We start from the raw sequence: 72,089 nt of genomic DNA, 5'->3' as shown, positions 1-72,089 counted from the left end.
CTTAAGACGAGACTGCGATGGCAGCTACTCTCACGCCGCACCAATCAGCCACCTCGCTTTCATCACTTGACCCAGCACTCCATGCGAGGATCTGGTCGACAGTGTGATCACAATACGAATGAACGACGTACACTCTAAAGAAAGCCCGTGCGTCTGCTTTTCCGCACAACACTCGGAGAGCCAATCACCGCAACTTACGGAGGCAGCTCAGCGAATGACAATGCCAAAACATATGTTTACACCAAAAAACGCAGTCTGAGTTGTGACATTAAGCAATGCAAGAGTGACATTTTGCGTTGCTTAATGTCACAACTCAGACTGCGTTTCTTGGTCTAAACATATGTTTCGGCGTTGTCATTCGCTGAGCTGCCTCCGTAAGTTGCGGTGACATGCTCTCCGAGTGTTGTGCGTGAAAGTAGACGCACAAACGTTTTTAGAGTGTATGCACTGTAAGAAATGCCTGCGCGCCTACTTACCCTCAAAACACTCGAAGAGCCAATCTCTGCGATCTACAAAATCGGCTCAGCGAATGATGAGGCAGAACATCCGTTTAGACCTTAAAATGAAGCATGCGCTGTGGCGTTACGCAATGCAAAGCGTCATGCCTGCATTGCGCTGTGCCAATGCGCAGACTTAATTTTGAGTTCTAACAGCTGTTCCGCCTCATCATTCGCTGAGCTGAATTTTTAGACCGCTGAGATTGGCTCTTCGAGTGTTTTGCGGATAAGTAGACGCGCAGTCATTTCTTAGAGTGTGATTGGTCCAACGCGCTCGTAGCTTTCACCGCAGTCTCAGCTATGAGGTGAACGGAGAAAGATCGTACGAGCACTCAAAAAAAAAAAAAGCCTGTGCGTATGCTTTCTCGCACAACACTCGGAGAGCCTTTCACCGCAACTTACGGAAGCAGCTCAGCGAATGACAATGCCGAAACATATGTTTAGACCAAAAAACGCAGTCTGAGTTGTGACATTAAGCAATGCAAGAGTGACATTTTGCGTTGCTTAAGGCTGCGGTCCCACGGCAGCCATCTTGAACAAGGCGTTAGCTCAACCAATAGATGGCGACACGCACCCGTGGGGTGGCCGAAACATTGGTTCACAGTGGGATGGCTCGAGCACCATCACGTTCCCCTCGTGGCCTTGCTCGCGCCGCTGCCAGCTGTGCTCAGCTAGCTCAAGTAGCGTGGCCCAGCAAACAGATGTATGCGAGAATGTCAGGCTGGGTATAAATTGTTCTCTGATATAGGGAGATGCGGTTCGGCGGTTGTAACGGGCTTTCGCAATATATCTTACCAAGAAGGAATCAAATGTTGATTGACGTGTTAATATTCTTTCAATGAAAATTTGTTCTCCGGGAATGCACGCTCAGTAGACTCAATCTTCCAAGACACCAGTGGAAGCGGACGTCAAGTAAACTGCTTCGCGATTTACGGTACTTACCTCACCATTTTAATGACGACTAAAATAACGTCACGAAATATTGTGTTTCACGGGGTCCGGAAGATGTTGTAAAGGTTGTTACATTATAGTTCCCGGAAAACAAACGCCGTTGCAATATTTTCGGAAGTACCGACACACTTTATGTTGTAAGTACAGCTTAGGGAAACCATCAGAAGAAATAGGAAGACGTTTATTTGCAATGAAGACGCTATGAATGAACGGCGTTTAGCGACGGCAAGTTATGAGCGTTCGGGAATTTATAAGTTGACGTGATTGCTAACCATGCATGGACATGCGGACAATGAAGACCAGTTTTGTCGGGAGATAGTGTTGTGGTGATGACCGGATATCAGACGACTCATGGCAGACGAACAAGCAAGTTTCTTCTCAGCGATTGGTAAGTGTCCAGTTTCAAGCGCAACAAGTGGCTACCAACGTTGTCGACGTTTCGAACACTTACCGCTTTCGACAAAAGTCCTGGCACCTGGGCTAACTTTGTGGAAAGACTCGAACAGTAACTGAAAACGATCCACTATTCAGTCGGTGGGTGGCGAAACGTATCCACATCTGCGGAGTCATGTACGATGCGTACTCTAAGTGGCTGGAAGTATACACGATGTCTGCCACGACGTCCAAACACGTCATTGACGTTCTACGGTCTCTTTTACCTACTTTTGCCCTACCGAAAATACTTTTCTCTGATAACGCGCCAAATCTTGCTTCAAATAAAATAAACAAGTTTTTGAAGAAAAAAAAAAAAACGGCATCAGGCATCACATTAGTGCACCATACCATCCTGCAACTAACGGGCAAGCAGAACAGATGGTGTGCGAAACGAAAAAAAAAAAAAAATCCCTTATGAAGCTTACGGAAGAAGCAGTTCAGTGAAGAATCGCCAGGTTCTTGTTCCGGCAGCACGCGTCGGTCTCATCTTACACGGAAAAAAACCCGCCGAAGCGATATTCGACGGAAGAAAAGCCACACCCCTCGATCTCATGATACTATCGCTTACGAACAAAGATCGAGGGATATCCACATCGGGAGTAATGGCAGTTTATTCGGTCGGACAACTCGTCTACGTGAGGAATTTCAGCGGAAGTCTGGCCTTCCATGTAAAACTTGAGTAGAAAAGGCTCTATGTTGGTTGACCAGGAGGTGTCATCTCTCTGAATAGGTTGGATATCAATGCCCTTAAGTGTAAATATAACTAAATCACAAGCCTTTCTTTGTGTATTGTGTAACTGCCCTTGTATTTGATAGTAGAAGCTACGGTGGTGATCTGGACCTTTCACACCAGACTCCTTTTTCTTATTTTTCGCCTGATACTCCTTTGCGGTTTAAGTATGCTTCAAGAAGCTTTTGGAACGGGGACACTTTACGTCAACGAGGCCATTTGTTCCAAGTAGTCAATCAGGGAATGCTGCTAGAAATCCGTCCCTCATATTAGCGAATAAGCCGCGCTTCTGCACAGTACAGTTTTCCTGTTCCACGTACAGTTGTAAAGCAACATCCTCATTGATTCTACCATATAGTGTTGCGGGTGAAGAAAGTCTTTGGGTACACGATACTTGAAACAAGTCTGGCACTGTACGTTGTGGTTCAACACCCATTAATGTCGTCGTCCTTATAGAGCCTCATTATTTCATCATTACCTCGTCACCTCATATTGCTCTTCATCAACAGTAAGTACAATAGGCTACCGCCACATTACAATCCAAGAATTGAAAAATTAAGTCGTTCGGTCCTTCAACCAGTTTATAATTTATATAATGTTATTACGTTACATTACCTCGAGACGATCGACGTCCATCGTCGATCTTCAAATACTTATACCTGTATATAAATTAGACGCGCAAGGGGGGGGGGGGGGGGGGGGTTGGTTGCCGAGTGCATGGTCTAGCGCACACCAGCTCGGAGCACTGGGAGCGAAAGCTCGCGCTGCAGAACCCACCCCGCCCCTGCCCGTTTCGATCTGGAAGAGCATCGTACCGGCGTGCGGTCGTGCATCACTACTGCGTGGCGCACGTTGAAGACCCCAGGTTTTCCGTTGTACCGCACTGGCTAAATTGCTCATCTACAGCTGAGACACCAGACGCCCACTAAGGCAGACTAACTTCCGGCTGAATAAACATACACGCAACAATTTGCAATTAGACGCATAATAACAAAGAACACAGTGTGCCGCCTCTTTTCTTTGGATGTCTTTTTTTCTAAACCAGCGCAAGCTCGTGCGTTCTCTCTTTTGAGACGGTTAGAACGGTCGCGTATAAAACCCGCGTTTCTCCTACCCACACGCTTCCTCCTCTCATTATGTGTATTTGGTTATAACTAAATAAGCTATAATAATGGTGTATTATTCATATTTACTTTCAGTTTCAGTCAGGGAAAAGGAGTTTCGCGGCAACTAGAGCCAATAAATGAGCTGCGCTTAGAGTATCGGCACTCTCTTCCCCGACAGTATTGTGAACGCCGCCATTTTGGTGCTTGTGCAGAGCAGGCGCAACTGCCGATCGGCATGATTCAAAAGTGCGACATCGTCAGCATTAAATTCGGTGTTAGGAAACTCATGTAATGTTGCTTTGCTTTGTCGCAAACTGTTTAAAGTGGGGGACGGAAAAGCGTTTCTTGTGATTTCAGATAAAGCTTCAAATAACTGGCAACCATAATTTTAAGCCATACTAAGGCCAAGCGTGGCTACTCTGAAGCGTAGCTTATTTAATAACACTATTCATGCTCTTGTTCAAGAGGCTTGTAAAGGGCCACCCACACTAGCGAGAAAACGCGCGTGGCACGCCGATCGCGGCAAGTAACAAAATGTCGCCGAAGCACAGTCAGCGCCACGTGCGCGTGCAGAGACACGCCCTTTATCTTGCCGCTTAACCGATTTATCGGCGCGCCGGGCGCGTTTTCTCGCTAGTGTGGGTGGCCCTTAATACCTAGGGTGCCTCAATGTCCTTCTGTTTAGGGTGATGCCACCCTCTGTAGTACCCGATGCCGACAGCACGCGCTCACGGGGAAAATACAAAGAAATTGACGAAAACAAAATGTCGCCATAGCACAATCAGCGCCACGAGCGCGTGCAGGGACACACTCTTTCACGCGCTTCTGAACAAAAAAATAAAAATAAAAAAGGGGACAAAATGTCCAGATGTCGTGCTCCATCCTAAGCAAAGGGCACATGAAGTGCTCCACCCAGTAATACCTGGAGGGGCCATATCGTAAGCCCCGTGGATTCCACAAGCCACTACCTTTTGACACCTGCCTCTTCTTCATTGTTCCCGCTTGTGCCAGTAAATTAGCTACGGTTCAGAGTAACGACACTTGGCCATATTGTGGCTTAAAATCATGGTTGCCAGTTATATGAAGCTTTATCTAAAATCACAGGAAACGCTTTTCCCTCCCTCACAAATGTTTAAACAACCCGCGACAGAGCATTGCAATATTGCATCAGCTTCCTAGCACCGCATCTAATGCTGAGGAAGTCGTACTTTTAGATCACGATGATCGGCAGTTGCGTTTGCTCTGAGCAAGACCCAAAATGGCGGCGCCCAAAACAATTTTGGGGAACGGAGTGCCGATACTTTAAAGCCCATTTAGTGACTCTAGGCATAAAGTGAACTCGGGTGTATTCTTTTCCTTTTCGTCTTCATTGTTTATTGATTTCAATCATATCGAATAATGAACACATCATATCAGGCTACGCTTGTGTAAATATTGGTCTTAGATTTATTAGCCTGACCCAGTACTTAAACCATTCAGTTATCAATAGTAAATCTTCCAATATATTTTTTAAATGTGAAGGTAAAAAGACACGGAGATTGATGATGATACAGACGCCAACGCCGCCCTCGGAAATTTTTTGAACATTAGAAATCAGCAGTTTGTCTGCCATCCGCCAGGTAGCGTAACAAAACACCCAAACAGTTTTAATTGTTTTTAAAATTAGCTAAGCTCTACACCTATTAAGAAACCAAAGCAATATCATTGTGAAAATTTAATACATCGCAATGTATATCTATTCCAAACTATAAATGTTATTAAATGCCAATAAATCTGTTTGATGTCCAAAACAGATATGCGTCAAAAACAAGTAAGTTTGAAGGGCTCCTGGAGCGTTATGACTTTGAAAATGAAAAAAAGTCATCGTCCACCTCTTGGGCAACCATTGTAGATCTAAATGTTATAAAAGATTTTATCATAGTTGAATTATTTCTTCAGCGGCATTTGAACTACCATGACACGAAGCACAAAAAAGTGCTACATTTGATATAAAATATCTAAGCAAAACAAATTTACACAACATTAAATTTTTTTTCTTCCTATTACCAATTATAAGCACTACATCTGTAGCTAATTTCATTGCCCTAGCTCTTCTCATTAAAAACATATTTGTGCGGAAAAATGTCAATTTTAGGGCAATGTTTTGAGGGATGAAAAAAACAAAGTAGTGCAAATATCAAAAAAGTGGATCGTTAGATTCTGCTCCGACATCATCTTAACAAAACTGCTATATTGGAACCGTGCTATCTTTAATAGATCGTTCATAAAACATGAACTAGCGGAGCAAGTGAGGGTCCGCGCCATCATATTCGCCACGCTACAAATGCGCATGAACAGTAAAAACCAACACATACATAATATCAAATGAAAGAGGATTGCATTGCCTTTCAAATGACATCAATCCCACAAAACAGTATTTAAAAGGAGATGAGTAATGGCCTGCCGAAAAGTACCTAAACTGCCACATTCAGTGGGACCGTGGCCTTAATGTCACAACTCAGACTGCGTTTCTTGGTCTAAACATATGTTTCGGCGTTGTCATTCGCTGAGCTGCCTTCGTAAGTTGCGCTGATTGGCTCTTCTAGTGTTGAGCGTGAAAGTAGACGCACAAATTTTTTTTAAAGTGGGAAACACGTCGCCGGCTCTGCAAAATTATGGCGTTCTTTTTATCTTTTTATGCAGAAAAACTAGTTAGAAACACGTCTAGTGATTTGGGGGCTGCCCCAACTGGGCTAACATTATTCTAGACAGCCAAATAAAAGCGCCCAGAGTAAAGCACTCATTGGAAATTTGCTGCGCAGTTTTAATCCGAGACTTTGTCGAGAATGTACACTTTGCAGCAACACACATTTGAACAACTGTTCTCATAAGTAATTCTTAGAGGACAGGATCGATTCCTGGTGACTTTTAAACTGGTCACGGAGAATATAGTTGTAGTGCAATAACAACTGTTATCATACCTAATAGTGACCACTCGAGTAGAACGAGATGTAAAATTACTTACGTTCAAATGCAAGTAGAGTGAGCAGTAGAACCCTCATGTTCCCTCCTTGACAATTAAGTGCAATGCGCAAATTTAAAATTCGTTTTTTAAGCCAGCCTGGCCTTCCTCGAGTTATCGCTAACAATTTCGGTCGCATCTCATTGGCGGTCTTTCCTGGTTATCGCTCACCAATGGGATCACCGGAAGCTAAAAGCAGATTGTCGCGTTGAAATGAGATCCACCGTATACGCCGTTTCTCCTCACGATGGACCGCAGAGGACGCTACGAGCAATCCCAGTCAGTCCGGTGATCTGAACGTATCACGTGATTAGGCACTACGCGCGTCGCTGCTCGCCTCCTCCTGAAGATCACCTGACACTCACGCGGCACTGGATTGGTGTCGACATCTCGTACCGTCCTTCGCAGTATATCGCAAGGTTAACCGGAGTATAACTGAGGGAGTCGACTGCCCGCTCTCTCGTTCGCCAGCGCCGTGTCAGCACAAAGCAGTCCGACGCACGCCCTCAAAAAAGAACTGGCCGTATACTGCGTCGGGACGCACTCGGAACCACGTTCGTCAGCTCAACGGGGGAGTAGTAGCAAACCATTTTTCGAGGCTTCAGACCATTGCGAGCTCGCGGTTCAAAGCACGTCTCGGAGCGGCAGGGCGATCTTTCGATGCCAATACGGTTGATAAATAAAACACAGCCTGGTAAAATTTCTCAATTAAAAAGTAAAGTGCATTATAAAACATAATGATGACATAATGTAATGTGAAAAGAAGCCAACAAACTACTGACGCTAGGACAGCGATTCGGAAGTGATATATTATTCAACTATAATTCATTTAGGAATTTCATTGTAAAGCGAAATTGAGAGAACAATATATTTGCATTACAAGTTTGCGAAAGTCAGCTGTAAGTAAAAAAAAAGAATGTAATGATTGAAACAATTTTGTGTTTCTGTAAAAAAAAAAGAAGAAACCACCAAGGGCTGGGTGCATAATAAAGACTAAACATGGCAGCACGGCAGTTCATAAAAATTAAAACCTTTATGACTATAATGTTTTGGGCCGAGCGCAACAAGTGAGTTTTTTTATGGGGAGAATAACCATCAATGTGGATAAAATAATTAATCGTACCCTTATTCGCCAATCACGACTCTTAAAGACATATTCACTACATACCCCTTATGTAATTATCCTACTTCATGGGACTAATCGACTGAAAACTGAACTCAATTGGCTTGACCCTAGTTTCAATAACAGATTACGGCTCTTCTAGGGACTGAGCGTAATGCTCACACCGATTCGGTCGCATTCTTCACCCTATACAGTCCACGTTTCGCCTAAGTCCGGACTTAACCGATGCTGCGGGATCATGGGACCATTCAAGCAGCGCCAAAATCGCAAGCCACTGAACCTTCCATGTACGTGATTGGTTCAGCGATAACAGAACACGTGAACAAACATGATGAATACCATGTTTGTGGGCTTTTGTTGTTGTTTGATTAGACCCATTGGTTCGTAGCGTCGGCTGCATGCCGACCTAAGTTGAAACGATGAATATTTGTTTCTACTCTTATCCTACATAATAACAGCTTGGAAGCTGCTCTGTTCTATTGCCATGCTTTTGCGTTTGGCAGTGCGCGTCAGCGAGTGCGGTATCATGCTTCGCACATTCAAAACGTCGGAGGCCCCTCCCCACACACACATATTTTGAGAGCACCTTTAACTAAACCCTCGCTCTTGGCGAACTTCGCTGTCGTGTTGAAATCTATCCGCACCTCTCTCTTTGGTGCTTTCTATAGTTTCGGAATCCCAGCCCTCGGTTGTCCTAAAAGAGACTAACTCAAGCCAGAGGCTTGCGACAAATGCTTTAAGACATATTCCAAACAAAATAATGATACTTCGTTACACTTTGAACCCTTCATAACTCAATTACGTAAGGAACACTTCGTAACGTAACTTCGAACACTTCGACTGGGTAACACTTACAGAAAAATGAGGCATTAGAGGAAGCAAAAAAGAGGGAAAAAGCATATATCCCTCAAGCGGGGCTCGTGGTAGAAGAGGAAGAAAAAGAAAATCAGTTGTGAGTCCAGCGGTGTGAATGATCTTTTCTTGATGTCTATGTTTTTTCTAGTTGAGCTTGCATTACCTGAAGTATGAACCAACTAGCTCAGCTGAAGCCTGTTACACATTTGAGGACGTACAGCAGAACTTGCTTAAACCACAACGTGCAATACGGATTTTGTTCATATGGACGTTAAAAAGAAAACTTCGTAGACACATATCAGGATGTGTTCATATTGTGGTATGAATAAAAACTGAAGAACGAATTAAACGTATAGGACAAACACGGTCAGCACGAAAGATGTTCTGTCCGTGATTTGTCTTTCCTAGTATATTATTTGTGAAGATTTTACAGTACACCAACGCTCCTTTTTTTTTTTTTTTTAATACTGCAGGCTTCGCTAGGGCCCCGGCAGGGGTGGACGTGTAATACATAGTACGGGACATAATAAAAAAAGGGAAAACTTCAATAAAATGAAACAACACTCTACACCAAAAAATAGCAAAAAAAAAAAAATAATAAAATCAAACTGTCAGTCTTACATCAGAAAGTGTAGTATAAGTTTAATGTACGTTCATTTCAATGTATTAATTCTAGAATTATTTTCAAAAATCAATGAGTCTATTAAAGTAGTGAAAACATGCCATAATTTATGCTCCTTCTCAAAATGAATCAAATTTTAAGAATATTTAGGTAACTTTGGTGGCAGGAATATATAACATCCTGAGCACGAGGTCTTACATCCACGTATAACAAAAAAAAAAAATATTTTTAACAAAGCTACATTTATCCTAACGTATAATTTGCCTTCAGCACAAGAGGTTTTTATTATTTGAATCGTGCTATGCATACTGCTAACCTAATTTAGATACAGTATTTCATACACATTATTTCATAGATCATTAATGAGGCCAAAGTCTGAAAAGTCTTCCAATAGTTAGAGCACACAGCAACTTTTTGACCTGGCCCATTCTATTCAAGTTAAACAGCTGCCCGACTTACGACGACTATATATATACGATTTAAATTGGAATGATAGAGCTGCCCTAAATTTCCATTTCTGGATTACTATCTCGCGCTCAAATAGTGCTAATACATTTATGCTAGTTACCAAGAAGTAAAATGTGTAGAAAACTAGGTTTTTCTCTGGACGTGGAACAGAAATTATGATAATAATTCATAATAATAAATTACACTATGACCAGTATACAACTATATTAAATGCTCGTTTTAATTTCCAAAACGATAAAAGAAAAATACGTGCAAAATTTTGACTTCGGTAGGCTTTACTAGATTGAAAACTTCAGGATCAAATGAGCAAAAAGCGACGGCTGTCGCAAACTGCATAGTTTCGGAATGGCGTGCGCGTGGCTCTCTTGATAACAACCGACTTGAGATCCGGTTGCGAAATCAGGCTTCAGACTACCAAAATAACCTCCTTCTAGTTACCTAAAACAAACAAATTAAAAAAATCGGTACGACTGGATCACTTAGGTATAAAGTTTCAAATTAGAATTTTATATAAATTTGGAAACTGCTCAGCTTATGCATAAAAAAATACCGAACGCGCCGTTTAGTGTTTATAATCAATATTAGCCACATCAGTAATAAAAAAAACTCAATGTTTCATAATAGCACTTTATGGTGCGCGTTTCCCCTGGGGTGTGCCAGCACTGTGCACTCTACGAGGAGCTCAGTGGCTCGGTGAAATGCCTTTCAGGCAGGATCGTTCCGCTTAAGAGGGCGCGGAACCTCTATTTATTCGTCCGTTTCAGCCACCAGATGGCGCGCGGCTCGAAACGTGGTTGAACGCGCAACTTCTAGATGGCGCCAGTATCGAGGTGTGAAAAGGCCCGCGTTATCCGCTGCGTGAAATAGATCCCGAAATCTGCCGTGTTCTCCCGGCGGAGGAAGTTTCTGCATCCCTCGCGCGCGCTTGGTATGTACGCGCGGTGACCGAGTCCGGCCTCTGCGCTGTGTGATGCAGTGGGTGGCGCTCGTTTCTGTTCGGAGGTAGGAATAAAAATGCCGGTCCCCTTTTTTACGACGCTCGTTTCTATAGCTTGTTTTTCTTTTCTTTTTTTTATCTCAAGTGACCTACAGTACCACCTGTTCGAAATCGTCCTTTGCGGTGAGCGATTGAGAGTCAGGTTAGCATTTTATTTGGGTCAGCACTACACGTTTAATGGAGACCTCGGGCGGCGATGTAAATATGCATTGCTTCCCAAAGTGTGTCCAAGGTGCGCATTGACAATTGGAAAAGGTATTGAAGGCGCGCGACCGTCGGTTGGTAAAATACGTGCGTTAGATTCACTTATTCAGTCTAATCATTTTTGCCAACGTCTTTTATCTGTTTCGACAAATGACATGGTCGAGTCTATTGATAACCTTAGCTAGATTGGACGTACGGAGTGTCCGGGCTTTAAATAAATTTGCTTCGTTTATGTGAATGAATAACTGTTTTCTCTTTTCCGTGCTCGGTGCTATGCAAAAATCGCTGAGATGTTATGGTAGCTCAGTGTGGCGGCGTTTTGCACGCTGACTCGCTATTGCATTCGCTGTGCACAATATGTGTTCAGATGGAATGTGCCAAATCGTATTTCCGATCGATATGATAGATTTACTTTGCTACAGTGTTAATTATATTTTCCTGATTTAAACTGGTTCGTCCCTGATCTGAGCCTAAGTTTAAATTCGAAGGGCAGACAGACTTAGCGTCGTAACAGCCGTAATGCGCAGAAAGAAATTAGTACCATGAAAGAAAAACAAAAGGATACGAGGTGGCTCAGTGTTATAGAAGTAATGAGTGTGCAAAGGATGGGATACGGTCCATTCGTCACATGCACACTCGTCACAGGACGATTGGTCACAGGAACATTCGTCATAGGATGACTCGTCACGCGGCCAACCGGTCTCACAATAGTTCGTCCCCCCAAAAATGTATTGTTCAATTTGGTTCGGGCGGACAAAGGCGAAGAATTTGTAAGGAACGTTTTAGCTTCTGATTCGGTCCCGAACATTGAATGTTGGTTGGGCCTCAGAAAGTCGGTCACCTCTTATCTTAGCATGTCTTTCGCTTCTCGAGGTCAAAGAATTTGTAACAGACGTTCTAGCTATCTGGGTCCGTCCTGAACGGTGAATGCGGAGGCCATAGAAGAGCGACTATTTTTTAACTACATTCAAAAGGATGGAGGTGATCGCAACAGAGAGAGCCATGATGCTGCACGAGGGGTACTCGTACACATTCGGCAGAAGGAATTCCGATACTTGTTGGTTTTGTCGAATAGGTGTATGCAAGGCAAAACTAAAAACTAATTTGGCTGCCAGTCGGATTATTGCTCGTTCAAGCCGGCAACTGAGATCAACCTGCTGAAGACCCGTAATATAATGAAAGGAAAAGCGGATGAGTATTGTAATATTAGTTTATATAACCATTGGTTTACGTGACAGTGGAAAATTGTGAAACTCCTCATCAGGGTATGTGGGCAGATGTTGAAATTTACAATTTACTATCGTCCCCTGCTCGATCAATGAGACCAGTTGCCCGCATGACGAGTCATCCTGTGACAAATGTTCCTATGTGACGAATCATCCTGTGACCAATCGTCCTGTGACGAATGCGCATGTGACGAATCGTCCTCATCCCGCAAAGGATGCCATCGTGCGTGTTTTTTTTTCTTTTTTGTTTTTTTAACTCTCCGCATTGCTGGGAAACGCTCAAGGTAGCAGCAAAGACAGCGAGCTGGCGTGAAATTTCCATCGAGCGGAAAACGAGTGTGACTTTTATTTCATCATGCGCTTTCATTTTGATATGGCTCAAAATGGGCGCGAAATAGTAACAGGTAAGGCAACAAAATTTAGATGTTAGGTCTGGAGCACCGCCATACTCAGCCGTGTTGGGGGCATCTCTCGCGAGTCAATACGGCAAAGGTATTGCGCGTCGAACTACGTGAGAGTTATCCATTTCAGCGAAACCTTGATTTCGCAAAACTATTGTGGCTCGAGTCGTGGCTTCCAGTACTTGGAAGCCACGAGCGAGAAATAAATGACAGTTGATTTTGAAGGACAATCGCGACGTGGAAACCCATAAAAGAGAGTTCCAATAAGACGAGAGCTTCCCCTTCTCTTCAAGTGCGTGGGTTACGCTCTCAATCCTGCACCTGTGGTAACACCGCAGGCTCCTAAAATGGCTTTGAAAACGTTCCTGATCGCAAAAACTTTTTTTTTTTTTTTTTGTCGAGGCGCTATTTTATTTTTTTTACTTTTTGTCTACCTTGATACCCCATCAGCGCAAAAACTACCATAAACTAAAAAAAAAAAATAGTGGGCATACAACGACAACGCACCCACTGGGACCCGAGTCAAGGCAAGAACAACTAACTACTAAAAGGGGAAAAAAATCATGTTCGCATACACAGACAGAACGCCTCCATCGAAAGAAATGAATCATGCGCTTGTTCTGCCAGTCTCGTTGTGCGTCTGTCAAAAGCCACAAAGGAGGAAGACAATCAGCGCCTACACCACTCCCCTCCCCTCCCCCCCCCCCCCCCTCCCCCCCACACCACCCCTAAAAAGAAGAAAAGAAAGGTTTCTTGGGCGCGCGCGCGGTCGCCCAAGCGATGACCTTGGAAGGGTATGCGATTGTAGCACGTTTGTCCCCCGGTTGTGCCCCTGTCTCAAATGCCACGGTCCGTTTCTCCCAAGTGCCCGTCTTATCTTCCCGAGTATCAATTCCGCAGTGATTCTGAATCATTCCGATGCTTTCCAACATTGCAAAACTGTTAGACGAATATTTGCACAGAAGTATACTCTATCTACGGCGCTAAAATTCAAAAGCGCCGAGTTGGATTGGGGAACTCGTGTAGGTTTAGCTCATCGTTGGAACATTCTTATTCGCTCGATGAACTCCACAAAACGTGTAAATATTAGAATGAACTTTCCAGAGAACGATAGTTGTTGTCGGGGTTCCAGGCGACCGGACAGGTCGCAATTATTGGCTGATTAAAAATTTTATTTCATAATCACAATCATATCATCAAGGGCACGCCATTTCCTCATCACTTCTTCTACGAAAAGAGTTGCTGTATTCGTAGCACACACAGACGGAAACGGTTGAGACTGCCCAAATAGGTTCCCGGACATTTCGTCGAACACCGTTTCATCGAAAAAATGGACGTTTCATCGAACGCCGTTTCGTCGAACGCCGTTTCATCGAATCGCTGACGGCCGTTTCATCGAATGTCTTTTATATAAAAAAAAAGTGTGAAAGATGCTCTTTTATGCATGGATCGAGTGCATTTTCGTGTCATTCCCCCATTTCATCGTCAGGTTTTTTAATGTCCAAACTTGTAGCTGTTACAATTTATTTTGATGCAAGTAACCCATGAGGATATTTGTACCGATCTTTATGTTTGTTTTGAACATTGTGCTTATCTGTTCACCCCCTCTGTATTACCCGATGGGCCTTGAGGCTATTGTAACAAATAAATAAAAAGTCGCACTCCCGGTAATAGCGCACTCCAACTAATGGAGGCCAGAAGGCGACTTAGGTTTTGCGCAGGCGCAACAACTTTAGCCATGTGAGCCTCCTATAGCCTCTCATGTCTTTCTATTGATACTTTTTTACTGCCCGAAGCGTGCAGTAGCTAAAGCTGAAGTGCTATTTATGGAACTACAACGAAACATTGTATTTTTAGTTCTAAGACTCAATGAAGTCAAAAGTAAGTACGTCACTTCAAATTTTATTTGAAAACTTTCGAAGGTTAATGTGTTCGTGCGACAGCTATTCATCGTTTGTAATGATGAGCAATTGCTCTCAAAAAGTCCCCCACAGCCACGCTCCGTCGGTTCTGATAAAAAAGGCGGGCCTTTTCATTTCTTGCCGCTATGGCCTTCTTCTGGCGAGAGGCTCTTGGGAACTCAGCATCGCCTCCGGCTTGTCTTCCGTCAGTTGATGTTCTGCGGCGATGCAAGTCAAAAACTTCCAGAACTCGGGATGGGCACCTCCGACCAGCTTTAGGAAGCGGGAATGCAACCCTGGCGTTCGATAAGACGGCGTTCGATAAAACGGCGTTCGATGAAACGGCTTCGATGAAACGGTGTTCGATGAAACGTCGTTCGATGAAACGGCATTCGTTGAAACGGCTTCGATGAAACGGCGTTCGACGAAACGGCGTTCGATGAAATGTCCGGTCCCAGCCCAAATAATATCTTCTTTTGGCAGGTACTGCGCAGCGATTACACACAACGCCTCTAACATAAACATGCTGATCCACATGTCTATTCACAAGATGCAATACATCGTTCTCCCAACTTAGTTGAAATGGGCATGAAAGCGCGTAACCGTCACTTTTTTGAAGTTCTACTTAGAGGTGAAGTGTTTACCGTAAAAAGTCGTTAATTATTTATTTTTTTCCGTTTACTACAAAGCTCGATTCCCTTAAATTTTTGTTTTTATATCGTCTCTACAGCGCTTTTACGTCGGTACTTTCGTGTTAGAGGACATCACATAATGTGGGAAAAAAACAACAAAAAAACGGTAGGATCGATGCTGCATAGCCTTTTTTTTTTGTGGACATCAAGAAAAAAAAAAAAAAAAAGATAGTAGTTGTCTTCACTTCGCACTGCATGTTTTGGCACGGAAGTTCCTATTTGGTTATGATGTCTTTACTTTCTTAAAAATTATATACAGTAATTTAAATTACCGAATTACAAAAACGTCGAAATTGTATAATTGCTTTTCGTTGGGACGCCATGACGACAGCGACACTCGTGTTCCCTCGTGGTTTTCGCCAGCATTTCTACGATGAATTGCCAGGATCGCGAGATGCAACAGCGTGACACTCCGTCTTCTGTGACGTCATTTGTTGCACTTCGGGACAACTTTTGATGTATGGCCAGCATAAGACGCTAACCACACCAGTCGGAGACGCGCTGCAGGTGCCATAGTACTGCTCGTAAAAGTAGCTGTCACGTGCTTTGCTCCGCGACTGAGGGTTGCCAAATTACGGTGAAACGGAGTATAGACAAAACAGACTGGACGACATTTACCGGGCATCTTTAGAGCTGCGAAGCTCAAAATCACGCGTACTCATAAGATTTTTTTTTTCTCGCATGTTTGTGATTTTTATGATGTCCTGCAAGCAAGAAAAAAATATATATGGTGAAGTCACTCCGAGGGGGTACCGATAACTGCGAGCCACGAACATGAAGGACTCGCTAACATCCGTCAGGAGTGTGAACGGTAAATCGTCACGCAAACATATTCTCACAAGCTGCAAATATTTATTTGGCTTAGCAAGTAGAATACTAGTATACTAACGACATGTGATTATTGTACACAAGATACCATTTCTCGGTTCTTCAAAACCATTTCCCAAGTCTGAACGGTCGCGCTACGGGCCGCGGCTAGCCGTGCCCTCGATAGACTACGGAGCTGCGTTGTGTCGTCTGCTACTGTACCGCCAACAGGAGAGCGATAGCTCTGTGTGTTCCACAGATGCGTGTTGCGGTATAACTCTGTACGTCTGTCCTAGAGGAAGACAAAGAGATAGGCTCTGTGACCCCCTCCTAAGCTAACAAAAACAAACAGAAGTATACTCGTTTGGACTGAAAGGTTTACAAAATAGTGACCAGACATTGTAAAAGCATATGTCACAGAACTTGGTTTATGAAACGGCATCATTGTTTCGAGCAAGAAATCACCTGCTCACCACTGGGACGATGAAATCGTCACTATTTATTGCGTCAGGTATATTTGCGCTCATGAAGAAAAATCTGAACACATCCTTCTCCCAAAGTCCTATGTCGAATAATAAACACTTTTTTAAACATCTATGCACAAATAACTCATTTTTTTCTACACTTGTATATGCACGTTAATTGACGTCAAACAGCATTTTTGATTAGATCTTGATGTCTACACCAACTACATTCATATTTTTTAGGGCTTTATTGAACGATAACTTCAACTATAGTTAATGGAACACGATGGCTCGATCTCGACAAAAACCTCAACGTGCGAAGCTTCCACAGACGGTCGCTAGCGAGTATTCTCAATGTGAGACTTCAGAAGCTTTCGCTTGCCATAGGGAGCTTGCTTTCGACTACAGCACTGCATGGGCCCGGAAAGCGCTGCTGTGGGGAGAGGTTGACTTACAAGATGACGTGTTACGTGGTCACGTAAGATGGCGTCATTTCGTGCAGCGTGATCACGTAAGATGACGTCATTTCGTGTAACGAGATCATGTAAGATGACGTGTTTGTGTCACGTCATCACGTAAGATGACGTCAGTTCGTATGAACTGACGTCATCTTACGACAACGCCAACAACATTAGTGCCGTCCGGAACCATTGACCTTAGAAACGCGCTTCTTCGCTTGAAGAGCTGATATGCGTTGATTGTTATTTGTTTCTTTTGCCTACTACAGACCATTCAAGAACTCGCCTTCTGGGTGCCACCAACTTCGTCTACTGGGCTGTGAAGCGCGTTCGAGCGTGCGCAATACCTCTCTAGGCCGAAAGATTGTACACTGAGTATGCGTTCACAGCTCAATGACTTTGGCATTTTTCGTCAGGATAGATGCTCCCACGAGAAGAGCGTAATGGATATGTGAATAGAATTGGAAATTTGAAATGTTCTTGTCCAATCGCATTTTTCTTTGGTTATCAACGCTTTTTAGCGTCATCACAAGACGTTCAACCCATAATACACTGGTGATTAAAAAATAAGCACCGAAAAACATGCACCGATTTTCGCTCAAAAATAAACACCGGAAAAAAACATACCGTAATCATTACCCATGTCACCTTTTTGGGTGATATGTGAATTTCCAGAAGAACAGCGAGTTATCACCCTCCCCTAGGAATACCCTGACTACAGAGCAGGCGACTCGTTTTTCCCCGCGTTAGATTGTGGTGACCACGAACCGTACGGAGGTCACAGGACGTCCGTGAAAAATAAAAAGGAGGAAAACAACGATCTACTTTGTGCACGCTTCATCCCCAATTTCCTAGACCCCAAGGCCGAAGGACGTTTGTGTGAAGGATAACGATAAAATAAAACTTTGCGTCAAAAAAAAAAAAAGCCCGTTTTTAAAAGAAAAAAAAAAAAGTAGAAACAAGCACAACGCGTTGACGGACCGCGAGGTTGTGGAACACCTCGCGGTCCGCTTGCCACAGGACGGTTGTCTTCGACCCATAGCTCCAAGGTGAATTTGCCACTTGCGAAAACACGGAGACCTACCCAGCGAGAACCAGGAAAGCAAGACACGCACACTGACGCCTCGGCGTGCAGAATGAAACAGGATGCGGGCGCGGAATACGGCCGCGGAAGAACACCTCGCACAGTGCCGATCCGGCCGATCTCCGAACGGACGATTTCGCATTTCGTGGACAGCGAGCGCCACCGCACGGGAGAGAGAGGTACCTTAAAAACGACGAAAACAAGCACCGACACCTTGGTTCTTTATATTTGCTGTAGTTACGGAACAAATCGACTTACATGAATAATTTGAATATTATTCGATTCCGTAATGAATTTAGAAGACATTAAGCGCAATTCTTCTTATGTTTGAATTTAGATAATTTTGTAAATTTGCTCCGAACGCAAGAGTGCCGAATTAGCCGATTTTGACCATTTTCATGATTTTTTAAAGAATATAATTAAATTTATGACGAAACATCTGTTGCGTTTAGTGTCTCGATAATGACTCAATGTCTTTAAAGCCGAAACTTTCAAGAAGATCCGCGCAGCCGTTATTATGTGAGAATGTTTTTAATTTGGTGAAAAACCTCATGTATTCTCTATGGGGCTCTGAGGTGCGCCCCCTCTTAAGTTCTGTCGTTAGATTGCGCTTTTCTCCCAACGAGTCGGTGAGTGGCTTAAGTTTCTTGGCGCAGTTAGATAAGAAGCGGCGCCGGAAATGAAGAATTCCCTGAAACAAGCGTTGTTTTTTTTGTTGTTGTTGTTTTTGTTTTTTTTCGACGGGCTGGGGGAATTTCTGCATTGGCTGCACTTTGGTGTAAGGGGGGCGAATACCTGATGCGCCGACTTTGTGTCCGAGGAACTCAAGTTCATTCTTGTCGAACACACACTTTCTGACATTCACGGCGATGCCATGGTCTGCCAGGCAAGTGAAGAGCGTACGCAGATGTGCGCGATCTTTGGCCGAGCTGTGTGCAACGCGGATGTCGTTGGTGTAGGCGTAGCGAAATGGCAGACCGCAGATTACCCGGTCGACGAGACGCCAAAACATTAGTGCAGCCTTTTTGAGTCCGAATGGCATTCTGACGTATTCAAATAGACCGAATGGTGTTGTGACCACGATCTTCTCGGTGTCGGCCAGTACAACTGGAATTTGGTAGTACGCCTGGACCAGATCAATTTTTGAAAATATCGTGGTGCCGTCGAGCGAGGTTGTGAAATCATGAGTCTGAGGCACTGGATAGCAGTCGGCTGTCGTGATCCGGTTGAGAGCCCGGTAGTCCTTATATGTTCGCCAGTCTCCAGAGCCCGTTTGCTCGAAGCTGGTTAAAGCCTGATTCACACAGTTGCGTTGGACTGCGTTTGACTGCGTTTGACTGCGTTGCGGCCGCGAGAAACCTGGAGATCCTTGCTGCTTATATCGCGCGCCGAGATGATTCCTTGAATTGGATTCCACGCTTCATACGAAGCACAGATGTGGCGGTGACTCGCTTTCGGTTCTCGCCGCAACGCAGTCAAACGCACTCAAACGCAAGTGTCTGAACCGGCCTTAACTCTAACCGCGGTTAGAAGTTAAAGGGGTATTCACACGAGGGAGAAATCCCGGGGATTTCTCCCCGGCACGCGCATCCCACGACGAAAACGTCAGGCTTTGCGATGTGCAAAAGCCTCGCGTTTTTATCTCGTGATGCGCGCGTGCCGGGGAGAAATCCCCGGGATTTCTCCCTCGTGTGAATACCCCTTTAGCGCATTTCCCTACGAGGGGAAATTTTAGGTCACGTGACCGGCAGAGTGAGGACGACGGGAAAACATGGCGGCGCCCCCGTGAGTGAGCGCCGCTCGCTTTGGAACTAATATGTCGTTGTAGCTGTAATATCTGGCGCGTTAGTCAGCAGTACAAGGTGCAGGAGGCTTTCGCTTAGCCTTTTCCCTCTTAAATCGCAAAGTATGAGCAATGACCTCGTTGCATTTTTTAGATAATCTTTCGATTCTGGCCATTGCTAAGCCTAAATGAACGCGATAATTGTCGGTATGGCACCGTCTTTGGAAGTGGATTGCCTTGACTCAATCGGCCGGGTATTGATAGCACAGAAAAGCAGACAGCGTCCCAATAAACCTTTTGCTAAATTTTCCAAGCATCGAGGTGCATGCTACGAGTGCAGTTACACGCGCTGCGCGTGCTGGCGTCTGCAGTAGTAACTGCTCTAAAGCAAAAAGCCTAAAACAAATTTTACCTTGCACGCGCGTTCGCCAAAGCCTTATTATGATTGTTAACTTCGGATCTTTTATAAAGGGAAGGTCAGAGCGCGCGGATCGTAGAATTACACTTTCATCGTTCTCCTCGATGCTTGGGTAATTTATTAATAGGTCTATTTTCACTGAACCAAATTACAAATTTTTCAATTTATGATGGTGTTATATAGAGTTCTTACATGCTGGCCAACCATGCTGCCGGTATACCGCCCGCCTTTCACTCCTCACTTCTTCCTAATCGTTTCTAGGACTGAACTTCGTCGTCCCCTTTCGAACTTGGAAGGAAATTTCAACGAGGCTTGTCTTCACTTCAGACAGCCAAATATTAAGACATTTTCTAAACAAGGGTTAATTTTGTTTTACCTTACCCACTATCTGTACCGCGAGCAACAAAAGTTGTTTGTTAAGCTCAAATATAGGCCTTGCTGCATCGCGAAAATCCGGTAGCACGCGTTTTGGTTCCCCCCTTTTCGGTAACTTGTCCACAGAAGTCACTTATATTCGCTACAACCAGTAGGTGACACCAGCTATGACCCTATAATAAAACACAGAGCTATCGCTCATCCAGCTCTCGTCAAACTTGGCTAGGTACTTGTAGGTACCTATATAGTAGGAAAGGGCGGTCAAGTTTTGACCGCGGTTAAAGTTGACCAGCTTCGAGCAAACGGGCCCAGGTGTCACTTTTAGGACCATATGCAACGGCAATGACCGTGGACTCTTGGACAGGTGGATGATTCTGAGGTCAAGCATATGCTCGAAATGTTAATGAGCGATCAGCAGTTTGTCAGGTGAAGCCGCCGTGGTCTAGCGTGCACGGAAGGTCCGGGTGTTTCGATATGGTGCGTAACGTGGTTTCGAATGAGAACCTCGGTGCTGAAGTAACGATTGAGGTGGAGGAACTCTTTGACAATGTTTGGCGAACTTTAAATACCGTTCTCCAAAATCTGGGCTAGCCAGAGCGATGGCGTTCTGAACGCTATTCCTTAAACAGAGAGATGCGTTGTTGCGTCTAGGAGGCGCCTGCGGCGAACGTCCACTCTTAATCAAAGTTCTGGAGGAAATTAGAACTGAGGATGACGTGATCAGGTCCTGGAGACAAAGAAAATTCTGCGAAAGGTACTTCGGACTCCAAGGTCGAAGTCAGGGATCGTTCTCTAAAAACAAGGATGGATGTGCCGTTCACTTTTTGCAAGAGAGCGCAAGCAGCTTGGCCATGTTCGATGGGAGTTGCAGGAAGGATACTGACCTCCACTCTATAGTGTCGACCAGTTGTTGGAAGCCATTTGGCTGGTCACTGACGAAGAAAACACGGCAACCCGTTTCTTCCGCACTGTTCGCCGACTTCAGTTCTGGGAACCCTTTTCCCGATGCCGTTGTGCAGGGCGGTTTGCACCTTTTTGCTTGGTCTCCGAATGTGTAGGGCTAACAGCAGATGTTGGTGGTAGATGACCGGAAAACGAGATACGCTGCGGGGGCCCGAACGGCGTTGTGGAGATCTACCGCATTTGGTTTGGAACGCAGCAACAGCTTTTGTCAGGTTCTGGATATCCGACTGGCGATTGCAGAATTTGACGCTGCACGGGGAAGCAGAGGCTGCACTTACAGTCGCCTGTTGTGTCCAGAGAGGAGCCTGGGTGCTGGAAACTGTAAGACATGCCACCTCGAGCACCTTGTCCGTGAGGGCCGTGAGCTCGTGTAGTGGGATGTCGCCCGCCGCCGCGGTGGGTGCGCTGCTATACAGCAGGTGGTTGACGGGTACCCTCCGCCGTTGTCGTTTTTCTCACCAACGAGCAAAATTAGAGTATCTTCGGTTGTGAGCGCTTGGCAGTGTACATGGCGGTAAGGCGTTTTTAACGTTTTTAAACCGACCACAAACCGTTTGTGCACGCCTCCCGCAACTTGCGGTCGGACGGTGCAGCTCATCCCCAACGGGAGCTGCATCAGGTGTTCCGCATTGCAGAATTAACTTCTGACATTTGCCACATTTCAGGTCGCGACAACGTCGTTGCTGGCGCTCTCTCCAGAGCGAAAATTGACGAACTCGCATTCTCAACAGTGGTCGAATTCATGGAAATGGCAAGTGCTCTGGAGACAGACAGCGAGCTGCAGGACATGCGTGACGCGCCAGGTTGACTCGAGCTCGAAATTATCGCTCTACCGATATGCGACACGCAGTTTCGGTGGGTCATCTCCACCTGAACACTTGGACCCTTACGTGGCCGAATCTTATCGACGCAAGGTGTTCGACACCCTTCACAGGCTCTTTAATCTAGAAAGCACGGCAACCCAGCGCCTGCAGACCACGAGATTCGTCTGGCCCTCCATCAACCGGGATATGCGTCAGTAGGCAAGGGCGTGCCTTCAATGCCAACGCTCCGAGGTTCACCGGCACACAGTCACGCCCCTAGTTAACTTCCCACTGCCGGACAACAGATGCGAGCATCTGCAGATATCGTAGGACCCCTTCTACCATCCAACAGTTACACGCAGCTTCTCACCATTGTGGATTGATTTGCTCGATGGCCAGAAGCCGTCCAAATGACGGATGCTACCGGGCCAACCGCAGCTCGCTGTTTTAAATGGAAATAGATATTTCGCTTAGGTGTGCCGTCCAGGGACAAAACTGACCGGGCTCGGCAGTTTGACTCAAATCTGTTCAGGGAACTGATGCAACTCCTCGGCACGACGCATCTACACACCGCGGCCCACCAGCCTTCAGCCAACGGTCTCGTCGATCGACACCATCGCCGCTAGAAGTCCGCCCTTACTGCCCACGGCGACCGCACCCACTGGACAGAGAAATTATACCGCTAGTTTCCTCGGCAACCGCTTGGCGTATAAGTCCGACCTCGAGTGCACATACGCGGAGCTGGTGTACTCACATGCTGGAGGGGGAGTTTTTCGATTAAGTGCAGGATCGACTACCAGGCTCACAAAATAAGTCAACCGACTGCCTGCAATGCTAGACAGCCTTGGACCAACAGCCACCAAAACATCAAACAGCCGCCACGGCCGTGTCAGCCAGAAGTTGACAGATTGCACGGATGTTTTTGTCAGGCACGCTTTCATCAAGCGTCCACTTCAGGCTCCCTATACGACGGTCCTTTCCGCGTGCGCAGATGGCGTGACGAAACACTTCACATTGCGGATTAGAGGCAGAGAGAAGGTGATTTGTTTGGACCGTCTCAACCCTTCCCACATCGAAACGTCAGCCCCCAGGTCGACGACAACGGAATGTGCCAATAATGTCAAAGGAGGCAACCACAACAAAACACCCGCGCCTTCGCCGTTCCTCTCTCCCAGGTCTGAAGCTTCTCCTGACCCCCGTGGCAAGCGGCGCTCTCCAACGGCCGGACGCAATGCCCTTCCGGAATGAACAACGCGAAGCGCAACATTCGCCTTCTCTAGTGTTGTAGATGCGGGACATTTCATAAATCACGGGGCGACACGACTCCGTCAAAAATCGTGAAAGTTGAAGGGTCCGGCAGCCCGGCACTCCGACGTCTATTTGAATACCACCAAGCAAACATCACGATATTCCTCCTCGCTTCTTCCTCTTTTCGGCGACCTCGGTGCTCGTCAGACTTGGCGTCACATGCCACCTGTCAATGCTGTCCATCTGTTCTGCCGGGCCCTCATATCCTTGAACCTGTTCCCAAATTTACTCGATCTTACTCCAGAGTAAGGATTTTGTACCTTTGCGTTCGAAAACCTACCCTTGTCCAGCGTCGCTCTATCTGTGTTATCACGTGACACGACCCGCGTAGGTAGCTTGGATCTATTTTGGTAACACTTTAAACACCAGCCTTTCCCTCTCCCGTTTTCGGGGCCTAAAGAGCAGCGGAGGCCATGAGCGATTGGCCGACAGAAAATAGAGCTTGTGAGTGTCCGTCCGGACCCACGTGATGAGCATGCTCAAGGGGGCCTTGAGCATGCTCATCACGTGGGTCCCCCATGGAGAAAACTGGCGATATATATATATATATATAAACTCTCCCCACAATAAAAAAAAAAATGGACGGAAGCGGACCGCTGCACGACTTATGTCGGAGTCCTGTCGCCTCACGGTTCCTGCTTGGACAAGCCTTTAATGGAGCGGGAGTTCTTCGACGGCCGGAGTAAACAAGCTCCAAACGCAGACGGTTTTGCGCTCTAAACCGCGCAAGCGGACTGCGGACGCAGAGGTGAAATACGGCATTGCGCATTCCTCAGTGGGAGAACTTGGTGTCCGAGCATCTGGGGACTGTCGGCTCAAGAGCCAGACGTTTTAATAGATTCTTTATCACACAAATTCAGACAACTCGCCGAATTGTCTTCACGTGGACATAGTAACGTGAGCACGTGTACATAGATGTTATGCAAGGAACAAGAAAGCTAAAAATCACAGCGGGGAGAAAAAAAGGTCGCCAGTAGTTTGAAGGCATCCGTGGGTGAGTCACGTTCTGTAACAGTTTGTTGCTGCAGTTCAGTTTTTTTGTTTTCCGGCGGCGCTCCAGCCCCAGGAATCTCCACTAGAGAAAGCTGCCAAGTACGCCTCAGTCTTAGGGAGCGATAAAGTCAGGCCCCACACCCGGACCAGGCAGCGCTAAGGCCTTGGAATCAACGCCAACTTGGCATTTCTCTGAGACAAGCGACGACAGAAGCGAAACAGAACCCCGTGCCTTATCGCACCACGAGCAACCGGCTACTATTAAAACAAGAATACTGATTTGTGATCGTAACTATGTTGCATATGGTTTGTGATCGTCTTTGTTGCCATTTATTTATTTTTACATGTTTAGGAAGTATGTTTTTATTTAGTTTGTTTTTCAATTTATTTGTTAGTACCTTGAAGGCCCTGGGACAGGGCATTATACAAGGGATAAGCAGCTCATATTTGTAGGTAAAAAAAAGTGTAAACGCTCATGAACAACAAAACAAAAATATTTCAACAAACCATAAAAAAAAATAGAAAAATTTCAAACACTTACATTCAAAAATACTAGTCCGTTCGGAATTCCAAAAATTATACCTAGTATTTTTTTTTAATAAGTCTATATTGTTGGGTAGTTTCAGGGATGGGCAAAATACATGCAGATATGTATCGAAATACAAATACAAAATACTTCGTCAAAAAATGTATTTAATTACAAATCTAATTACATTTCCAAAAAAGCATTTAAATACAAGATACAAATACAACCAGATGTATTTGGTCTCCTCCCAAATACTTTTCCAAATACGTTCCTCAAAATTTGCGTCAGCGACTTCAGGGCACCGGCAACGGGTTTCTGGGTGTCTCATTTTAATTTTGCATCGCACACTCGGGAGTTAGTGTGCGAGGCTCTAGTAACGTAATTAAAATATAATCACAAAAAAAAAATGTAGTCAGCTTGGACGTAATCGGCGAAAAACGTAGAGAGCCTCAATCAGCTTTTTTTTGTTAATTACATTTTGGTATAGACCAACAAAGAACCGAGACGACCAAGACGCGCAGCACTAGCTAGAGAATATTTTATTGTTGCAACTCACACCAGTTACGAAAATCTCGACATGCCGCGCATTTAGAATGTTCCAGGCAAAAAATATGGATGGAAATCAAGCTGTAAAGCATCACAAGTTGTCACAGGCACTTAATTATTTAGGCAGTCTGCCTGTGAACGTCCATTTCGTCACTATGTTTGCTTTGGAATAGCACCGTAATCACAAAGTTACTGAACGCTTGTGCTTGATTGAGAGACACTGCATTCAGTGGAGAACATAGTTTTCTTCCTGCTCTGGACAGTGACAATAAATTTGAGGGATGTATTTTCGCCCACAAAATTGTATTTAGTTACAATTGTATTCGAAATACCCACATTTTAGTATTTAAATACACACGTCAAATACATTACCTAATTTGTAATTAAATACAAATGCAAAATACACAAAGTATTTAAAATACGTATTTTAAGTACTTGTATTTGAAATACTGCCCATCCCTGGGTAGTTTCATTTGAAATCGAACACGCTTGTGGGGATGGGTCTTTCGATTTCTATTTACAAAAAAATATGTGATTGCCCTATTTATGGAAAGAACAAAACCGCTTTTCACAATTAAAAAAAAAAAAGAAAAAAGATATTTCGTTCCACAGCAAAGTAGTGAGTGGAGCAGGGTGAAAATCTGTTTTTTACGCCGTGATTTTTCTACCCAGTTCTGTACGCTGGCATGAATGCGGAAAGTATACAAAACTTACAGTAATTTTTTTCGGTCTTCTATGTTATTTCGACTATTTTTTTGTTAAAAGAAAAGTTTTGCATTTCTGTTTATTGAGCTAAAAAATACCAAACATCGTCTCTTTGACAATCCGGTGACATATTCAGAGCCTTGTAACTCATGCGTCATTATATTTGTCTAATGCAAAATGCTATGCGGGTTTATTCCTATACATGGGCTATCGACGGGCATAAATTTAGTTTATTATATTTTCACGGTATTTTCTTATATAAAATTTGAAATATCGTTGAAAATGAGATTAACCAATATTTTAAACTCACTTTATCGAAAAAGCCATTTTTTATTTCGTTCAATTTTTTTTTATTATTGCTGCCGATCATATGAACTTTCAAATGGCTCGATGCGATTTCCCCTCCCCCTTTTTTTTTTGTATCTTCTTTAGAAGTGATCGAAATCGCTCCCACTTTCTCGGAACGGCCAAACGCAGTTTCCGCAGGTCGGCTTCACTGCAAAGACTATACTCCTTATTTTTGTGTTCAAATGCAGCGGGAAAATTCATTTTGATTGAGAACACTCGTGCTTGGCTACATATTGTATTTTCTTAATTTTGTAATGGTGGCAACTGACATCCCTTAGTCCGATCGTTAGCGGTGCAGCGGATGTCCCATTATCCGATATCTAAAGCCTGGGCACAAAGAGCGGAGAAAACGGAACGAGCTCTTCATGTAGCCAGACCGGGGTCATATATCTGTTTGTGCACAGGTTGTAAGGTTTGAAGCACCTCGCCGCAGCACACGATTTTCGTTCGCAAGACGGCTCCTCGATACAAACGTCAAAGGACATCGTTGAAAAAAATAAAAATAAAACAATGACAAGAAGCGTTGTGCTTTTAGACTTACCGGAGAAAGAAATCGATATATTCGGGAAGCACAAAAAATAAGAATGGGCCTCAGTAGGCGCTCGTACGGGATTACGCTTCTCACATGTGTGTTGCAAAGTTTTCCAGCCAGGCCAGGAACCTAAGGTGACATCAGCACGAGATGTACAGTCTCGGGCATTATGAAAGACACATTCGCCGATGCTGTTTATGGAGCGGTGCGAAGTCCGCCTTTGCCGGACGCGTTTTAATTTGAAGGAGAAAATAGAACAAACCTTTATTTATTCCCGAACCAAAGCAATGTGTGCCTAGCCACAGCAAATCTACCGGAGCCACCTAAAATAATATCGTCAAATCGCTTTTCCACATTCCCGAAGGCTGTACAATCTTTGCATCAAGCACGGTGCGACAAAGTGGAGAAACTAAAAGTCTACAGAGACATTAAGTGACTGCTTTCGCTGCCATCTGTGCATGTGGGAATCGTTGCTTCTTGGCATCAGAGATATCGATCAGCCTTGAACAAAACCCAACACTTCTATCTTTAACTGCACACACTCGTTCAAACAGAAGGGCCACGGTCTCGGGTTCACCGCTCGCTCGCTTTGGATCCAGCTTTCGTTCTGTCCGTCTCGACTTTCGCTGTCTGTTGAACTTCTCGGCTGCATCCGACCGCTGCGGTACAAAGTTCAGCTCACCCCCGCGCTCGATCTTCTCCGCAGAGGCAAGCCGATGCCGTTGTCACGAAAGTTGCAATACTCCGTCGTGAACTGGACTATTTAAAGCACAGAAACATATCGTTTTACAAGTGCATCCTAAGTATATTAGCATTAATTAATAAAACTGACTATTTATCGCCAAATGGTGTTTGTGTTTTTTAAAAAATGTCTTCGCTTCATGTAAACTCAGTCCATTTTCCCCACTTTTTTTCTGTAAACTGCTTTACCTTCCCAAAGAAGGGCATGTGATACTACATATTTTTGATATACAGACTGACAATTAAGAGCAGGCAATTACATGGTTATTTGATCGCACGCGAAAAGTTGTCGGCCGGTGCCGGATGCGTCCTGGGTGAAACAGAGATGGGCCTATAGTGCGAAGAGCTGGGCGTGCTGTACGTGCCTTACAAGCGGTGTATAGCACGAGCAGACATATGACCCCGGTCTGGCTACATGAAGCGCTCGTTCCGTTTTCTCCTACCTTGGTGACCCGGCTTTACGCACCGGATAATGGAACATCCTCTGCACCACTAACGATCGGACTAAGGAACGTCAGTTGCCATCATTCCAAAACTAAGAAAAGACAATATGTAGCCAAGCACGAGTGTTCTCAGTGAAAATAAATTTACCCGCTGCAATTTAACACAAAAATAAGCGGTGCAGTCTTTACAGTGAAGCCGACCTGCGGAAACTGTTTGGCGGTTACGAGAAAGTGGGAGCGATTTCGATCACTTCTAGAGAAGATACAACAAAAAAGGGGGAAATCGCATGAAGCCAATTGAAATTTCATATGATTGGAAGCAATAATAAAAAAAAAATTGAACGAAATAAAAAATGGTCTTTTTTTGATAAAGTGGGTTCAAAATATCGGTTAATCTCATTTTCGACGATATTTCAAATTTTATATAAAACATTCCTTGAAAATAGAATAAACTAAACTTATGCCCGATGATAGCCCATATATAGGACTACACCTGCATGGTGTTTGGTAAGCGACAGATATAACCACTCGTGAGTTACAAGGCTCTGAAGATGCCACCGGATCGTGAAAGAGACGATATATTGCATTTTTTACCTCAATAAACAAAAATGCAAAAATGCTTTCCTTTGAACTTAAAAATAGTCCAAATAACATACAAGACCTCAAAAAATTACTGTGACTTTTGTATGCTTTCCGTATTCATACCAGCGTACAGAAATGGGTAGAAAAATCATGGAGTAAAAAACTAATTTTCAGCCTGGTCCTCTCAGTACTTTTTTGTGAAACGAAATATTAAAAAAAAATATTTTGAAAAGCGGTTTTGTTCTTTCCATAAATTGGCCAATCATATATATGTTTTTAATAAAAATCGAAAGACCCACTCCGACAAGCGTGTTCGATTTAAAATAAAACCACCCTGTTAGCTTTGATAATGTTTTCGGGTAAAGCTGTTCATTCAATTATATTGAAAGGTATGTAAGAGTTAGCGTAAGACGTGGTGAAATCATTTTGGATTGTATTTTACAACGTTTATCTGATCTCGGCAAAAAACAAAGTTAAAGTGAACTCAGGGGTTTTCGCTCGTTTACGCAATTAAGAGAGGTTGGTGTAAAAAGAATAATTAGAATAGACAAATATCACGCTCTTTTTGGACACTTTCTAGATCGTTTCTAACACCCCTGTCAAAGGTGCACCTTGAATGCTATTTACGCTAAAGGCCTTTAGGATTTTCAAATAACATTTAAGTCGTGTCGCGTCAGACGGGTAACTCAAATGCAATTTGGGTGATGTCTATCACGATAGCGGTTTGCTGTTAACCTAGCAATGTAGTGTTTGTATTATTGTTAACCCGGCAGTCTAGTGTTTATTTTATTGTTTACTAAGTAAATAAAATGTAATGAGCTTTCAGAACACAGAATTCATACATGGTGATGAATTCTAAATACACGTTTTGATGGAGACAAGGTGTTTTGTGGCAACTGTGACACGACGTCAGGAATCCCAATTAATCCGTAGCCGTATCCGTTCCGCCACTTGGCTCGTCTGCTTTCGGAAATCCGTGCATCTTGCTCGACGTTGTTTCTGCGCTTTTTCGTTCTTCGCCGGATTCGTATACCCCGTTCACGTTTACGTCTGCAATCGATTGAAGCGAAGACCATGAAGTTGCAGCGATTGAGCCTGCTGACGGCAACGGTCTTAGTGCGATGGATCCGGAACGTCGGATTGCGTTCGTGTCTAAAGCACAGCAGCACAGTGGCTTGACGCTGCTGAGGGTCAACATACGATTGGCCAGTGCAGAAAGTGTCCGCCTTCAAGAAAGGCTCCTTACCAACGGCCTCATGTTCGCTGCTGTTGAAGCTTCAACTGTGATTCCACGAAGCATCCACCAAGCGTTCCGGAGGAACGAACGCATGTTTAAGGACACTTTTCCACACTTGCGAGAGCACTTTTTCAAGCAGTCCTTCCCCGTCCAGCCGGTTACGTTTACGTACCTAGTAGACGTGCGTCAGCCCCACATGGAGCGCGAAGTTACCTCCATGCGTTCCACCATTCCGGTGGAGAAGAGAGTTGGTGCTGCGTTGTGCAAGTTGTGCTCGCGCGCAGAAGACCGCACCATCACCAACTTGTTCGGCCTGGGACGGTCCACAGTAACCGAAAACTACAGGAAGTTCTGTAGGGCAGTTGTCTCCGTCCTCGAGCAAGACGGTGAGCGCCGCCGAGCTTCCGGACCATATCCGGGAGGTACAAGCTGCTCTGGAGTTTCCCCAGGGAATAGGGGCGCTGGACGGCTGCCACTTCCCCATCTCATCACTGAAGGTCAACGCGAGCGACTGCCACAACTACACGGGCTGGTAGGTAACCTTTACTTCAAGGACAATGTATATGATCATCTATAGACTGCTAGAACCGATACCATGTACGTTGAACTTCCTGGCCCTTTAGAAAGTCGGGCATCTTTTTTCAAACTGATAATTGCAACAAAAAAGAAAAAAACAATTTCTATATAAATATTGAGTGTGAATTCCTATCAGTAAACAAATTCAATGAAGCTGGACAAACTGAATGATGCAAACTCGTTACTGCTAGCAAGTGTTCTAAAATGCGTATTTGAGGAATCGAAACATAAAGAGGGGCACACCAATCAAAGGGCAACGGAGAGAACGCATAAAAAATTTTCGGTGATGAGGTACCCAACTCTTGCCGTCATTGGTTGAGGGGAAACAAGCCCACGTGGGCACATTTGGGGGGCAGACAAACGCACGAGGTGCGCAAAGAGCAGACAAACGTTCACGGCAAATTGTTTCAAAGGTTTCGATTTGAATAAAATGTACTTGGACCAAACATTTTTTTCTAGCAATTTAATATGGTGACATAGGCTACACATGTTTGATGACATGGACTTTTTGAAATAGCTATTCCTCAATACGAGATGTCAGTGACTGATAGCCAGCTTTTTACACTTTTAACGTTATTTTTAGAACCTATGTACAACTCTGTTTTGCGGAGTTTTAACAAATTGTGCTGTGCTGTCTACTTCCCTTTTGAATCTCCAGTTTTGAGGACTGTATAACGACAGCATGGTATATTCAACACCCATGAAGCTGACACATGCCTTGTAATGTTTGTATCTAGGTATAGCATCATCCTCCTGGCCCTCGCAGACCACCGTTGCCGGTTCCGGTATGTGAACGTCGGGGCACCAGGGCGGTGCCACGACGCACATGTGCAACGGGGGTTGGCTATGGTGGCTGTTCTGCAAGGACCAACGCTGCAGATGCCCATGGTCACCGTCAACGGGACTACCGTGCTGCCCCTGATCCTGTGTGACCAGGCATTCTCTTTAACGTCCGACATGCTCAATCCGTACCCTCGCAAGGACGTTAAGAAAGGCTCTCTACAAGAAGGCTTCAAACGACAGCTGTCGTCTGCTCGCCGAGTCGCGGAGAACGCCTTCGGAAGGGTCAAGGCACGATAACGCTTTATTATGAAGAGGATGGAGTATGAGGTGGACAATGCCCGGCTTCTTGTGCGAGCCTGCTGCAATTTAAACAACGTCTGCGAACATTTCAACGATGGTCTCGAGCCCAAGTGGCTCAGCGACTTGGCGACGGAGGACAAGATCTATCTGCAACCGGTGTGCACCACAGATGCCGAGGCAGAAAAGGGACATAGCGTCAGGGACGCCATTGCGGGGTATCTACACCAACGCTCGAGGCAGATTGTCTAGATAAACAGCTCAAGTGGCTGCTCTTGTTTGCAGCGAGAGAAAGCCAAGACCACAGACCCTGACAGCTACGAGGGCCCTTTCCAGTGCCTAAAGAACAAAAGGCACTTTTAAGGGCCAAACAAATCTTGCTTTGGAGCGTAAGACTTGCTGCCAACTCCCGTGTCCCAAATGAAGTCTAATGTTTCGGTCAATATGACTAGCGTTCTGTATGCTTCAATGTGGCTTTTATAACACAATTTTAATAAATGTTAAGGAATTGACTGCAAAAATATAAGTTCAAGCACCTCTCAAAGCTACTATCCCAAGCAGCACGGATTTTGGCCAAGCAATGGCCAGTGTTTGGCAATGGTCTTTTGGCCAGTGGCCAAAGAGTGGCCATTCATTGGCCAATGCTTGGCCAATGGGTGATGGCCAGTGGCCATTGGCCAATGGCCAGATAAAAGCCAGTCACCGGCCAGTCTCTGGCCACTGTCTGGCCACTTGGCCAAGGACCTTTGCCAGCCATTGGCTGATGACTGGCCAACTCTGTGCTGCTCGGGATGTGCAATGAAACGAAGCTTATAAAACAAAACAAAAAAATTATCTGAATATGTTCCTGCTGGAGTACAAGAAATACCAGCGCCTATTCGGGGGATTCCTTCACCTGTTGCTTTCCATAAGAGTTGCAAGAAAAAAGTATTGGTGCGCGAATAGTAGAATTTGAGCTTGAATTAAATTGAATATTCTCAAATAGTTGGCAAAAAGTGAAATGTATATTCAAATACTGGATACCAAGAATTTTATTCGGGGGCTTCACACGCCAAACCAGTGAAGGGCATCTTCACAACTTAATGAAAAACTGGGAATTAGTGTAGGTCACCTAGGGACCCTGAGGTGCAACCGAAATCTCGGTTACACAGCCTTCTTCTCGGCAGTAAGCCTCCGTCAGATTATAGGCACCTCGGACAGGATTGGATCCCGCCAACTAGAGATCCGTAGGCAAACGTTCTGCTCTGGAGCCACCGAGGCAGATACTCTTGAATGCAACATAAATGTACACAGGGACAGCTTACATGGCAGTTTCTGCGGCATTTTTATTCATGAAGGTCATCAACGCAGTCGCAAGCTCCTGCTGCACATTGATGACGGTTTCCTCTAGGACGATTTCCCGCTCGCGCAGGCCGAACTCTCTCTCTCTGGAAGCCTAAAAACTCTGCCTAAATAGCCCCTGTTCCTTGATCCCCGTTTTGATGTACGTGGTGTTCGGAGCTGGTGGCCACTTCCTTTTTTGTGGCCTCGACGGCACTTTGCTTGTGACATTGATGCTGCTGAGCCTCACCTCCTGACACTTGCAGTGGCGGGGGTCCTGGCAACTTGGCTTTCCTCGCCGTGCTCCTCCTCTCCTGGTTCTTTCATGGGCTCTTCGAAGTACTCCGTGTCAACCATGCTTTTCTCTTGCATGTCTGAAAGCAACTGAGAGGAATACCGCACAATTAGTTTTTCCTGTTAAGCTACAAGAGCCTGCAGCAAGCTGTTACGTGCCACTCAAAGCCATTATACAAGGGGTATTCAAAAGTAACAGAACTCCAACCCTGTGTATGAATGCTTTGTAGTTGAGAATCACGATGCAAGGTATTGCTAGCGTAGTTTTATGCGTCAGTGAGCATACGTGCTATAGATATATACTCTGTTTCAGAGACAGCATTCAACGCTCTCAAGGATACTGGCACGAGCACAGGACATCTAGTACCGATTCATTTGAACATGCTTTTGTGAAAATTAAATATTCGATATAGCCAAGCTCTCGTGCCAGTACCTTTGACAGCATTGTACACTGCGCATGGAAAGGAGTGTAGCATAAAATATTGAGCAGGCACCCACAAAACAGTTGAAGATATTTGCAAAAACATAAAAAGGACGACTTTTACGTCCGAGAGCAGAAAAACAGGAAGTGCCCAAGGTAAGGTAGGCGCCTTATCTATAGTATGCACCTTTTTTACAGTATAGCCATAGTCTGGCAGAACCCCGAATTTTTAAAACAGCCACAATGCTCTACTTGAACTGAAGCTCTCGCATCAAGCTTTACCGCATTGCACTGTCGCACGCGTGTAAAGCTTCCTCGCTTTACATCGGCTTGTCGAAAAAGCAGCCAAAGCAGAGGAGCACCTCGATTAGCTCGGTGGAGTCTGCTCGGGCTACCACTTTTACATCGAAATTATTTATTTTCCACAAATGCAAAAACTTTTTTATAAGAGGAACCACCAAACCTACTTTCACTGGTGACGATGTGCTATGGTTGGGTGCCAAGCTCTCATCCACCTGGGCCGTGCCATTCAGGGTAAGGGACCCCAACAGTCGGTGAAGGTCCCAGAAGAACGGTCACTTCAACGCGCCGGACCCCGTGGTGGTCCCCTCCCTCAGATGTTTTCTGAAAAATGGAATTGCAGTGAGTGGCAACTTTATGGCAAAGGTATTGATGTATGTGCAACACTCTGTATAACAAACAATTTTCTGGAACATTCTCAGAATAAAGAGGTTAAACAATTATGCTACTGGCTATATTGTGCTTACATATATAACCAAAAGCAGTGGCACTTTAGCATTTGAATGATACGAGATTGTCCCACATCAAATTAGGGGACTTATAAAATGACATTTAATGCGATCTAGTAGTCCTCCATCTTGCCACTTGTTTTAAGTGTGTTGGTTCATGCTGTTTGAACAAAAAAAAAGGTTTTATTGGATCGGAATCAAATTAATTTTATTTAAGTGACTGAAGCTCGCAGATAATGATTCTTTATTTATTTATTAATTCACATACCCTCAAGGCCCTGGGGGCGTTATAGAGGGGAGTGAGTGAAAAAAAAAAAAGAGGAGTAATAGAAGACATGATAGGTCACGGGTCACTTTCGCAAAAATAATTAGTAACAGCACTTTTAAACACATCTAACGAGGGTAATAGTATTAATGACGCCGGAAGGGTGGTTCCACTCTGATGATGTCCTCGGAATGAAAGAATCGTGATAGGCTGAGGTTCGAGAATGAGGAATGCCGACTTTATACTGATGATCAATCCGTGGAGAAACGTAAGGTGGGACGAGGGAGAGATTCTCTTTAGGAATGGGGTTAGAATTGTATATTTTATAGGAAAGACATAGACGAGAATACTTACGGCGCAAAGAAAGCAGTGGCAAGAAGAGAAGAGATTTCATGGAGGATACACTAGCTGTCCGGTGATAATTATTAAGTATGAAACGAGCGCCGAGGTTCTGAACTTACTCGAGATGATAAGTAAGCGTCGTCTGACCAAGATCCCAGATTGAAGCTGCGCACTCTAATATTGAGCGGACCAAAGATTTAAATAATATTAGTTTAGAGAAACTGGCGCTAGAGAAAAGTTGTGTTTTAGGTAGCCTAACATAGAATTGGCATTAGCAATGATGTGGTTAATATGAATATGCCAGGCGAGGTGAGAAGTTATACGCACACCGAGGTATTTATATGAAGTCACACATTCTAAACAAACGTTATCAAGATGATAGATAAAATGCGAAAGGTTACGGCGAGATACTTTCATTTTTTTATATTTTTTTAGTGTTAAGTGTCATGGACCACAGCTTGCACCAATCAAGAATAGCATTTAAGTCGTTTTGAAGAAGGAGAGAGTCAGAATCATTAGTAATCTTACGATAAATAACGCCGTCATCCGCGAACAAACTAAGCGATGATGAGACATACAACGGCAAGTCATTGATGTAAATGAGGAATAACAAAGGACCTAGAATGGAGCCTTGAGGGACGCCAGAAGTAACAGAAGACACTGAAGAATTAGAGTTATTTACATGAACGAACTGAGAACGATTAATAAGAAAACGCTCAATCCAAGTTAGTATCTGAGGGTCAAGGTTGAGTTTGCTAAGCTTGAAGAGTAGTAGTTGGTGAGAAACTTTATCAAATGGTTTGTAGAAATCAAGAAAAATACAGTCAACCTGGGATCCATGATCGAGTAATGAAAATAAATCGTTAGTAAAGACGAGAAGTTGTGTTTCACAAGACATTTACAAAAGCCATGCTGTGAGGACGAGAAAAAAGAGTCGGATTGGAGATATTTAACAAGATGTGAATAAATAATATGCTCTAACATTTTACAAGGAGTACTGCTTATGGAAATGGGTCTATAATTGTCGGGGCAGTGTTTGTCGCCTGATTTATAAAGTGAAACCACCTTGCCAGTTTTCCAATCTTCAGGAAGGACACCAGTAAGGATACATTGCTCAAAAATCTTAGTAAGAAAAATTGCACTGTACATTTTAGTATTCTTTAGAAACATAGTACTAATATTACCAATACCATATGATGAAGACACTTTGAGGTTGACAATCAGCTTAACAATCACATCAAATTCAAACACAAGCGGGTCCATGGGAAAGAAATCATAATTAGGGTAAGTAACAAGGGAACAGCTTACATCCCTAGAAAACGATTGTACAAACTCCTCATTGAGGGCTTTTGCAGAGTCATCGTTAAACATAAAAATGCCATCAGAGTCATAAAGGAAAATAACCTTGTCTGTCTTGCCATTAATAACGCTCCAAAACATTTTGACACTAGTTGATAACAGACGGGGCGAGGTTTGGCCGAAGAAAGTTTGTTTAACGTCCTTAATTGAATTTCTGTATAAATTTTCAGCGTTGTGGCAAACCGCCCAGCGCTCAACAGTGTCTGCACGCTTAGCAGTGCGGAACAGGCGTTTGTTTTTATTTGAAAGTCTTTTCAAGGCACTATTAAACCATGGGGACGTGGAGTTATTAGTAAGAAAGCGACGTGGGACGTAAGAATTGATAAGGGAATTGACTTTATTTTCGAACATTGTCCAATTAACCTCGACAGAGCATTAAAAAAAATTGGATAGGAAAAAGTCAAGGAATAGCGCCAAATTGCTGTTTATAGCCTCAAAATCAGCTCTGCCATAATCAAGAAAAGAGTTATTCTTCACTTTTGTAAAGGCAGATACAGGAGCGCTTAGGTGAAAGTGAAGTAAACAGTGGGGGGATCGCTGATGGCAGGTAAATACGTAAGAGAGGATGCAAGGTCAGGCGCAGTAGAAAGAATAAGGTCCAGTACGTTCTCAGACGTTGCCGTAACACGAGTCGGCCTAGTAACTATCTGCGTTAACGAAAAATCGGAGCAGAGACTCAAAAACTAGGAACACGCAGCAGGATTTGAAGACATGGTAGGATATATACCAGACCAGTCAACGCCTGGGAGATTAAAATCGGCCAAAAGAAGCAAAGGCAAGGCAGGAAACCTTGTACAAATTGTATTCAGAGCATCGTGTAAATCTACAAAAACGTTTGCTGCGGCATTGGGAGGAGGGTAGCACGCGCACAAAATAACCTGTTTATGGCTAAAACGCAAACGCACGCCAATAAACTCAAGAGATGTAACAATGTTGACAAGAAAAGACTCAATGCTATCATTTACCGCGATTATGACACCACCATCACGCCTAGATAGCCTATCGCATCGATAAAAAGAGAAATGTTTCCCCCAAGAAAAAATTTCGCTGTCACGTACAACACTAGATAGCCAAGTTTCAGTGTGTACAACAATGTCGGCGAGTGAAGAATCGATGGCTGAAGACAAGTCATCACGAATGCGAAGATCACTTCGAATGTTGATGAAAAGCACTGAAAGATAAGGACTGGAGTTGTTCCGTATCAGGTTATGTTATTGTGATGACGTTGACAAACCAACCACAGGGTCAGCATTAAGACGAATGGAACTCGCGCTCGGCGTGATAAAATCGCAGACCTCACAAATGGCATCGCTGGCCGCGCAGTAAAAAAAACATTTGTCGTCAAAAACACTTTGTTGTAGCGTAGACTAAAAGACTGTGTATGAGCCTTAGCGAATTCGAGCAGCTTTCTTCTAGCAAGACGAGTGGCAGGGGAAAAATCCTCTGCGACGGAAGTGGCAAAATATATATCATTAGATATATATTTTAAACATGGTTGATTGATTGATCACTTCGTCCGATCGCTGAACACAATACAGAAGAATCACCGTATATTTCAATTACTCATACATTAACAACCCTTCAACCGCACCATAGAAGAAACAAAGTTGATCTGTGTTATAGTTAGTGAAAAAGCCTGTTTATTTTTCTTTCGCATTTTCATTGCTTTCAATAAGATATTACTATTCTAGTTTTCGTTTCCTTTCTCTTGCGTTCTGAAATTTTCTTGCAATAGGTCATTCGTTGCGTAACTGACTAACGAAGTGGAAAGTAGAAATCCAGCTCAACGCTCCGATTTTTTCACAAGAGCACCGTGATCATGTTCAGCCTGATATAAATCGTTCTTGTTTGATGTCTTTATTTAAATACAATTGCATATAGAAAAAATCACATCATAGACCGTAAATAAAAATATTTTGGGACATATTTCTTTTCGGAAAAGGGTTCATTTAAATCATCATAGTAAAGTCCGTCTAATCCCAGTTGAAAATTCCCATGAAACTCCAATTGGAATTTTCTTATTTTTACCAATCGGTTTTTTGGACAACCGATTGGTCACTGCCAATGGGAACCATTTATAACCCATTCAAATTCCAACTGGAAAAATAATTCCAATTGGTGAAACCCATTGGCCAGTGTGCTTAAAGTTAGAACCCACTAAAATCAATTGGTTCCAGTTAAAGCCAATTAGAATTCCAATGGCATTTAATGGGAACTTTTAACTGGGATATTTTCATCACGATTTAAATCATGATTTAAACAACGATCTAAGTCATCTTAATTTTTATTTTTCGCCCTGGCTCATACTGCCCTCAGGTTGCAAGCAACTTTAAAATTATCTTTCCGGTACATGTTGGTTAAATTGTCTATCTTGTGTTGGACCTGGTTTTTGGCAATCACGATACCGCAACGGTGCAGCTCCTCCGAAATCCCCTCGTAAGCGCCTCCGTTACGCTTGGCGCGTCGGGGGTCTTCTATCCAGCCCTCCCAGAGCCGGATCAACGTCCAGGTCTTCTGGGAGCTCCTCGCGACGCGTGGTTCGACAGGGTGTATTTCACGCGCGCTCTTAAAACAACTTAAAACACAGTAAAATATATACGTACGACAAAAAGACTACACATATATACAACAAAATGATAAAAGACTACAAAAATATGATAAAATGTAACAAAAGAAATAGAAGATGAAAATGATAAATGACAAAAGGAATGGGAAAGCAAAACAAACCGAGGAAAACGAGCGAGCAGAGGAGCGAGCAGACAACGGACAGTTCAGGGATCCTACTGGGCAACTGAGACCGCGAGTATATTAAACAAATATATCGCAAAAGGTGTGCGAGATATACACGTCACAGGAATTTTTTTCTCAGAAAAATCACTACGAGCACTGTTTTCAATTGTATTTATATTATTTATAAAGTTTTATTTTAATTCACGGAACTTGTGCTGGCCGCTGCTGACGACACTACAGATTTACGAGCCGTAAGTGAGTTTGGGAGAACTCAGTTGAGCTCGAATGTCATTCAAGTCAAATGTCATTTGAGGTGCCGTGTGACACCGCCTAAATGACATTTACACTGAGTGTCATTTCGGGTAAATGTCACTTGAGGTGTACGTCTGACAGGGGAATAAGATTACTTTGCCACGGAGAACAAATGGATGCCACATACTCTAGTTTTGGACGCACTAAGGATAGATATGCAATTCGCTTTATATTGTGTGTGTGCGGGGGGGGGGGGGGGGGGGGGGGGGGGAGGGCTAAGTCTTAAGTTCCGTCGCAGAAAACCAAGTCTGCTGGCTGCCTTAGAAACGATGATATTGACTTGGGTGATACATGTTATATCGCTGGTTATGCGAAGGTCAAGATATTTATAAGATGAGGATTAATCTAGTGAAATATCGTTAACGCTATGGTTATAAGAAGACGGTGACGAAAGACGTGAGAATGTGAGTACAATGCATTTATCTAGGTTCAATAATATCTACCAATTATTACACCAATGTGCAAGGGATGACAAGGCAGTTTGAAGGAATGAGTGGTCCTTGGCACACGAAATGGTGCAGTAGATTACGCAGTCATCTGCAAAAAGGCGGGTTGTGGAAGAAACCCAAAGAGGGAGATCATTACTGTAGATTAAAAAAAAAGTCCGAGCACGCTTCCCTGGGGAACGCCGCACGTTACGCTAGAGTTAGATTACACTGGGTTATTAGCAACGGTATATTGACATTGATATGAAAGAAATTTAAAAAATTCCAGCAATTATAAGTCGTTCATTTTTAATTGGTGAAGTTTCATTATAAGGCGGTTATGAAGTACTCTGACAAACGCCTTCGAAAAAGCAGGGAAGATGGCGTCGGTTTATTGTTCATATTCCAAATTAAAATGAATGTTATGTACAAATTCGAGGAGTTGGGCTTTCGGATAATAATTCTTTTCGAAATCCGTGTTGATTTACGGTTAGAAGGTTATTAGATTCGATATATCTAATGACATAAGAAAATATAATATGCTCAAAGATTTTTGAACAAATGCTTGTCAGTGATATAGGACGGTAATTTGAAGGTGAATTTCGGTTTCCGGACTGATGTATGGTGATGACATGGCTAATCTGCCAGTCAAGAGTGACGTTACCAGACGAAAATGATTCACGAAAAATCTCAGGTAAAACAGAGATGACGCATGCTTTGAATTTTTTAGTATTTTTGAGTTGATGAGCTCGTCGCCCGAGCTTGAGGAAATGTTTTGATTGTCAATGGCGTTGATAACCCCAGAATAGTCGATGTTAATGGTGCTCGCAAGGACACTACAAACCCAGCCCTGCAAAGCTCGAAAGCCTTAGCTTCAGCATGACTGAAGTAAACCGGTACCGCTGTGATCGTCCAATCATCCCTTATAAAGATCCCAATTCCACCTTCCTTGCCCGAGGATCGATTAAAAAAAATCTCATTGTAAACACTAATTCTGTACGGGTCCAAACTTATGTCAGGTATATCCGTTTCTATTAAAACAAAGGCATCCAGATGATCGCCAAGATCTTCAACAGTAATCAGGAATTGTTTCCAGTATTTCCTGAGGCTTTATATATTTACATGAAAAGCTGTGAAGACACTACCCAGGGTTAAATCTAGTACAGTTTTGATGAAGTAAAAGTCGGGACTCTCGATTAACTGTACAGTCATTGCAGTTACTTCATCCTTTCAAGATGAGATTCACAACTTATTTTCAGGGGGTAGCCCCTTCTATCCGCTTAGCCAAGATCTTTCTGTTTCCGACCCAAATAAATTTGAAGTTCCTTTGTTTTCCAAAAGTTCGAGCTTTCCAAAACAGATTTCTGTTGTGTTGCGTTAGGTTTTCATTAAAGTTCAGCTTAGGCAGTACATTTCTTTCTGCGGGTGCGCGAAGCCTGCCACGGGCGATAGTTCATTTCTCACGAACTGATGCGGTTGTGAACCTGATTAAAACAGGGGGAACATTGTCCGGCTTTTCATGTAGTCTGTGAATGAAAAGGATGTCGGAAAGTTGAAAAGGGCTAAAAGCCAGCTTATCAGCAAGATCTTCTACGGTCCCTTTGAGATCTTCGTTTGGTGTCACTTTCAAACCGTGAATTTCAAGGTCAGGCGAACGGGTATGCTGCTTAGCCTGCGTCTGCGTCCTGCGTCTGAGTAATGCGACCAGTATTCTGAGATGCCGTGCTTCTAAGTTGGATCACCTCAATCTTCAGTGGCTTGGATTCATGTTTTAATGTTACGGAGTTGGTCAGTAATTCGTCGTAGTGTGCTGAGTTAACGGATTATTTCAACTCATTAACAAACGCCTTGAGCTCTTGAAACGTCGTTTTCAAGGTTAACAGATCATCAATTTTAGCATGTACCTATAGGAGGGAGTCGACTTTCTCTTGCAAAATGAGTAGGTGATCTAGTGTCGCGTATACTTGAGAGAACTAGGTCTAGAACTAGATCCTGCTGAGAACAGTCCTCATTCGAAACTGAGACCGAGCCTGTCCTCCTTTCCTTCGCCCTGCAAGCCCGATAGCGCCATTTTTTCGCTTATTTTGTCCCATAACCAAAAAAATGAAAGCCGTTAACAACTCCCTGTAGCACCGAATTGGAGCGCAGCCCTTGAGGAGGAGGAGGGAAGGGTACTGAGGGTCACCTGTTCTCGGGGCGGGGGGGGGGGGGGGGTGTCGCGTGACCTCGGGGGGGGGGGGGGGGTCACGTGACCGTAAGGGGTCACGTGACCCCCCAGAAAAAATTTTTCCACTAGATTTAGCCGGGAATTTTTTCCGCTAGATTTAGCGGGGAAATTTTTCCGCTAGGTTTAACGGAAAAATTTTTTCGCTAGGCTTAGCGGGGAATTTTTTCCGCTAGAATTAGAGGGAAATTTTTTCCGCTAGATTTAGCGGGGAGATTTATCGGGGAAATTTTTCCACTAGATTTAGCGCGGAAATTTTTCTGCTAGATTTAGCGGGGAATTTTTCCCGCTAGATTTAGCGATAAATTTTTCCGCTAGATTTAGCGGGGAATATTTTCCGCGAGATTTAGCGGGGAAGTTTTTGCGCTAGATTTAGCGGAGAAAGTTTTCTGCTAGATCTAGCGGGGAAATGTGTCCGCTAGATTTAGCGGGGAAATTTTTCCGCTAGATTTAGCGGGGAAATTTACCCATAATGCACCGCGCGGTTACGCCGACGGCGACGCCGACGCCGATGGCGACGTCGACGGCGACGCCGCTCAAGCCGGAAACGGGCCCCTAAAGGCCCTGTTATACTCCGACGTAACGCGTGCGGGCGTGCGAGCGCGTCACAGCGACGTCACGTCGGCGAAAACCCGACGCTCTATACTCCGGCGTCATGGCGTAACCGACGCGACCGGCGGCGTTGGACGCAGCCTGACCGCCTCGACGCCAAAATGGAGCATGCGGTATTCCGCGCCGGCCGCGCCGGCGACGCCGGACCAGGATGCATCACGCGCCGGCTCCCAGCAGGCGTCGCAGACGACAGGAGCACCACTCCGTGTGGCGTCATGTTTGAAGAATCGGACTCGGTCGGTCGAGAAGCTCATCGAGGGAACTCGTCGTCACCCGTGTGTCTACGACTCGAGGAAGCTTGAGTACCGTAGACCGTGCGCTCGTCAAAGATGTACCGCATGTACATTGACCGCCTACGCTTGCGGCGCAGGCGGTGCACCAACAGTGCAAGCCCGAGTTTTCGTCGTGCAAGGTACGTCCACGCCATCGCTCGAACTCGGCGCTCAAGAAGCGCGAGAATTCTCGTCTAAAAGAAACCGGAAATGGCGCACTCGCAGGAAACGCGCCCTCGTAGCCAGATCCTGCGCATGCGCCGCGCTGGCGGCCTACCGACGCGCGCCGCGGAAGTCGCCGGGGCCGCCGGAGTCTAGAGAGTGCGAAGTTTTGACGCGCGCGGCGTGACTGACGTGACGTAGCCGACTTCGGCCAGCGTTCGCTTGCGCGCGCGTTACGTCGGAGTATAACAGGGCCTTAAGAGCTGCGCTCTAAAACGTGCTCAACGCCACCCCTGAGCATGAGTGGCCTATGTGGTAAGGGAAGGAGTATTCTGAGAACGTAAGAAAGTGACCGTCGCCAGGCACTGAGTTGGAGTATACAATACAATCACCTGTGGCCATGGTGAACAGAACGTAGGACTAAAAGAAGAACAGCAGGGAGGGACATTTTTGCAGTCAGCGGCAGTACATCATAGGCACAGTGTACAGATAAAAACTACGCTCATCTGCCGTAAAAAGTTGCAGATTATGGCAGCGCCGAGGAAAGGCTGCCGACTGCTTCAATGCAAGGAGATGCTGCGGCTTTTCCACCAGGCGAGGCACCGACGTAGTTGACATTGACAGTGATGAACAAATCGTTTAACGGCGGGTCAGTCCATTCACAACAGGAACTGGAGGCCGTCTTCCGTTGGGAAACCAACCTCGGCTGACTCAACACCTAGATATCAGTGTAACGGTCGCGTGCGATTCGTGCAGAGATTGCGACCTGCCGTAGAGTGTTGTAGACTATAGCAGCGCCAAGGAAAGGCTGCCGACTATACACCTTTCCAAAAAACGCTCCTAGGCCGCCGCCATGTTGCTGATGCTGATGCGGCTGGCGGGACTCTCGCGCCCTCTATCAGCTAGAAATTTTCTGCCGCTCTCTGGGACTGTGAAGACCCGCTCAGCGCGGTTCTCTACCTACATTTTTGCGGTTTTGAATTCGACGTTTTCTCGCCTCTCTTGAAAGTTTCCACTCAATTTTTTTTTATGCGTGCTGCGTACCCTTTTTGTGTTATCTTCCACTGTGAGAAATAAGGCTGTTAAGTGCCTGCCATTCAAGCTTTTCTGCTCAACATTCACGGGAAACGAAGGAGGTGAAGGACGTCGAACGACCCTCGACGCGATTTTGCGAACATTGTTCTCCCCCCTCCCAGAGATAATCCGCGTAGAATCCGCAGTCATCTCCAAAAATAGTTGTCCGGGTTGGGGTGAGAAACGGGTCAGTCGCGTTCGTTTCTTTGCCTTGGTGCGGTTGTGAAAAAAAGAAGCTCTCCCCAAAACGTGCCCCAAAACGAAGTCATCTAGGATTCCGTCCGATCGTCAAGATGTGACTGTCGTCGACTGTGACTGTGTTATTTGAGATCTTTCTCAAATAAATTCTTTTCGGATAACGCTGCATCCTGTGGTTCGTACGATATATTGCTCGAATGTTAACACTTCCTTAGTTGTATATCCGTGTCCTGTCCATCGGTAAACACGTCATTTGTGAGCGTGAAAAATGCATGCCTTTCGGCCTTCTTCTGTTGCAATTTATTTTTGATAGCAAAGCGCTTTGTCGTTTCACATGCGGCGAATCCCGCGGCGCCGTCAAAACTTATCGTAAGAAAAAAAAAAATAGCTAGAACGATACATTCCATACGCATTCGTTCTGTCGCACGCGTACCCAACAAAAATAGATAAGTTTTTTTTTTTTTGCTTTTTTTTGTTTTTTTTAAATGTGACACGATGCTCTCTCAATGCCCTCGGGAAAATACACGTACCATGAAACACTAAATATAGCGAGAAAAGACGAGAATTTAGCCGCCAGCAGCGTTTGAAACTGCGCCTACGCAGGCTGCGCTTATTGAAATCACAGTCCACTCGGTTAGGGCTAGGAGGGACGCCGGTGAGAGTCTAGCCTCAAACTCAGTGACTGGGCTCGAAAACGGTTGGTTGCCCCTGGGGTCGAGTGTTTTTTGGAAAGGTGTATAAGAAGGGAATATTTAGGTCAACAACTTTAAGGGGGTGGTAAGAACAGACGAGTTTTCAAAATATTTATATTCATGATATTGTTTGCAAACCAGTTCATTGCTCTTGGGCATGCGATATGGCTAGCCAGCAGAAGAGTATCATCCGTATATTCTTAAATTGTACAGTTTTTGAACAGATAATCTGATGTCATTGACATAAATATTGAAAAATAATGGTGAAAAAACTGAACCCGGTGGAACCTCCGCTTGTAGGAAACGTTGATGCACTGCATGCCATTGATGGAAACAAGCTTCGATCGACATTGGAGGAAATTGGTTAACAGAGATAAGAATGGTCCCCGGAAACCGATAGAAGAAAGTTTTTGAAGCAAAATAGAATAGAACACCGTGTCAAATGCCTTACTGACATCTAAAAAGCAAGCGCACATAAATAAGTTGTGATCAAAAATAATACTTAAGTCACCTGATCGAGCTTCAAGTAGAGGTTGTGTCCCACGTCTTGGCATAAAATCATTATGAGATTACGATATTATGTGTTTTTTTTTCGTTATACGAAGACATAATTAAATAAATCTACTTCTCCAAGATTTGAGCAAGACACGGGGAAATAGATATTGATCGGTATTTCTAAGCCTGAACATGTCTGCCTCCCTTGAAAAGGAATTTAATAATGGCGGTTTTTGATACTGACGGGACCCGACTCTATTATTACGTTGAACGGGAGAAGTGTGTCTTGCGTGTGTCTAAAATCTCTTAGGAGGTGGAAGCGGTGCATTCTATCATACTCTGGTGATTTTCTAGGTTTGATGATATTATAGAGTCCAGCTCGATCAATGTATGAGTGGAAGAAATGCAGAAGTCAATTTAGAGCGGGGTAAAAGGCTGGGAGGTGTTGTACTTCGTCTGGCTTTGTTTAAAAATATGTCGAAAAAGTTGTTGAAGTTATTCGCCGTAGGGAGGGAATCGGGTCCAAAAAAAAGTCGCTAAAAGTGTCAGCTTGTAAGCCAGGGGATGCGACACCGCGTAGTTCATTAATAAATGACCAAGATCTGGCAAAATTGGACTTTGATGCGTAGAACTGTTTTTGAAAATAATGACGCTTAGCCTAGCGAATAAGTGCTCTTACTCTGTTTCGGAGAATTCTGAATTCAACATGAAGGCTTGAGTTACGAGGTGGGCGGCGGCTTCACCTCCTAGCTATTTCTTTAAGTTGTATAGCAGATAATATATCCATATTTAACCAACGTAGATTTAAATTCTGTTGTTTGCGAAAAAATAACTCTCTTTGAGGATTCCTAAAACTCCTTATATAGCTGTACAAAACGGGAGTAAATATCGGAAGGTTTAACAAATTGCTGAAAAGCATTCCAGCCGTAATTGGAGACAAAGTTGGGCCTGTTCAAACAGGCCGCGGAGCGCTAAAAGCATAGCGCTGACCTCGCGCTAAGCGCGTGCTGATGGGAGCGTTCACCAGGTTTGTATCGCACCGTCAATACTGTTGCTCATGGCAGTCGATAAGTAGCTGACGGCACGTGAGGAGCGCTACATCAGCGCATCGCTGCATGTGAGAACCGGCCTTAACAATTTCAACCCGATGAATCTTGTTAAAAACTGTAGGCGGCGTATCATTAGGGAATTCTAGGTAACATGCAACATATTGGTGGTCTGGTAACTTGTGAGTAATGACTGCTGATTTTGTTTTGTAATTATCACAATTAATCAATCAATCAGTTTTCATTATATCGTCCAGGAACAACCAATCAGTCATAGTGCAGGCACACTTAAAGAAAAAGAGCAAAAACACATACATACAAACAAACATACTCACGAGTGCAGAAGGGGAGCGTAGTTCCCCAGTCTTAGAATAAAAATATTAACAAGTACGAAAGACACTCAAATCAGCAAAGCAAATCAAGAGCACAGAACAGAGACATCACCAGGCGTGAGTTCAGAAAGCAAATATTTGGATATCGTACTGACAAAGAGCAACCCTTAAACTGATCAGCCCTTTTCTTGCAAGAGGAAATTTCGAACAGCATTTCCAAAGTTGCTCCCGCATGAGTTAAAAATATCAATTGTAGCAGAATAGCAGTTATAACACTCAGTCGATCTTTGGATCGTGTTTAAGCGGCTAAAATGTCGAGCTATATAAAAAGATGATTGAAGCCATGTGGGCACACGTGGAACTCTAAGGCTCACTTCGGACAGAAAGCTGGGAGAGTTAATCGAGCCATGACCAAATTCAGCGGGAGGAGGAGAGAAGGAGGAAAGGAGGAGGGGAGGACAATGAGGAGGAAAGGAGGGGAGGAGGAGGAGGGAGGAGGAAGAGGGGGAGATGGTACGGACTTTCATTTTTTTTTCACAAATGTATGCAGAAGACTTGAAAGGGCGTGCATCCCTCCGCATGCGTAGCCTATGTGCGTAGCCTGAATTCCCTTAAAAAATTTCGTGTTATTTCAGCGCAAAAATGAACTACGCATCGCCGAACGCTCATTCTCTGCCCAAAGTCAGCGCTAGAGGTCCGAAGGAGGTGCCAAAGTGTCAGCACGAACCGATCTCTTATTCAAAAGTTACGTGATTTTCTGAAAATTTCAATCGGAACATTGGGCTCATATTTGTTCAATTTCGTTTTTTTTGCGCCACAGAGTTCCATGTATTTAAGTTCTCCGTCGGCTACAATTTTCCCATTGAAAGTTTCAGAAAATCACTAACAACTTTCGAATAAGATATCAGTTTATGCTGAAACTCTGGCATCTGGTTCGAACCTCTAGCGCTCTTTTGGGCGGAAAATGAGTGTTCCACGATGGTTTCATTTTGAGGTGAAGAAACCCCTCAAAATATCTTCTTCTTTCTTCTTTTTTTTTTTTTTGGGGGGGGGGGGGGGGGGGGAAGGGGGGAAGAGGGGGGTGGGGTGGATACACCTTGTATATATACTGTATATGTATAGTTCTATCTTCCTTTTCAAATACAGTTACAAGTAGCGCCCGCGTTTGTCTTCTCTCTTGTCTTCGTCTTTTAAGCGCGTCTAACCATAGTCCAAAATGTACAGGTTGTCCCGCAAAGGAAAAAAAAAATATTTACACGTTAAAATGACTCACAAAAGTCAGGACTTTGACGGATCTTGTAGCAGATTTTCTCGAAAATGTCTTTGACTGGTCACATTGTTCTCAAATTTCAATTTGGTACTCAGAGTACAAAGAAAATAAGAAAATGGAAACTGATTTATTCTAAAGTTCCTTCTGTTTCAAAAGTAGTGCAAGGTGCGTCGATGCACGAGGCTCGTGCAACGCGCAGCCCTGGGGAAGATGATGGCGGCACATCGCAGCACTGAGCTCAATTTCAGACGCCACGTTCTTAAAAAGAAGTGGCGCGCGTCAGGTGTCTCGAGCATTTCTACAACCAATGAACGGCGCCACTTTTCCAATGATAGAAGGGCTTTAAATTATTCAACGGTGGAGCGGCAGCTGTCGAGGAGACACCGAACAACGGCCATGTTTCTTTGCCTTATCCAGAGATGGCGCTACAGATTCACTTGACGCTGACTGGACGCGCCGAGCGAAAAAGCGCGCTTTTATCCGAACTTTTGTTTGCGCGGAATATTCGCCGAAAATGGTGCTGTTTGGCTTTTCAGTTAAGTTTCACAGTGCAGAAAGTGCCACGCCATAAACATTAATATATGAAACCGCCAAATGCTGCTTCAGAAATAACGTACATTCGTCCGCGGCGGCTCTTGTTTCGTGAAAAGAGTCAAAGTACAGGCTAGCTGGTGGAAGTCAACCGTTTCGTCGTTTACCCTGAGACGGGGTTTTTTTTTGAAGAGCAGAAGTAACAGAAAAAACAGACAGGTCCGACGGTGCTTGCATCGCCTGCTTTCGTGGTTTGACGTTCGCGCCTTTGCCTCAGTGCGTTAACTTGATTTCTTATCGCCGTTTCTTTTTCTATTCTTTGGTTCAACGCGTCACCATGCTACAACAGCTCTAAGAAGGGGTTCCAGGTGGTTCTCTGGTATACACAGACAGGAAGCTCATTGAAGGAAGTGCGAACGATGCTAGGACGCCTTCAGCAGAAGAGCGCCCTATCAGCCCACTATTAGCAAGGTTTGACAAGGTTTGCTCAAGACGCAGGCGTGAAAAACAAACCTCCAAACCGTGTAGAGACGTCGCCGAAACAAAGACAGCCGCAAGCCGCTTTCGACGCTTTCGAAGCGGAGCGCCACCTCTCGATCAGGCGTGGTGCTCGTCAGCTCAGCGCAGTGATTCCCCTACACACCCCTTAGGGAGGGTGTACATCCCCCCTTGTTTTTTTGAAGGCACCCCCTTAATTCGCAACGACTCCTGTAATTTCAATGCCTCACCCCCCCCCCCCCCCCCCTAACCCCATTCCCCCTAAAAATTTAGACTGCCTACCCCCTACTCCCCCCCCCCCCCCCCCCCCCCCCCCTCCCCTAATTTCAATTCCTGGGGAAACCCTTGGCTCCGCGTAAGCCGGTGCTTCTTGTGGCGGGTGCTTCGCTGGCAAATGTACCCGTTCAAAGCGCAGCTCCAGCACGAACTGACACCGAAGATTATGCATGACGAGTGCAGTTTTGTGAGGACGAGCTGGTGCTGATTCAGGCAAACCCCAGCCGTCTGCGTTTCCGCTTGTTCAAGAAGGAGTCTGTTTTCCATCTCGACGTCCGGGTCAACAAGCAGAACTGCAGGTTGTGGTCTGGCACGAACCCGCACTTGTCGACTAAACATGCTGTTCAGTCGCCGAAAGTCGTCGTGTGGTGCGGTATATGCGAGAGGGTGTCGTCGGGCCGTTCTTTTTCGGCTCAGTGGTGACGAGAGACTCGTACCTCAAGATGCCAGAGGAAGAGATCTTAGTTACGAAGAAGAAAAGAGCGCCAAAAGTGCGGAGGACAAAGAACGAGGAACACACAGACCGAGCACTGACTGAATACTGGTCTATTTCTGGAAACCACCTACTGGCATAAAAACATATACAAACATACATCGGACCATCGCCCAAGGGCACGTGTCACAGCTCTTCAAGAACATGATTTACTATCCAAGAGCGCCATCGAGGGAGCATTGATGCACTCATCCTGATACCTAGAAATGTAATAGGCCTCTGATATTCACGAGTCACCTACTGACTGTGCCGAGCGACAATCGTCATATTTACCAAAGGAGGGAGCACCCACATCTATCACAATGAATGGCCTAATTATCCGAAGGTGAAGATTTTATCGTAAGCGCGTGTTCTCTGAGCCTATCATTGATGCACCTTCCTGATTGGCCAAAGTACACTCTCCCACAGGACAACTCAATTTTGTACATAACGCCGACCGCGCACGACACAAACGCCTTCTTGTGCTTCTGACCACGGCCGAGTTTTTACGGACGACCCCTCTCAACCTTAGCACATAGACGCCCCAGTTTTGAAGGCGCAGAAAACACCGCGGGGACTCCTTGTCGCTATGCTGCCCTTTTAAGTCTGTGCGTACCCTACTGAAAAAAAAAAACCATTTGGCGCCTATATGAAAATAAACGGGTCCATACCGGTAACAGTTTAGCCATACCGGTCACCAGTTTGCCAAAGGGGTCGCCCGTATGGCTCAAAGGGTCCCTCGTATGAGAAATAACGGTCACCTATTTCGGCAAACAGGTCGTCACTCCTTTGGCAAACGGGTCACTCGTCTGGGCAAATGGGCCACTCGTTTGGGCAAAGTTGTAACACGTTTGCTTAAACCGGTGACCATGTTGCACAGACGGGTGACTGGTGACCGGCGAACTGTACCGGTTTAATCAAACGACACTCCGGAGCCCGTTTAATACTAAACGGACAGATCGGCGGTATGCGCGCGCCTATTTCAGCCGTGGCAGGCTGTCTCCGGAAAGCCGGGAGTGTCGCTTCATCGATTTATAATCGTTCGCGTAATGCAAGTAATTATATCATTATATTTAAATTTTGATTGCCCTTATGTTCGCTTCAACTGAAACTGCAATAAGCAATTTTTTTTTTTTTTTGTGACGTAAGCGTGAGATTTTGCGAACCGATATTTTTTAAAGAGCTTTAAAACTTTGGTATTCTTCGTTGCCTCAATTTGCTTTTTCAGCTCGAATCTCTCTCGCAAAAGACGCGACCGCGTGAAAAAAAAAATGCTTCTAGATTTTGTTTTACCTCAATTCAAGACTCAGCGAAGGTAGCGCGCGAACGCGTGGCTGCAAGAATATCGAGCATTGCGAGAGCACGCCCGCCGTTGCAGCAGTCAAATTACGAGCTCGCGCTCGGTGATTTTTTCGCTCGGGAGCAAGCCGAGCTTCTGGCCGGCGCCATTTCCAGCGTTCGAGCGTGCTGAAATTGGCGCGATTACTCTCCACGACGCAAACGTGTCGTGGAGGAATGCCTGAGGAGAGGGTGAGGCGGTGTCCAGGTGTCCTGCCCCTTGACCTCGCCCCCTTCCTCCTCTCTGATCAGCTCTGTCACGTGAGCCGAGGGAGAGGAGGGCAGGCTACACGCTGATAAGGATAGCCTCCGAGATTTGGAAGCGCCCGCGCTAACACGCGCTTTTTTCCTTTGTCTGCTTGTTGTCCATTGCAGTTCGAACATCGTTCGTCCTACTTGCTTCGATCTGTCGCCTTTCCCTGCATGCAGTCTTAATAGGATGTCTCTCGACAACGTACTGGAAGTGCACCAAAGCTATAAGTGTTCGAAAAGCCCTACGCGTATATCGGCAACAAGAGGTTCTTCAGGAAGTCATGAATTCTTGCGGTTTGGTTGGGTTCGGCAACTGACAGCTTGAGTGCCGCATCGTGCTGAAACTTCAGAGCCTTCTAGTTTTTCTGTTTGTGTGGTTGTACTGCTTTGACCGTGTCGACATATATCTTAAATTACATCTTTCAAGTGCGCTATTATTATGGTAGGTGCACTGCAACCTACTTGTTGTCAACGATTGGCGGTTCTACACGTACTCTTCCACATTACCTATAGAATTATGCAGCGTCTATTCTCGCGGCAGCCGGGAGAATAATTTCCCTGAACGTCTGCCATTATAGTCTATAAGTACCTCGGTTCTTGTTTGCTTTGCAATCCTCTCAGTTGTATAAAAGCTTAGAGTGCCTCTTAACATTTCACAAATCGCTTGCACGTTTGTACTTGTCTACGAAATAAGTTGTAATAAACTCCTTGGTGAATTGAAAACAATCTTTTGTGCCTGTTTGCGTGCCCATTTGCAAGCACCTGCGCGTGAACATTTTTAGATGCGGAGCATGTTTTGCTCGGGTCTATGTCCCGCGGCGTCGGCGTCGTAGTCCGCACTCACACTACGCATGCGCAACTCTCCTCCTTCCCTTTCTCCAACAGCTGCGCGTTACTCTCTCCGCTCTCTCTCTCTCTACCAGCTGCGTGCACTTTGCGTGCGTTCGCTTCTACTCACACCGCGCGCGCATGCGCAACTCTCCTCCTCTAGTCCCCTCTCCTTCAAGTGTGAATATAAGCAGCGGTAGCGCGCTGCGTGCGTTCAGTTCACCCGCTGTTGACTCCACTTCACTCCGTTCTTCCGATGAAGTGTGATGGAAGCAACAGTCCCGTCAGTTAGTGGGTTGGCGCAAGCAAGCGTCAGCACCACCCCACAAACTTACAGCAACGCTACGTCCATTGAAGACAAAGCTGCGCAGCGAAGGGCACGCGACGCTGAGCGCAAACGCTTGAAGCGAGCGGCAGACCCTGAACTACGGCAACGAGAAGCGGCGTCCATTCGTCAACGTCGAGCGGCGGCGTTACTAACACCGTTAATAACACCGTTAATATTTCTACTGGTTTCCTCCTTGTTATAAATAGGCTTATGAGTTTCGGGACGTCTTAAGTAAGTTTAAGATAACCACTTTTCAGACGAGACCCATTTAGGGCTAGCGAATATTTTGCCAATCCGAATGGCTCGTTCAAATGTGGGGTCACGTGCCAGGTCGAACGGGCACTTGTATCCAACGGGCACCCGTATCCAACCGGCACCCGTATCAAACGGGCATTCGTATCCAACGGGCACCCGTATCCGACGGGCACCCATATCAAACGGGTAGCGTTGCAAACCGGGTCCTGTATACCATAATCACGTTTGATTTAAAATGGATCGACAAGTTTGACACCCCTTTGATTCAAACAAGTCAACCAGGTTGCCACCCGTTTGCCACAATGGCCCTAAATGGAATCGACTCTTATGTGACATCACCGTAAAAAACAAACTCAGGCGGAGACCCGTTTCCCTCTGGACTGAGACCCTAAGTCTGTTAAGACCTTCACACAACTGGATAGCCCTCTGTTTAACCTTTTTCCAACTCACTTTCTCAACCACTTTAAAGTTCTTACGAGAGCATTAAAGTGGTTGAGAAAGTGGCGGCAGAACCCGCTCGTGCAAACTCCGGAGAGGTTGTACGGCCGATCTCTGCGCGGCGCGACCACTTCACGAGAGCGCGCACTCGGCCGTCGGCCGCTACTTCGGCAGTGCCGAAACGTGGCCGTGCACGCCACTTCGCCGCAGACGAACTAAGGGAGCGGAAGAAGGGCATTCATGCTTTCGCATTCACAACCCATAAAAAGTGCTTAGGCGTCCTCGGACTTTCTGGTTGCACAGGATATTAGCCAAAATAAAGTTGTGTTGATTTTTCAGTTAGGTTTCACAATGAGAAAAGTGTCACGCCATAAATATTAATAAAGAAAACCGTTAGATACTGTTCCTAAACTAGCGTACCTTCGTCTGCGACAGTTCTCGTTTTGTGCACTGTCTGCTTTCGCAGTTTGACATCTGAATGAGACACGAAAGGCAGCCAGGAGTGTGCCCGAAAAAGACGCGATTTGGTGTCTTTGAAAACAGCCGTTAAAATCTTAACTACGGTCTTCGTAGTTGCGGTCAAATGTCTCATTTATCCACACATACATTCGCAGGAATAAAAACAAACCGTTAGTCTCCCAGTTCGACGTCCCCGCCGCTGACTTTGATACATCTTACCACCTCCTCTCGTAGTCCTGGAAGACCAGCTCCCGCATTTCATCAATGATGGTCTGGAACGCTTCGATTATATGTTCTTTTAGCTACGGGACGGTCCGCGATCGCCGGGCGTGCACGCAACCTTCACGTACACCCAGACAAAAAAAAAAATCGCAAGGGGTACCGTCTGGAGACCGAGGAGGCCAAGACATGTTCGGAGAGCCGCGGCCCTTTCATTTTGAGAGAAACTTGCGGTTGAGCCAGGCTCTCACATAGGTTGCATAGTGGGGAGGGGCCCCATCCTATTGGAATATGCAAAACTGCCCGTTACCGGCGGCCGGGACGCTGCGTGTGCTGCGCCGCCATGGTGAGGGCTTCTCTGGTGAAGGTTTTCGGAACTACGCCTCACGAGAGCCAATGGAAGCCTCGTTCCTTGATAAACCGCGCCAGCCAATGGGAGCCTATCCATCAGAAATCGGCTTCACTTCGGGGGAATTTAGGTGCCGTATGGCGCGGGGCTTTAAAGCTGATGAAGTCGGTTTGCTCAATGGACAGTTCATGCTTTCGCATTTGAACTCGGATAGAAGCGCACTTTTTTCGCTCGGTGCGTTTAGTCAGCCTCCAGTGAATCTTTAACGCCTACTTTGGATAAAGCAAAGAAACATTGCCGTCGTTCGGTGTCTCCCCAACAGCTGCCGCTCCGCCCTTGAATAAATTAGTTCCTTGATAAAACTCACGCTTTCAAATACCGCCTACCATTGTTGTGGAAACGCACGAGGCAGGTGCCACGAGCGGGTGCTCCGCCACCATTTGCTTCCAAGGGACACTCATTTCAGTGCTGCGCCGCCACTTGCTCGTAAAAGCCGCTCGAAGCATGGGACTCCTGCATTGGCGCATTTGGCGCTACTTGCAAGATAATCGCAAACATATCGAGGGGCTTTAGAATAAAAAATCCCTTTTTGTTTTCGTATTTTCTTTGTACTCGAAGTTCCGACTTCAAATTTTACCACAACAATGTCACTAGGTATAGACATTTCCGAGATAAGTTGCTGCAATTTCCATTGAATTTCTTTTTCTGCAAGTTATTTTATACCCCTGTCAGACGGGAAAGTAAATGTCATTTTGATTGAATGTCATTCACCGCTCGGCGAATCAACTCGTGATGCTGGTTCTGCACGTGGCGTGTGCACGTGCAGCGTGGTGTATTAAGCACGCGGATTGGCTGAGCTGTAATGTCATTTTGCTTAAATGTCATTTAACGCGCCCGTCTGACAGGGGTATTAGTTTGTAAGTGTTTTGGGGGACGTTCCGCAGATGTGCAATTTAGCCAGTGTGGTACAACCGCAATCCTGGGGTCTTTAACGTGCACCACGCAGTAGTGATACACGACCGCACTCCGGTACGATGCTCATTTAGATCGAAACGGGCAGGGGTGGAAATAGACCTCTCCGGAAAATCCCAGGATATCTTTCAACGAGGTGACTTGTGGGGCTGTTTGGATGAACGATCATACCAGCTGGAACATTTCGTATATCCAGGCAGCTGCACCATTCATTCTTTTTTATCCTTAGCAGCTCAGAACACGCTCACATACTCTGTTTTGCTGTCCCTCCGCCTTCTCTGCGTTCTGAAATCACGAACTTTTGAACCAATGTAAGCTTCGTCTTTGCTCCTTGGGTAATTTCACGTGCTGTACATCTGAACATCACATTCCGTAAAGCAGACGCTGGGGGCACCGCACATCTTCGGAAAGTATGAACCCAAGATCCCTGGCTTCTGCAGCGCGAGCTTTCGCTCTACGTGGCTCGAGCTGGTGTGCCCTAGTCAACGCATCCACTGGTCCCACCTCTTTAATACATGCAGCTGTATGGCGTCCTTTACCGAAAACGGGCGAAGAGGGGCCTCGTTTTTCTATTGAAATTTTCAGAAAATCACCTGTAACTTTGCTTGAGATAATGGATAATTCTGGAACTTTGACATCTGGTTCGGTCCGCTAGGGCTACATAAGGGCGGGGCATGAGCGTTCGGTGGCTGTTGGTTCTGGGTTGTTTTTCTTCTTTGTGATACTTTTTTTACCTTGCGTGTAGTGGAGGATAGCGTCGCTATCGACTTATTGATGGCTGTTCGCCCTCTTTAATCCCTTACAGCTCCTCATGCTGACTCACTGACTCACTTTCGCAAGCCCGATCGTCACACCTCCCCTTCAGGCACACCATATGCAAGATTACTGGCCGCAGCCATGTCTCTGCTCGTGCGGGAAAGCCAGTGCGATTCCAAGCTTGGCAAAGCTATCTTCACGCGCACGTTGCACGTGCTTGCACGCCTGGGGCACCAGTGGGCACAACAGGAAAGTAACAACACATACTGGCTTCATCGCGGGATGGCATCTCTATATAAATCGCGTTGGGTGCCGAGCTCGACTTCCGTACCTGTGCCATCAAGTCCGCCGAAAAATTTCAGACGAACCAGGAAATGTAATCTAATAACGAAAACAACGGAATCACAAGATTGCTCACACCCGGCGGACGTCGGGTCGGGAAACGTAACTACGCCTCTCCGTTGGAAGTAGAACTTTCTGACTCCACGAGCCCCAAATACGAGGACGGAGCTCCGGAGTAGGACTCGAGTCACGAGCCCCGGAAGTGCGCGTGGCGCGTTAGTGGAAGGAGTGATTCGAGTCATGACTCCGAGTCTCTACTTAACGTATCCAACGCCGCTTAAATTAACGAACGTAGGGGTTGCAATCATTACCCATGTTGAATTAACCTGAGACTGGGGTAGAGAAGAAACATCGAAACGTAGAAGGGACAGAAAATAGACAGGACGACGTCTACGTTTTGATGTTTCTTCTTTACCCCAGTCTCAGGTTAATTCAACATGGTTAATATTGACCAGCTCGCCTGCACCCTTACGATTTTTTCGATGTTTCAATCATGTCATAACTATCTCGGCAGCGTTTCCTTGGTGGATGCGCCGACGGCAGAAGTGATGGCGTCACTTAAAGAACTACGTCATTCTTCTAGGCGTCAATTTGGTCAGGACTCGCGACTCTCTTTTTGCGCGCAATATTTAAATCGGGTTAGGGAAACGTAATAATTGATCAGTGAATATACAGCAAACGATTACGTTTTTCAAATTCTTTTGATCGGTCTGGCCTCTAATTGTAATTGCCGCTAATGCTGCAATTGCAACATGACCCCTAAAACTAATAAATACAAGTTAACGGGTGCTAGCTAATTAGTCATCTTACCATGACGAGTATTACCTCAGCTAATGTCCACCGAGCCCTTTAAAAAAAAAAAAAAAAGGTGAAGAGGTCTTTGGAAAAAAAAAAACGATTGAGAGGTGAGTTCTAGAGTATTTTTATCCCTCTGAGTGTGAATACCATGTTCGTTTTTCCCGAAGATCTAACTAAGCGCGAGAAAACACGAAGAACCGCCGACCAATCGCTACGTCATCAAAGGGTATTTCGGCGGCCGAGTGCGTGTCGCTCGTGTGGGCACCGCGTGCAACTGCAGGCTTGCCATGTATATTCCTCCGCACTGACACCAGTTGGGACGTCTTTCAGTGCGAAAGCAATAACTGTCCTATGGAGCGAGCCGACATCATCAGATTTGAAGCCGCTCCAAACGGCAGCTAACTTCCCCTGTTCCAATAGAGCGGATTGAAGTCGCGATCGGAAGCATCCCAGCTTTGAAGCCACGCAAAAAGCCACGCCAAACGGCAGCTAAATTCACCTCCCCAAAAGGTGTGTGTGTAAGCGTTGTGAATAATATAAGGGGGGGGGGGGGGAGAGTGCCAATAGTGGATGCGCACCTTCTCCAAAAGGAGCGAAGGAAAACCAATATCTGATGGATTATGCTCCTATTGGCTGGCACGCGTCATCAAGGAACGAGGCTCCCTTGGCTTTCGTGCGGCGAAGTAACAAAAAAAGCCACCAAAAAAGCCCTCTCCATGGCGGCGCAGCGCACACAGCGGCCTGGCGAGGTGCGGCGGTGCGGGCCAGGCCCCGGAGCTCACCCGGGCTAACTCCACAGAGGTTGTGCGGCCGAGCTCAGCGCGGCGCGGCATCTCACAAGAGCGCGCGTTCGACCGTCGGCCGCTGCCTCGGCAGTGCCGAAACGTTGCCGTGCTCACCAGTACGCCGCAGACGAACTAGGGCAGCGAAAGAACGACATTGATGCTTTCGCATTCACAACCCATAAGAAGTGCTTAGGTGTCCTCGGAACTTTTTCCTGACCTTTCTGAAAATAGCAAGAGTGCGCGTGCATAGTTTTGATAGGCGCTGAAGATGCGTGTCACAGGAAGGCGGTAGGCCTCCCGAGTAACGATGTGAAAGAAGGGGACCGCTGACCGAGCGATAGGGCCACGCTCTGGTGGAGTCTTACCAATGAAGAGAGACGGAGGCGTGTGTCGGATATATAAATGACGTTTAATTTGAAAGGGATAGGGTAGATAATTCGGCGCTATATAGTATGCAAAAATCACGTACACATCAAACGGCAGAAGCACAGGTACACACAGTATAACGGTTTACAATTTCATGCTTGGGGTTGCCTAGACAGCACTAGAAAAATACTAAGTTTAAGAGAGTCCAAATGGTAAACTAAAATAGGAGAATAGGTGAGTGCAAAGAAAAAAAAGTCTCATCTGGCGTAGAGGTGCTGGCGTCTCCCTGCGCGGTCCGTCCGAGGTGGAGAAATTCCGGCGGGTGGCTTGGCACACCGTGGGCGTGGCTCACTGGCCCCGCACGCCCACTTTTTGCGGTCGCACACTCACTGGAAGCTTCGTCCGGTGCCTGGCGTGGGGCCGTCGACAGGGTCTCGCCGCATCCCTCGACGTCGCGATGCGTCCGTCTGCCTTAGAGTTCTCTCTCGCACTGTCAGTCCTGGCGACCCCGCGGTTCCCGCACTCTCTTTGTTCCCACGGTAGGTTGTTGCCCCCTCGGTCTGACCCCTGACCCTAAAGCAGGGTTCTTCTAAACACTAAGGCCCGCCAGGCAATTCGAGCGCTGACGAAAAACACGTTCAAACAGCCAGCCGCCAGCTCGCCTCGTAAATCTGGGGCTGCAGAGACCTGTGTACCCCCCAAAACCACTCTAGGTTGTGTATACGAAGAAACACCGAACATGCGGTCGCTTCAACGAAGCGCTCCCTGCGTAACCTGACACGCGCCTGGCTGCGAGCTCATCCGCCGAAGGCGGTCGTTTACTTCACTGACCATTATTCTTCCGCAGACGTCAGCACGACCCCCGTCGGTTTCTAGAACAGCCGGTTTCTGTGACAATGCGCAAGAGCGGAAATTCAGGAAACTCATTTTATAACGTTACAGTCCGGGAAAGAGCGGCTTCAGCGATACTTGGATAATTTGAAAATAATTTTCCGGAGCCTCGATGAAAAAAAAAAAAAAAAATCTCGATGTTTGTGATCCAGGGGCCAAATAAAGAGCATTTAGGTGTATTTATTCAAATACAGAACCGCTTCAGCTTCCCTTTAAATACATGGTCGATACAGCATCTAAGTAAAACTCTTTAAAGAATAACGAAGAAAATGTTTGCTCCATTTAAAATTAGTCCCTGTATATGTCTGCAAAACAAAGGTCGTCGCTCACGTTTTTTTTTTTATTATTTTATTCTCTGGACAGCAAGCTGCAGCATTTTGCTTAACCCGGTATCTTTCTTGATTAAGGAGTTCTTAAGCATTGATTCATTGAGTGATTGTTTGGCATTCTTCGCGGCAAGGTCCGGCTTTTGTTTTGTTTTTGGATAATTTTGACCCGGCGGGGGGAAGAAGTTCATCAGGAAATGTTCTAAACTCATAAAGGCCATCTCTACAGATACACAGAGGGGTGGCGAAAGAAGAAATCTTTATTATGATGGTTGTTTGGAAATATTAGAATTGCTCTTTCATTGGAAATGCTGGTGCGCCTATTGCATCACTGACCAAAAGGCATTGACTCTAATGTACCTTTTTTCGCAAAAGACGACACTAAGCAGAGAAAGCTGACTGCGCGATCAGCTTCAGAAAGGGAGTACCCTGTTATGACCCGTGTCCATCTCCCTGTGCTTGTGAGGATCGACGCTGTTATGACCCGTGTCCATCTCCCTGTGCTTGTGAGGATCGACCTTGCATTCCGGTGCGGACGACGACCAAGCGAACGTCAAGACGGTTGGCGTGCGATCCGAACCCTTTTTGCACGTTCGACCGAAACCGGAGAAGCGTTTCTCTCGGGCCTCGGCTCAAGGGCATCAGAACCGACGTTGCCGTCGGTGTGTTCTGTCTACGGCGTCTGCATTCCGCGGAGGCGTCTGCATTCCACGGGGACGCCAGACAGAATCCCAACCTGAACAGATGGGCAGTCTGTTGTGTCTGCGTCTACCGCATACAAGACAAGCGCCTACTAGTCGCCCTCAATTCGGAGAAGAACAACGACCGAACATCGGGGCCGAGAGGAGGAGGCTGACGTCGAGGCCAACTTTGGAATGCGGCGTTAACCAACCAATGGCACGGCAGCTCCAGAACCCCGATTTTCTTATATAAGGACCTGTTCGCTGCCCATTCAGCGCGCTCCTTTTGCCAATATGCTAAACGATATACCCATGTAAATAAATTAGTTTTCTGTCCTGTTAAGTTTTCCCGATCTGTTACCCCGACTGTCTGGCTGGGACGTCGTTCGCGAGAAAGGTTGGACGCCAGCGAGATGGCCATGCTACCCGAGAGACCAGGCTGGGCGTCGACTCATAACAGCTGGATGGCAGCGGTGGGATGCTGAACAACGCGGATCAAGACCCCCCCCACAGACTCCACGAACCGATGACCACACATGTGGGTGAGTGTTCGGCTTTTGTCCCTAGAGACACACCAGGCTTTCGCTACATTTAATTGTTTTGTTAGACGAAGCGGGTGGTTGAGATTATTCTGAGTCGTGGGTTTTAAAGAAGCCGTCAGGATAGTAACAGAGCCAACATTCAGAGCAATCATGAACCTCGGTTCGTTAGGCAAGGCGGATCTGATTCTGATTTGCGAGGAACTGGGTGTGGAGGGGGTGAGAAACAAAACGAAGGCGCTCATCATTGAGGCCATCAAAGCCACGGGAGCAGATGCGGATGAGCTTGCGGAGAGTTTGGGCTTAGCTAAAGACAGACAAAGAGAGGAGCTCGAAAAGAGGGAGCGAAGCGACCGCATTCGTCGCGAGGAGCTCGAGCTTGAGCTAAAGAGGCAACAGCAGGAAATAGAGCTCAAGAAACTAGATCTCGAGTTAAAGAAATCTCCATCGGACGACGGAAGCGGAGCGGGCTCTGGCGGCGGAGACAGGATATCCTTCAAGATGAAAAACCTTATGCAGCCCTATAAGGTAGGAGAGGATATTGGCCTGTTTCTGGTCAATTTCGAGCGGACTTGGAAGAAGCTAGCGTTCGCTCGTAATACCTGGCCGCAGAGACTGCTAACCCTGTTGCCGTGTCAAGCAGCCGACGTCGTAGCGCGGCTCTCAAAGGAAGACGCTGAGTGCTACGACGTGGTGAAGTCGAATCTCCTTAAGAGATACCGTCTTTCCACGGAGGCGTTCCGGCTGCGCTTTCGATAGGCCAAAAAGGGGAAGGACGAATCATACCTCGAGTTTGCGTATGACCTAAAGGCCAATCTCATTGAATGGCTAAAGAGTGCTGAAGTATTCGACAATCTCGAGAGTGTGGTGGAGTGTTCTGCTTGGAGCAGTTTTACCGCTCCATCCCTGAGCAGACGCGACTCTGGATCCTCGACCAGAGGGAAGTAAAAACAACCCAGAGGGCAGCAGAGCTGGCGGAGGAGTACGCGGTACGCAGAAACCTTCGCGAGGAGGACCGCTATGGTTCGGGTCGCCGGGACGCAGAGCCAAAAGGCTATTCACGAAAAGAAAAATTCGGAGAACGAGAAAATCTCACAAAGAAGGCTGCGCCCGAAACCCAAGGTAACGAAAGGAGGAGTCGTCCTAATGAGGAAAATCAAGCGATCAGGGAGAGTTCGGGCACAAAGCCTGAACAAAAGAGGGCGTTCGAAGCCAAGAAGCCAAGGGTGTGCTTCAAGTGTCAGAAACCGGGGCATATCGCGGCCGGATGTAGGTCTCCCAACGTCGTGTTTTCCTACATAAGTGAGAACGAGGAAAACCGGCGGCTGCTGGAGCCGTACTTGAGCGACCTGACGGTGAACGGGAAGGCGTGCAGGGTTCTCCGAGACTCGGCTGCCACAATGGACGTTATCCACCCAACCTACGTAGACCCCAACGGGTATACAGGAGGTTGTGCGTGGATCAGGCAGGTAGTCGAGGAGCACAGTGTGTGCCTCCCGGTCGCCCGAGTTTGCATAGAGGGTCCGTTCGGTACGCTCCACACCGAGGCTGCGGTGTCCAGCAGCCTGCCGCTTCATTACCCCTACATCTTCTCAAACAAGTCTGATCAGATGCTCCGAGAGAAGGGTCTTAGCTTTTCAGTGGGTTCTGTTCAAGCTCTAACTCGCTCTAAGGCACGGGACCTTGCTACAAAATTTCAGTACGAATCGGAGTGCTCGGATTCGGCTGAGACGGTGTGTAAAGAAGTTACCGACGAAAAAACTAAGGATCAGGCGGACAGTGCTCAGGCACCTGTAAGGGAGACTGATCCCGAGATCACGGAGGCTGGGCCAAGCGCGGCGGAAGACGCTCAGCATCTCGCAGGGGAGCTGGAGCCAGAGGGAATCGCCTTGACACCGGCGTCAGCTAGTTTTCAGAGGCTTTTGAGCGTCGAGCGATCAACTTTGATCGCAGAGCAGGAGGGGGATCATTCGCTCCAAAACTTGAATGAGTGTTGCCAGGAAGGCCTAGCTCGGAAGAACGTTACGTTCCACAAGCGATCGGGTGTCTTGTACCGAAAGTATCGAGACCGCAAAGGGGTACAATTTGATCAACTTGTCGTGCCAAGCAGGTACCGACGAGACCTTCTCCACCTGTCCCACGGCGGCTCGTGGTCTGGCCATTTGGGGATCAAAAAGGCGAAGGCACGCTTGTTGCAGGAATATTACTGGTCTGCTACGTTGCCGGGACGAGGTTTACCATTGAAACAGACCATTGTCCTCTCACCTGGCTGAGAAACATGTCGCCCAAAAATGGTCGTCTGCTCCGCTGGAGCCTCGCGCTGCAGCAATATTAGTTTGACATTAAGTACAAGCGGGGTAAACTGCATACGAACGCCGACAGTCTGAGCCGCTGCTCCTAGGCTGATGGAATCGATGTAGTGGATTTCCCCCTTTTGCGGGAAGTCTATTTGTGCGTCCACAAAATTGTTAGTAAAGCATTGATTCTGGGTTTTAAGGAGTATTCCCAGTTTGTTTGAGTCTTAACTGTGCGTTTACGCTAGTTATTTTGGGGTTTCTTTTCACGGGAGTCCGAGTTTATGGCTTTTGTTCTCCGTATTAGTTCCAAGCAATAGCAATGTTGAATTTAGTTTTGCTTTTGTTAAGGACCTTCTGGTGTTATGCCTGGTGTGTCTCGGGGGATGGGCTGGGCGCTTGCCTACTGGGTGGTTTGAGGTTGTCGACAGTGGAAGTTCTGGTTATCATTGTTGTTGAACCCACCCAAGACACGGCAGATGCAAGACCTAAAGCGGCTGGGATTACAGCGTCACCATCCCAGCGTCATCGACTGCGATCTTCGGCCGAGTGGCTGCTGACCGACTCCACCTCAGGATCGACTTCGGGCGGCGGAGGTGCTGTTATGACCCGTGTCCATCTCCCTGTGCTTGTGAGGATCGACCTTGCATTCCGGTGCGGACGACGACCAAGCGAACGTCGAGACGGTTGGCGTGCGATCCGAACCCTTTTTGCACGTTCGACCGAAACCGGAGAAGCGTTTCTCTCGGGCCTCGGCTCAAGGGCATCAGAACCGACGTTGCCGTCGGTGTGTTCTGTCTACGGCGTCTGCATTCCGCGGAGGCGTCTGCATTCCACGGGAACGCCAGACAGAATCCCAACCTGAACAGATGGGCAGTCTGTTGTGTCTGCGTCTACCGCGTACAAGACAAGCGCCTACTAGTCGCCCTCAATTCGGAGAAGAACAACGACCGAACATCGGGGCCGAGAGGAGGAGGCTGACGTCGAGGCCAACTTTGGAATGCGGCGTTAACCAACCAATGGCACGGCAGCTCCAGAACCCCGATGTTCTTATATAAGGACCTGTTCGCTGCCCATTCGGCGCGCTCCTTTTGCCAATATGCTAAACGATATACCCATGTAAATAAATTAGTTTTCTGTCCTGTTAAGTTTTCCCGATCTGTTTCCCCGACTGTCTGGCTGGGACGTTGTTCGCGAGAAAGGTTGGACGCCAGCGAGATGGCCATGCTACCCGAGAGACCAGGCTGGGCGTCGACTCATAACAACCCCTACCGCTTCAGGTTTTCCGCGACCCATCGGAGTCACGGAGGGGGCAGAGTTGCGAAGAGGTGGCGCAACTCCCCTAGCTGTATTAAAGGGATACGGAATCGAAACTTGAAATATAGAGAAAACATCAAGAAATGAGTTCAATATGATCAGCTAAGCCTGTAATGAATAATCGCACGGTCGTATTTTGAGCAGATGGCTATATTTTATGCTCTAAATGCCGCGATTTTGGCGAGCGCTTCAAAATCAGCCATGGAGGAGCGCGATGCATCTCGCGAGATCCGGCAGACGTCTTGACGTCATCATGCCTCGGACGACCAAGCGTACCGTAGTGACGAGTTTTGCCACTTGGAGGCGTCAACGCGTTACAATCTCGCTTTGTCGAAGTACCCAAGGGCTGTAGATATCGCGGGGCCAGCACGCGCACCAAACCTGACAACAACCGAAGCACGCGTTTGCACGTCGCGCGAGAGCTGAAACCAAGGTGGCTCACTTCGTGTTGGCTCTTTCCACCAAGACGCCTCGGTATTGCGTTCAGGCCTAGGCAATCTATACCAGTGAGCGGACATACCGCTGCGGCGCTGCTTTCAGAGGCATGCTGTCGTCACGACATTCCATTGAAGCTTCATAACCAACTACCAGGTGGTTTTTGATTATCGTTTAATTCACTTTAAAAAATGTTTTCTTGCGTTTTCTAGCGCAATATTTATGTTTCTGTGGTTCTGCTGCTACCTGCGTCGTGTTGAAACAAAGAAATGAGCTCCAGAATTTGGTTTCCGTACCCCTTTAAGGTGGCGATGCAAGCGAGTTGGTTCATGACTTAGGAAATTGGACACAGCACGCAAAAAGACGAAGACAAGGAGAGTAGACCACAGGACAAGCTCTGTTCTGTGGTGTTCTCTCGTTGTCTTCGTCTTTTTGCGCGCCGTTTCCAATTCCCCTAGCTGCCGCCAACTGTACACTCTAAAGAAAAAAGGGTGTCAAAAGGTGTATTCCTACACCCTTTGTCCCATATAATACACCCCAGAAATTCAATTCGACGTACAGTGCCCTACAGTCGAACAGAGGGCCCGAAATTTTACGAAGGGGTTGATAGCCGTGTAGTACAACATTTTAAATAGCTAAAGTATGTATCAAAGACCACATAGAGAAAACACCGAGTTTTTACAGTAGGGCCAAGAAAACCCGGAATATTTTTTTCGTTTTCAGTAAAACGTACATTAGCTATTTTAATAAGTTGTACCACACGGCTATCAAGCCCCTCCTAAAATTTCGTGCCGTCTGTTCGACTGTAGGGCGCTGTATGTCGAATTGAAGTTTGGGGGTGTATTATATGGGACGAAGGGTGTAAGGATACACCTTTTGACACCCTTTTTTCTTGAGAGTGTAGTTCGAGCTTTCGCACGCTGCTTAAGAAGGGCCTGCTTTTGCATGCAATTGTTCTTGAAAAAGGTTCATTAACATAAATCAATGCATCGAAAGAATATTTCGCCGAAATCTTCAATCTACTCCGAAACACGATCTACATAAAAGGTCACGCTCGGTGTCCGAACAGGATATAAATGTCGGTGATCGTTCCGCTGCCACGGCCTCTCCGTGTGAGCCGTGAGCTCTGTTCGCGTAAATATTTTGTTTGGAAACTCATTGTCTTTCCTGGCCTAGTGCCATCATTCCAGTATGTCGAAGTCGTTAGACTTATTTTCTTTCTTTTTGTTATTTAGCTCCTTAAAAAAGACGACGAATTGCGCAATAGTAAACTGGTTCTGTCGTCATACAAGGTGAGACCTTGAGCGTTGCCAGCCGTTTTTGTTACCGACAACGTGTCGCTCGCCGGGCGCCCGCCATCGAAAGTACTTCTCGCAGAAGTCCACAGCTCAAGATCTTTCGAGTGCAGACAACGCTGTCGTCTCAGCGGAGCGAGGGCCTCTAGTGTTACTCACCCTTGACTAAATTTAGACCTCACAATTGTTGTCGCGTCTCTCGCTTTGCTGCGAACGCAGTCTCCAACAATACGCAAAACAGCCGTCATGTCTCCTGCCGCAACGCAGAACAGGTAGTGCCTAGCCACGGAGCAGTCCTTAGCGGACTAATCAGCCGTCAATGGTGAGTGTTTTACTTTGGCTCAATAATTATTTTGTTCGTAGCGGACGTGCGATTCTCTGCGCTCGCCCTAACGCAACAATTTTGAATCAAGCGAATGCTTCATTTATATGCATTATAATTAAAGTATGGAGGACGTACAGCGTACCCCAAACTTAATATCATCACTAAATGGTCCTTTTTGGCTCTTTTTATAATATTTCTGAGCCTACCTGTTGAACAACGTACTGACGTTATGACTCCCCGATCACAACGCAGCCCGGAGAAGACGTCACAGGTGCTGAAGTGAGCAATTTAGCTTTGAGTGGTCGGCAATGCGTTGTTATTTGAGTAACCGAGTAGCTGCGTTAGCTTTGAGGTGCACTGTGCTAAAAAGAAAAAAAAATTCGCGATAAGAAAGCAAATTTCACACAGTGAGAACGTATCGCTTTGGCTTGCTCTATACTTGATCTAAAAAGTCTTGCATAATAAATAAAATGATAACCTCTACTTTTACGAATATTAGAACAAATCAAGGCGAATATATTGTGACTCATCTCTGTATTTTCCCTTTGCAGTTCGCTAAGTACAACTACGCTGTCACAGCGTAGGTTGCTGAGTTGCACGCGTGCTATATTCTGATAGCATTTTTTGTTCTTACGCCATTACTTGTTTAAAATGTAGCGAAACCAGTGTTACGGAATGGGCACTCCCATTCCATTCCAATTCTATTTCGTGGAGTTAGACTTTCAAATGATTCTATTCATTTGAACTCCTCGGAATAGATATAGTGGGCCCACTCCCACTCCAGGAATGGCTAAACTCCCACCATTCCATTCTTCTGATTTCTAAACCCGAAAAAAAAAAGACTATCGACAATCACACTGTGTGCACTCTAAAAAAGGCACGTACGTCTGCTTTCCAGCACAACACTCGGAGAGCCAATCACCGCAACTTACGGAGGCAGCTCAACGAATGACGATGCCGAAACATATGTTTAGACCAAAAAACGCAGCCTGAGTTGTGACATTAAGCAATGGAAGCGTGACGCTTTGCATTGCTTAATGTCACAACTCAGACTGCGTTTTTTTGGTCTAAACATATGCTTCGGCATCGCCATTTGCTGAGCTGCCTCCGTAAGTTGCGCTGATTGGCTCTCCGAGTGTTGTGCGAAAAAGCGGACGCATGTTTTTTTTTTGTTTTTTTTTATTATTTTTACAGTTATAACTGTAAAAGAACACAAAGCTTCTGACGTTACAAGCGCGAAGACGACTGTAAAAGTATGCAAAAGCTTCCTTATAGCACTCATTCTGCTAAGTCAAACTACGGTGGTCGCACAAAGCGCTCCTTGGCACATGATGTCACTGCAGACATCGATCGCGCGATTAAGCGTAAATGGTTTGCGAGTCGCAACAGACCCCATCTTAAAACCACCGATCTTAATCGCAATAAGACCGTATACCATCCGCAGGTCTATGCTTACCGTGTTGGTAGTTTGATAAGGCTTTAAACATCTCATGTTCGTGCGTGACGCAAGAAAAAGCTTTCTTGCTCTCTGCTTCGAATACTTACACAGTACCACCCTTAGTGTGCTGTTGGAAGAGACGCCGCGAACACCTGTTTCAAATCCAATGCGGCAATAACAAGAAACCGCTGGCAAAGTGCTATTGGTATACGGCTCCAGCACAAGTGACTCTACTCACATATTATAGATCCTGCTTTAAAACGTAAACTTTTGCGTTTGCTGCACGATTTTTTCAATTTCTTAACATATTCAATCCAATGTTTTATTTGTGTTTTACGCAAACGCTACAAAACTGGCTGGGTTAAATTCATGGATACTAATCGGTCATTATTTCGTTTCGATTCGGGTTCGGGTTTCTTTGCACTTTGCTCCGGTTCGGTTCTGGTTCAGTGATGCTTTTGATATAACGGTTCGGTTACCGGTTCCATTAAGCGCAAAGCAGTTCAAACTGGTTCGTGAACAAACGTTCACAGTTTATATAGTTTATATTTTTCAAAGTGCAGTTTTTATTGTTATTGTACTTAGAGATTACGGGTATTCTCGTTAATAATTCTATTCGTGAATGATCGGTTACGCAGACATGTAGAGCGCCATAGCCCAGGCAGCTTCAGCTCGTCATCTAGTTGGACTATTTATGAGGTATGTAAAGCTCAATGACTGCAACAAAAGTAGATACAGTGTCCAATGCGTATTGACCTTGACACACCTCCCCGTCGTTTTCAGTCTGGACCCTCGTGGTTTCTCTTTCTGACTCTCGTCTGCACGTCCGGTTGTCCTTTCGCTGTTGTGCCCTCCTCGTTTTGTTTTGCTCGTTCGTTATCATAGCGTGATGTTACGTCAGCCCTGACGTTCTTTTTCTAGTTTTACTTAATTTTCTTGCCAAGTCCCATCCCACTTTCGCACGTAGCAGTTTTGACCATCTTCCCAACCTTCGTCTCCCCACCTGGTTGTCGTTTGCTGCTGTGCCCTTTAAATCTTGTTCTGGTTTTTTTCTTTTTTTTTTTTCTGATGTCATAGCGCGACTCTGCTCGCTTTTCCTTTTTCTTTTTTTTTTCTTTTTTGCTTGGCTTCTTTTAGTTTCCGCATAGCATGACAAAGAGCGTGCGACCGAAATGCCACTAGTTTCCTTTTCCCTTATTTTTGCACGCCTTATTTTTCGCGCTCTTAGTTTTGTACCGCATGAGAACGCTGGCCATTACGGCGAAACGCGAAAGAGGGAAAGGCTGGGAGCATGTATGAGCACAAGTGAGTCAAGGGAAACAGTATTGTGTTCGGTACCGTCATAGAGATACGAACCACTCTCTGACGGCGGCCAAGTCCGTGGCTGGAGTTGTCGAGGTCGTCCCGCCAATTTTCATTGATTGGTACGTGTATGTCTACCATTATATTTATTAAGCTTTAAACTAGAAGCTGTCCCACTCTGGGAGCCGGGAATTTCGCGTAGGACGTTCTGGTGTAGGGCATCTCGGTGCACTCTTCTCGGTGACGGACTTTTTGGTGTTAATATGAGTTTCGATATGTTTTAAAAGATTTTACGAAACTGACGTAAAATAGTATAGATAGCGCCGGGCTGCATTAGGGGAGCGAGACGAGAAGTTCGAAATCTGTTTGCTTCCGATGCAGCCAACACTTATCATACTTCTCCTATCGTCATATTGAATTGAATTGAATTGAATTGGTTTTATTCAGACACAAGGTCTCGGATGACAAGGCAAAAGGCAGATGGGTTCTGCCTGACTTGGCCCTATCACCAGTTTACATTGCTCAGCGTATAGTACGACACGTTGTAATATAAACACAGGAACCACGGGGAAACAGAACGGCCCACAAATAAAGATCAAAACAACACAACTTATACAGTAGTCATGTCATAACAATTTTCGGGGACATAGGATGCACTAGAATAAATGAAGCTCAACCATTGGATACAAACACTTTTTAAAAACATTCATTCAATGGAACATGATAGAAGGTACCGTTTTATATTTCTTTTAAAGGTATGCTTTGAGCCGCATTCATGAGTCATTTCTCTTACGGCCGGCTGTTTATTTAAGAAATCAGGAATTAAGTACGCTAATTGAGTATGTCCGTAATTCGTCCTTGGCCAAGGTATTCTATAAGAGTCATTCCAAGATTGTATTGTATATTTCTAGGAAGGAATGCGTCAAAAAAAGTGGACTGGTCACGATTGAACTCATTAAAAATGTGGATTGAAAGTTTAAGCTGGAATAACTGACTAATATTAGGGAAGCTATGTTTTAGAAAAAACGGCGTTGTGTGGTCGGTGCGCTGAAGATTTTCAATACAACGTACTGCTCTTTTTTGCAAAACAAACAGTCTATCAATATTTGTCTTAGTCGTTGAACCGCAGACTAGTAGACAGTAATGAAGGTGGGAATGAACTAGTGAATAATACAACTGACGTCTTAACCAGCCTGGGACAAGTGTTCTTATTTTGTATAAAATGCCAATAGATCTATAGATGCTTGCATGAATTTTATTTACATGTGGAGTCCAGCTTAAATTTTCTTCGAAGAGAATTCCCAAAAATTTGTAGGTAGTGACACGCTCTATCGGAGAGTCTTGGAATTTTAAAATAATTTCGCAGTCATCCGGTTTACTTCGCGGCTTAAAAATTATATATTTAGTTTTTGTAACATTTAACTGAAGCTGATTGGAGTCTAGCCAGGACGATAACTCGCTCAGCCATGTATTAGCAGAAATTTCAAGATCACGCAGACATGGGCCAGAGAAAAATAAGCTAGTGTCGTCGGCACGCAAAACTATTTCAGGAGTTTTAGGTATACGTACGATATCATTAATATAAATAATAAAAAAGAGAGGACCTAAAATAGACCCTTGTGTGACACCGTACGAAATTTGTTCTAACTTGGACCTGTAGCCATTAAGACTAGTATATTGTAGTCGACAAGATAAGTAGCTACGAACTAAATCTAAAGCAACACCTCTTATTCCATAAAACGGTAATTTATAGAACAAACAATCATGTTTAATCGAATCAAAGGCCTTTCTGAAATCCAGAAACATTCCAATAGTGAAATGTTTGTTTTCAAAATTATTAAGTATTTTTTCTTTGATGCTAAGTAGAGCCATTTCGGTTGACTTATTCTCCGTAAAACCGTATTGCTGAATAACAAAAGCATTTCTTTCACTAAGAAACTTTGAAAACCGTTTTTTTTATAAGAAATTCTAGAACCTTTGAAAACAAAGGAAGTACAGAAATAGGCCTATAGTTGTTAATGTTGTCAAAGGAGCCTCCTTTGTGTAGAACAGCCACTCTTGCAATTTTCATGCCATCAGGAAAAATGCCCGTTGCTAATGCGTTATTGCATATATGCTGCAGAGGAAAACACAAGAGGTCTGCGACAGCTATAATTGGTATAGCCTTGATGTCATCCTCTCCAGCTGCAGTGTTTGTAGATAAAGATTTAAGGATTGAATATCTTTCTTGTTCATTGCTTGGAGCCAAGAAAATAGTGTCGACAGCTACAGATGAAATATATTTGTCTAAGCTTTCGTTCGGACCATGTGGCTGCAATGACGCACCTGCGTTTAAAAAATGGGAGTTAAATTTGTCTGCCAGTAAGGCATCGTTATACTCAATACCATTTAGAGTTAATGTATCGGGAAT

General features: G+C 45.6%; 1 pseudogene; it reads right to left on the bottom strand.

Moving 5' to 3' along the window:
• Window positions 1-33,281: 33,281 nt before the first annotated feature.
• LOC120840598 lies at window positions 33,282-61,272 on the bottom strand (annotated as a pseudogene).
• Between the last annotated feature and the right edge of the window lie 10,817 nt (window positions 61,273-72,089).

This window comes from Ixodes scapularis, unplaced genomic scaffold (genome assembly GCF_016920785.2).
Source record: "Ixodes scapularis isolate PalLabHiFi unplaced genomic scaffold, ASM1692078v2 PGA_scaffold3__209_contigs__length_174095766, whole genome shotgun sequence".
NCBI classification, from domain to species: domain Eukaryota; kingdom Metazoa; phylum Arthropoda; class Arachnida; order Ixodida; family Ixodidae; genus Ixodes; species Ixodes scapularis.
Note: the sequence above shows the minus strand (reverse complement) of the source record. Positions and strands in the feature narration are given on the sequence as shown.